Source organism: Rana temporaria, chromosome 8 (genome assembly GCF_905171775.1).
Source record: "Rana temporaria chromosome 8, aRanTem1.1, whole genome shotgun sequence".
Lineage (NCBI taxonomy): Eukaryota > Metazoa > Chordata > Amphibia > Anura > Ranidae > Rana > Rana temporaria.
Window position 1 is genome coordinate 183,075,388 of NC_053496.1, and position 72,089 is coordinate 183,147,476.

The 72,089-nt window shown below is 45.4% G+C and overlaps 2 protein-coding genes, 1 long non-coding RNA gene and 1 pseudogene across 3 annotated transcripts in view; 1 reads left to right on the plus strand and 3 right to left on the minus strand.

Moving 5' to 3' along the window:
• LOC120909550 overlaps window positions 1-3,208 on the minus strand; it is a 10,902-nt gene extending 7,694 nt beyond the window's left edge. Inside the window, exons 1-2 of the long non-coding RNA XR_005741296.1 lie at window positions 3,171-3,208; window positions 2,940-3,086 (exon numbers count right to left, since the gene is read on the minus strand). This is a non-coding gene — a long non-coding RNA (uncharacterized LOC120909550). The remainder of the gene's footprint in view (window positions 1-2,939; window positions 3,087-3,170) is intronic.
• Window positions 3,209-4,071: 863 nt separating this feature from the next.
• Window positions 4,072-4,201, plus strand: LOC120912540 (annotated as a pseudogene).
• An 8,600-nt stretch (window positions 4,202-12,801) lies between these two features.
• Window positions 12,802-47,978, minus strand: LOC120910590 (zinc finger protein 850-like). Its single transcript, XM_040322349.1, is given in 6 exon segments — window positions 12,802-13,444; window positions 21,795-22,811; window positions 31,695-32,838; window positions 35,924-35,992; window positions 45,791-47,499; window positions 47,948-47,978. Coding segments are annotated over 6 exon segments (4,575 nt in total). The 3' UTR covers window positions 12,802-12,839.
• Window positions 47,979-57,768: 9,790 nt separating this feature from the next.
• Window positions 57,769-60,884, minus strand: LOC120910591 (oocyte zinc finger protein XlCOF6.1-like). The gene is made up of 2 exons (XM_040322350.1): window positions 60,838-60,884; window positions 57,769-59,047 (listed from the first exon to the last, which is right to left on the minus strand). The coding sequence occupies exons 1-2, from the start codon at window positions 60,882-60,884 to the stop codon at window positions 57,769-57,771; spliced, it is 1,326 nt and encodes a 441-aa protein (XP_040178284.1).
• Between the last annotated feature and the right edge of the window lie 11,205 nt (window positions 60,885-72,089).

Consider the following 72,089-nt stretch of genomic DNA (forward strand, 5'->3'; position numbering starts at 1 on the left):
GGGCCAACTCAATATCGAACCCTACAGACGCCCGAAAAATTAAAAGAGACTCTGCATAGAGTAAAATCCTCACACTTTAAAATACACTTGTAAAAAAAATGGATGACGTCAAACGTATGACGAAGTGCGTAGGGTGGAGCGACGTGCTGACGTCACTGCTACGCCCGTGTCCCGGTTGATGTTTTTTTTTGTATGTGTGCCAGTTGCACATGCAAATTTAGGCGGTTTTACTACAATACACCCCCTGTCAGTGTATTTTTAAGAGCAATAAAGTGTGGGGATTTTAATCTTATGCGGAGTCTCTTAATTTTTCGGGGCACTTCAATGACCACCGTTGAGGGGACTGATGTTCCCTGTTGGTGAGATGGACCAGATAAAGGCCCTGGCTGGGTATAGACATAGGCGTTTATGACCTTTTGTAATGAGAGGTCCATTCGATCTGGTAAGCAAGCCCTTCAGCCATTGGTGGAGGTGTTAAGTCACAAGATCACTTTAAGGTGTTGGATGGTGTGGAAGACTTATTGAAATCACCAAATTATTTCACTGGAATTCTTTCATTGGAATAGACGTTTGTGGACATTACATTGGATCACATTTTTGTATTTAATTGAAATTAGTTGTACAATCCAAATTTATATACAATTTTCTGTTACATATTTTGTCAAAAATTTGCTTTGATATGCACTCACTGTGAGCAATTTGCTCTTCAATTACCTTAGTGCAGCTTATTTTGTATGTATATCAGGGTGTGATTCTTCCCCACGTGTCCAGCAACATTCATCTACAAGACATTTCCCACACTCAAGGCACTAATACACCTCGAGGGTTGTGTGCGACCCCTGATGTACAGGAAGATAGGACTTCAGCGAGGAACAATTCCCTCACTCAGGTTTTTCCCCCGTGTGCAATCTCTGATGTCTACCAAGACTGGACTGAAATGAAAAACATTTCCCGCACTCAGGACAGGAATACGGCTTCTCCCCCGTGTGCAATCTCTGATGTTTGTAAAGATTGGACTTATCTGAAAAACATTTTTCGCAATCAGGACAGGAATATGGCTTCTCTCCCGTGTGAAATCTCTGATGCATGTAAAGATGTGAAGTCTGCGAAAAACATTTCCCGCACTCAGGACAGGAATACGGCTTCTCCCCCGTGTGAGATCTCTGATGAATGTAAAGATGTGAACGCTGCGAAAAACTTTTTCCGCACACAGGACAGGAAAATGGCTTCTCACCTGTGTGAGACCTCTGATGTCTGTAAAGACTGTGCTTCCCTGAAAAACATTTCCCGCACTCCGGACAGGAAAATGGCTTCTCAACTGTATGTGCGGCACCGTCCCGCACAGTCTGAGGTTCCTCAGGATAAGAGGAATACGATGGTCCGGCACCCCGGTGTGGTGCCGGATGGACATTTGATGTAGTCGGGTTTTCTCCTGGACTATACTGTGTGATGTCCTCATCTTCTACTTTACAGTCTGGAGACAAAGTGAGACAATCCTCTGAGGTTTTCCTCATCTCCCGTCCATCTACTAAAATAGAAATAAAAAGATTATTACTAGACATGAGCAGATTGGTTCCCCTAAACCCGGACTCCGCCCACATCAGGCAGCTTTGTCTCTGAGGATCTTACAATTCCCCCCTCAGATCATTTCTTTATTGGACCTTAGTCAGAGAGTAAGGAAACAACGAGAACTGCCTTTTATAGGAGTGACAGTGATGAGGGGATTATAGGACGAGTGTCCCCACCCCCTCTATCACTCATTGCCATCTTCCCAACACAAGAAGTCCTGCACTTCCTTATTCAGTCCATGATTTATTAATGAATAACAGTGAGGCTGAGCCCCACCAGAGGTCAGAGAGTGAGGATGGGGGAGAACAACCAATATGAAGGCTGGACTGATCCTGAAGACCACCATCATTGGGTTACTGACTCCTCCCTCATTATCACTTTCTGTTTAAGGCTCCAAAGTTGAAGGATGTTATCATAGTATTTTCAACATGTGAAAGTCTGTGCTCCAATCACATCAGATATAAAATGTCCAGCTGGTAGGAAATGGGAGTATGTAATGTACAACATATTGTATAAGATACATAACAGATAGGACTATATAGTATCAGAATTATGTAATGTACAACAGAGTATATAGTGCAGGGGTCAGGAATATGTAATATAAATTATACAGTGTAAGGGTCAGGACTCATAATATTGGTGTTCAGTAATCAGTGGTGGATTAAATGTTTACTGGAGACAAGTTGCAGAGATCCCACACCACTGCCTCCCATCTCCTGAGACTGCACTCAGTGACTTGGGTCTGAGACTATACAGACATATCCCTCCACCCGGCACTGCCAGCAAATAACAGAGCAAGTATCCCCGGGAGAATTGTTCTGTCGGAGATCTTGCTAGACCTGGGTATGGGGCAGAAGACCCAAGACACATGCCTCAGGTGCCTACGTTGAGCAATAACTATAGTGAGAGTCAACATTTTGCTGAACCCCAGAATCTCCATAAATCCAGACTAGAGACATAAATTGTGTCTGCAGCACAGAGAAGGAAGATTATCCAAGAGAAATACAGGAATACAGGACGGGGAACACAGCTCAGGAAAGTGACCAGGGGATTACAGGCTGATATCACCCAGTCCCCGCCCCACTCTGGACCAATCAGTGAGCAGTATCGGTGGAGGAATGGATTTAGTGTTAATGACCCACCTGTGCTGATCTCTGTAGGAGTGTCCTCCTCTATAAATGTCCTCGTTATTCCAGCCTCCTCCATAGACTGCTGATCATCCCTCACATACGTCTCTTCTTCTTCTTTAACCTCAACTTTAGAATCTCCAAGGTTTCCACTCTGAATATAGAATAAAAATGACATCAATGGTAACAATGCAGATAATGTACAGATCCTAATGATACTATCAGTGATTGTTCCTCATCTACCTGATGATGGTGGGGGATGGTGTGACCCTCCTGTGTGGAATCCATCAAATCCTTGTGCCTTGAAAACTCCTCCATCACACCATACTCCTCATCCTCCTCTTTATACTCTTCTTTAACAATAATATTATAATCCCCGAGGTTTCTAACCTGAATATATAATAAAATATTAATTGTAACACACAAACTTGTATATATATATATTGTAACAATCAGTAATTGCTACTCATCTACCTGATGATGGTGGGGGATGGTGTGACCTTCCTGTGTGGGATCCCGGGAATACAGAGGACGGGGACATCTCTCTGGTGGGTTCCCATTACTGGATCCATCTGTAGGAAACACACACACTGACTGAATACATTGTTTCTATGTGTTTATCAGATGATGGGGGATCTAGGTGGATCCTCCGTACTGCTCTCTCCTTTACAATAAAGTCTCCTCTTACCCGGTGATGTGAGGGGCCGCTGATTCTCCATCATGACGTCCTTGTAGAGATCCTTGTGTCCTTCTAAATACTCCCACTCCTCCATGGATAATGTCCCAGTATTCCGGGCACCGCTCACCTCTCCTGTCAGCAGTTCCATCATCTTCTTGGTGACTTCTAGAATCTTCTCCATGTTGTGTCTCTCAGGTTTCAGGAAATTAAAAAGAGAGATTGTGATGGTCACCTTGTCACCAGACTTTACAGGAGGAAAACTCTGAAAGAACAAGGATAATATTATGAGATCCTCCCAGAATCCTCCTCACCTCTCAGGTCAGGTCTGTGTTTTATTAATAGAGATAAGAGTGATGTCATGTGACCTCCCAGAATCCTCCTCACCTCTCCGGTCAGCAGGTAGATGATCTCTAGGTTGAAGTTTAGTATCTTCTCAGTCATGTGACTCCGTTCCTCCTCCATCCTCATTGGTGCCGTCATTTGATCTATACAGGTCTCCATGTTGACAGATAACTTTGGGAAATGAAATGAAGAATTATTTGGATGGTATTGATCACACACAATATCTGAGTGGGGGGATGGGAGAGAGATAAGGATGTGAGGGGGGTGGGGGGTAATAAAAGGGTTGTTGTACTAAGAGATCAAACTATAATTTGCTACATTTTCCATTGGACATTTTGACCTGCTGAAATTCTCTCAGCTTCTCTGCCTTTTGGCTAAGATCAAGTGTAGTATCTGTTCTTATCAGTTGCCAGTAGGTGGTGCTATGCTGACTGTCCCCAGTACCCCAGTAACCGTCGAGGGGGAAAGGGATAGCGGACGCTAAGCCTGCTGGCGTGGAGGTGAAAACCTGATCGGGACAGAGAGTCATTAAGTCGAAGCTGGAGGGCTGGGCCGAATGTAATTAGGTGGGAGAGATGGGGGTTGTGGGTAGTAGCCTGCATAGGTGGGCTCTCCCCGACCTCTTCGCCTACCTTCCTGGCTGGAAAGGGTGCTGCTGGTCTGGAACGGGGGTCAGGGACCGTTGAAAAGCCTGTGGAGATAGTGCCCCTGGAGTGGCCGTCCAGGGGTGCCATACATTGCACGAGTGTTTGAAAGGGGCACTCATCGTGTGGCACCTTAGGTCACTGATCTCCACGCACACACTTTTTAACACCTGCCTCTAGGGCCGAGCCTTTTGGCTAGGACATGGGGAATTTTTGTTTCCTGGCCAGAGGGCCGTCCAACGTATTGCACGTTGGTCACTTTCTACTCACCTCTCCCACCTTCCTTCTCCCCCACTTTCTTTTTTATTTTTCCCCCCGTTTGTCACAGTTACGTCTTCTTTTAGTTTGGTGCACTGCTTTTAGTGCCATGAGTAGGGTGCTGGTCCTCTGGCCTGCTCTGAAAGTCTTGGGAGTGGGTGGAGTTTAGTTCGCCTGCTCTCATGGGGTCTCCATTCGGGGGAGCCTCACCGAGGAGGGTTCTGTTTCAGCAGTCCCTCCAAGGATTTTGGGTCCTTGTGGCTTCGGCTGCATGGACCACAGATTACTCTTTTCCCTGCCAGGAGCCTAACGCCCCGGGGGATCAGAGCTGGGTCCTTTTCGGAGGACCAATTGACGATGCACCCGTCACAGTTTTTTGTTGCACCTCTTTATGTGTGTGCACATTTTTCTTGCACCGGGTGAAGTTTTTGGGTTGTGTTTTGCACGCCACAGGCTTTTCAATAGAATTTTTTTTCCATTGGACATTTTGACCTGACGAAATTCTCTCAGAAATTCCCTTCTCTCTGTTGGGTTTGTTTGGTTTGGATTAGTTTTAGATCTGCAGATAAGGAATGATAAATACGATCCTTCTTTTGACTTGTTTGCTAATCAGGATAATTGCCAGCTTCAAAGCTCCAATCTCCGGCAGCCCATTGAAATGTCTTTTGTCACGGATACATGATAGTTTACAATTTCTGGGTTTTAGTTGAGACGTGCAAAGAGAGATCCCAACACTTGTACCGTGTTTCCCCGAAAATAAGACCGGGTCTTATATTAATTCTGGCTACAAAAACACACTAGGGCTTATTTTCAGGGGATGTCTTATTTATTTATGGTATGTACAAAAAAGTTTCTCCCCCTGTCATCTCTGGAGTCAGCATTGAGAAATTCTGTAATCCCAAAAATAAACCTTTGTTTAAAGACCTTATAAAATTTTGTAATCAGTTCTGTAAAAAGATAATATCATGTGCAGTGTGTCTCCTTGTGTAACATTATTGTGGAAAATACCTTACTTACAGCGCGGCTTGCCGCTCACGTGAGCCGCTGGAGCTCTTCTTCCCTACTCCAAATACTGCAATGACGTCAGCCCCACTCTGAGTACTGCAGTGGGAGGGGCTTGATAAAGTTTTATTGAAAAAAAAACCCACAGCTGACATCAGCCGGGAGGAGAGGAGAAGAGCTCCGGCGGGTCACGTGAGCGCCCAGCAGTGCTGTAAATAAGGTATTTTCCACAATAAAGTTACAAAAGGGAGACACACTGCACATTATATAATCTTTTTACAGAATGGATTACATGTTTTTACAAGGACTTTAACTAGGGCTTATTTTTGGGGTAGGGCTTATATTGCAACCATCCCAGAAACTCACGCTAGGTCTTATTTTCGGGGTAGGGCTTATTTTCGGAGAAACAGGGTATGTATAACATTTAATGAAGTAATGACAGATACAGACAACAAATGTAATAATGTTAGAAAATGTAACAAGAATATTTATCTATAGATGTTTAGCCAAGGAGTCCCGCCCGTTTCTATTGCGGCTTGGCACAGATGATCAAAATCAGGGACGTGCATTTAGGCAGCCCTGAGACGAGACTGATTATTCCATGTTTTAGCTGTAGTATATACAGGACCATCTGGTAGGATTTGACCAATCGGAACTGTTTGGGGAGTGGTATCACCTTTTAAGGAGCTATCCCATCCTGTTCCGTTCACAATGACATTCCTATAGCATTGGGTCATCTAAGGCAACCAGACTTAGATATTGTGAGCCAATAATACGAAGGAAATATGAAATGTCCCCTATCAAAATAAATGGGCTGCCAAAAACGGAACACACACAAATACATGGGAACATGCATGTATTTTTACTCCCTCTGACACCAATGGTGGGACATATTGTTCATGGCAGGCTGGGGAATGTTTTCTTCCTCCTGACCAGCAATGTAAGGCCTAATTTACACTTCCTTCAAAACGAGGCTTCGGACACGCTTGGCTAAAGGTCTCTGAAGGCCAGTCGAAGCCCCTGTCACTAAATAAAATGGTTAGCTTACAGTCCTGTTTACACCTTTTGCTTGGTGCTTCGATGGAGCTTTGATGAGGCTTCGGTGGAGCTTCGAGCGAGCTTTGCAATAGACTTCTATGGCGGCTTTGAAGACACTTTGAAGCACCACTAAAGCTACATGGGGTATAATATTTGAAACAAAGCCAAAGCAAGGTGTAAACAGGACTGTAAGCTGACCATTTTATTTAGTGTCAGTGTTCAGAGAGCTTTAACAAAGCCTGTCCGAAGCCTTGTTTTGAAGCAAGTGTGTGTTGAAGCCAAAGCAAGTGTAAATGAGCTCTAAGGTGCTCTATGCCCCTAAGGATGAGCTCCGGCGTGTTTGCAAAGCCCACGTGTAGAGCCCGCTAGGAAGTCGGCACTGCACAACGCTAATCACAGGCAGTGAGACATTTCCCGATCTCTGCAGTCACTCATTGGGACAATGTCTCACTTCCTGTGATTAGCACAGTGCCGACTTCCTGGTGGGCTCTGCACGTGGGCTTTGCGAACACGACGGAGCCCATCCTTACTCCTGACCCCTGCACTCCATCATTGTGTTGGCTGCATATTGTAATCATTGCCCATTGGCTGCCTGTGTGGTGTAATAATTGCCCTCTGTAGGCCATGTATGGTCATTGTTTTGTCTATTTATTGTCAGTGCTGTTTGGAGGAAAATATTACTAAGAATTGAACTCCTAAATGAAGGAAATGTTCCGGCCCCGTAAGTGGGGAAATGTTCTGACCCTGAAGGGGTTAATCTAGGTTTCCACACTATATATGTGTGTATCATCATCTGCTGGAGATAAAAGACGTCACAGTGACTATGGAGGAAGAGGACGGACATGACGGGGTTACTGGGTGTAAATAGAAAATAAGATCTTATTACCTCCTCTGCTGCCTCTTCAAGCAACGTCTCCTCTCTACTTCCTCCCGACTCACCTCTCACCCGGAACTTCCTGTCTGTACCTGACATCACTTCCTGCCTTTCATAGAGACTTCCTGTCCGGCTAGAATTGAGATCACCATCTTGTGGAGCTCAGTGGAAATGCAGTGTCTTGTAGTGGGAACACGGCCTTGTGCTGTGTGTGTAAGTACTGTATATCCTTATAGATGGGGTCACCTCCACTCCCACCAAGGGGGATATAAATGTATTACTGCCTAGTCCAGCCTTTCTTAGCCAGGGTTCCTCCAAAGGCTTATTCTATGGCAGTGGTTCTCAACCTGGGGGTTGGGACCCCCTTGGGGGTCGAATGACAATTTGCCAGGGGTCACCGAATCCTGGGCTGTTCCTGGATCCTGTACCGCTCTCCCAGCCTTTTCATGGCTACCCCTGGAGCCTGCGGTGGCCCACTAAGCCTCTTCGCAGCCACCCATTCAGTTCACAGCATGGCTGGGGGGGGGGGGCGGCAGAGACTAGATGTGAGCTGGCTGGTGAGGAATGTGAAGTGGGAGGGGCTGGAGGAGACCCTATCTCCAGATTTTGGCATAGGTGTCACTGCTGCGGAGACACAGTGAGTACCATAAGGGGTTATAATACTGTACGAGTGGAAGAGACGGAGGGAGCGCTAAGTATCAGTGGGTTAGGGGTGCAAATTACTTGTCTTGCTTTGGGTGCTGACAACCCACGCTACAAAAATAATTTTACTGTTAGGGGTCCCCACAATTTGGGAAATTTTATCAAGGGGTCACGGCACTAGAAGGTTGAGAACCATTGCTCTAGGGCAGGGGTCTCAAACTCAAATTACCTGAGGGCCACAAGACAAGTTTTCATATGCCATGGGGGGCCGCATGCAAACTTTCAAACTTCAAAAACAACTAAAGCGAACACATTATTAACCCCCAGCACTGGTGTCAGCGAGCGCATTATTACCACCAGCACTGGTGTAAGTCAGGATTTGACAAATTTGCTTGGAATCTAGGAGCCAGCTAAAAAAGTTAGGAACCAGAAAACGCACCCCGTCCCGACGAGCTTGCGTGCAGAAGCGAACACATACGTGAGCAGCGCCTGCATATGTAAACGGTGTTCAAACCACACATGTGAGGTATCGCCGCGATTGGTAGAGTGAGAGCAATAATTCTAGCTCCTCTGTAACTTAAAACATGCAACCTGTAGATTTTTTTAAACGTCGCCTATGAAGATTTTAAAAGGTAAAAAAGTTTGTCGGCATTCCACAAGCGGACACAATTTTGAAGCGTGACATGTTGGGTATGAATTTACTCGGCGTAACATTATCTTTCATAATATAAAAAAAAATGGGGATAACTTTACTGTTGTCTTATTTTTTAATTAAAAAAAGTGTAATTTTTTCCCAAAAAAGTGTGCTTGTTAGACCGCTGCGCAAATACGGCGTAACAGAAAGTATTGCAACGATCGCTATTTTATTCTCTAGGGTGTTAGGATAAAAAATATATATAATGTCTGGGGGTTCTAATTAGAGGGAAGAAGATGGCAGTGAAAATAGTGAAAAATGACATTAGAATTGCTGTTTAACTTATAATGCTTAACTTGTAATACCAATGGCCACCACCAGATGGCGCCAGCTCACATCTGGTGGTAATAACTTGTAATACCAACGGCTCACCACCAGATGGCGCCAGCTAAAAAAAAATGGCCCGCGGGCCGGTACTTTGAGACCACTGCTCTAGGGGGTTCCATGAGCAATGAACAATTTTGTTCTCTCAGTAACAATGATTCCATGACGATGTAAGAATGTCCTTTTCCCACTGACTACGAATATAAGGGGATCCTTCTCCTATTGGTAACTAATGTAAGAGGCCAATTAACAGACCACTTGCCATGAGACCCGGGTTTGGACTGAAATCATGTTTGGACAGAATTTGGCTTGTTTGGGGGGTCGGTGAACGGCTGAAATAAATTGGCTGTTCCAATCCCCAACCGGCAGCATTAGTACCGTTGCTAAATGTGGAAGCTTCGCACTCAGTTTCCCCGAGCTTTCATCAGGTATAATGATGACATTTGTGCTCAAACATGACTATGTGGCCATTTTCAGGCAATGGTGTAATGATCTATTCCCCGCCCATTTGCTTAGGTCAGGGATCCTCAAACTACGGCCCTCCAGCTGTTGTAGAACTAGACATCCCGTGAGGCATTGTAACACACTGACATTCACAGACATGGCTAGGCATGATGGGAATTGTAGTTCCTTAACAACTGGAGGGCCGTAGTTTGAAGACCCATGGCTTAAGGTGGTCATGGATTCCCAACCATACAAGTGAATGGGGTGTGTGACATCAACGGTTAGTTAGAATGCAAACGCCCTAAAGGGCCATCCTTATTAGTGTCCATATAAATGTCAAGGTTCTAATACTCTACTCCAATCTTTTCTCAAACAGGGTGTCACAGAACCCTGGGGTGCCGCCTGAGGTCCTCGGGGGCGCCGCGGAATCCTGGTTGAGAGAGACATTCGAGCCGAGCCAAGCCAAGCTCTCACTCCTCCGCCGAACTTCGGTATATCGAGAGCTTGGCCAGGACAGTTTTGTGTACACTCACCGGCCACCTCATTAGGTACACTTGTTCGATTGCTTGGTAACACAAATTGCTAATCAGCCAATCACATAGCAGCAACTCATTATATTTTGGCATCTAGATGTATCCCCCAAAAACATATAAAACTATTTTTTTTGTCCTCAGTTTAGGCTGATACATATTCGTATACCTATTTTTGGTAAAAAAAAAATCACAATAAGCGTTTATCGATTGGTTTGCGCAAAATTTATAGCGTTTACAAAATAGGGGATAGTTTTATTGCATTTTTATTAATTTTTTTCTTTTTACTACTATTGGCGGCGATCAGCGATTTTCTCCGTGACTGCGACATTATGGCGGACACTTCGGACAATTTTGACACATTTTTGGGACCATTGTAATTTTCACAGCAAAAAATGCATTGTTTACTGTGAAAATAACAATTGCAGTTTGGGAGTTAACCACAAGGGGGCGATGAAGGGGTTATGTGTGACCTCATATATTTTTCTAACTGTAGGGGGTGTGGCTGTAGGTGTGACGTCATTGATTGTGTTTCCCTATATCAGGGAACACACGATCAATGACGGCGCCACAGTGAAGAACGGGGAAGCTGTGTTTACATACAGCTCTCCCCGTTCTTCAGCTCCGGGGACCGATCGCGGGACTCTAGCGGCAAAAGGGGCCAGGGGGTCATGCGGCCGCGGTCACAGAGCTTCGGACCGGGTCGCAGGCGCACGCACGCGACCCACGGCTGGGCACCTAAAGAGGACGTACCTGTACATGCTTGTGCCCAGCCGTGCCCCATTCTGCCGACGTATATGTGCAGGAGGCGGTCCTTAAGTGGTTAAAGGAGTTGTAAAGGAAAAAAAAATGTGCCCAAAATTAATGTCTGCAAGGTAGACAGACAGAATAGTGTAATGATTCTGTTAAAAAACGAGTAAATACCTATTAAATTCCTTCATCTATATCACCTCCGGCGTTCTAGTTTCTGTTCTCTCATTCACTTCCTGGTGTGCGGCGCTCGTTCATGCAAGAACTACATTTCCCAGTATGCATTGCGGCACGCCCAGTAATTCACACCTCCTTGAAGTCTCTAAGGCCTTGTACACACAAGAGGATTATCCGCTGGAAACGGTCCTCCGGACCGTTCCCGCGGATAAATCCTCTGGCGGATTTTGATCTGATGGTTGTACTAACCATCAAATCGAAATCCGCGGTGACGTGTCGCGCCGTCGCCGCGATGATGACGCGGCGACGTGCGCGACGCTGGAAGGTAAAGACTTTCCACGCATTGCGTCGAGTCATTACGACGCATGCGAGGGAGGAGATCGGACGGATTGATCCGGTGAGTCTGTACAGACCAGCGGATCAATCCGCTGGACTGGATTCCAGCGGATAGATTTCTTAGCATGCTAAGAAATTTTTATCCGCTGGAAATCCATCGGCCCGAAAAAAATCCGCGGATAAACATCCGCTGGGCCGTACACACCACAGGATCAATCCGCTGGAACTGATCCGCGGATAAATACCAGCGGATAGATCCTCTCGTGTGTACGGGGCCTAACACGTAGAGAGTGTCCTGCCACACAGATGTAGTTCCCAGGAGGGGGCGAGCACGTCACTGACCACCGCAGTAAAGCCTCCCTTCACGGTGGTGAGTAACAATCAGACTTGCAGCAAGTGAACAGAACAGAGAAGAAATAGAGCAACTTCTGAGCAAAAACGAACAATGAGGAAGTGAAAAGAGGAATGTCTGCAGGTAAAGGATGCTTATTATGAAAAAAAAAAATTCCTTTACAAGAGTTCCCTTCACTGGAACTAAGGGGCTTTTAAAGAATTTATTTTTGGGTTGTTCTTTGGTGGAACTTCATGGTTGTGACGGGAAATATACAGCTATACAAAATCAGGAGACATCAATCACCATTTACCACCAAATGAAAGGCCAATTTGTCCTGAAACAAACGCGGTATAATCCACCTGGAGGCACAAAGTAGTTGTGATGATATGTACGGTTTTACTAACACATGTCAAAGTTGTAGAATTGTGCTTAGGCATTAACATTTGTTTTACCCTTAGGTGTGAAGGAGTTCACACAGTGATTTCCTATGACTGTCAGCCCCATCTAGTGGCCATAATGAGGTATCTATTCTGATCAAACTAAAATTCCACATTATGGCCACTAGATGGAGCCAATGATCATAGGAAATCACTTTATGAAATAAAATACGACCAGAATCTGTCATAGTACGGCGAATGCGTGTCACACTTGGGCAACAATTTTTTTTTTTTAAACTAGACCTGTAAATGTTTATTACATAGAGATAGTCTGGTTGAAAAAAAGACACAAGTCCATCTAGTTCAATCAATAGAAAAAAAACGTTTACACCACAAAATTTACCAATGAGGGGGAATGACTCCATTTTTATTTTTCTCCTGCTATCAATGGCCAACACGGTACAACACTTCATCCATGTCTTTGGTGATCTCTGATCTCCTTATCAACTGTTTCTTACATGATGAAGATCAGCCATGGAGTATATCTGAGGTGTATATCAGGGTGTGCTTCTTCCCCACATGTCCAGCAACATTCATATACAAGACATTTCCCGCACTCAAGGCACTAATTCCCCCCCGAGGGTTGTGTGGGACCCCTAATGTACAGGAAGACAGGACTTCAGTGAGGAACATTTCCCTCACACAAAACAGGAACAGGGCTTCTCCCCCGTGTGAAAGTTCTGATGATAGGAAATACTGGACTTAGCTGAAAAACATTTCCCGCACCCACGACAGGAATACGGCTTCTCACCCGTGTGTGATCTATGATGATGGGAAAGACCGGACTTAGATGAAAAACATTTCCCGCACTCAGAACATGAATACGGCTTCTCACCCGTGTGTGATCTATGATGATAGGAAAGACTGGACTTAGCTGAAAAACATTTCCCACACTCAGGACAGGAATACGGCTTCTCACCCGTGTGTAATCTCTGATGTCTGAGAAGATTCGACTTCTCTAAAAAACATTTTGCGCACTCAGGACAGGAATACGGCTTCTCACCCGTGTGCGACATCTGATGTCTATCAAGTTTTGACTTATCTAAAAAACATTTCCCGCACTCAGGACAGGAATACGGCTTCTCACCCGTGTGCAACATCTGATGTCTTTCAAGAGGCCACTTCTCTGAAAAACATTTCCCGCACTCAGAACATGAATACAGCTTCTCACCCGTGTGCAACCTCTGATGTCTGACAAGATGCGACTTTCTTGAAAAACATTTCCCACACTCAGAACAGGAATGTGGCTTCTCATATGTATGAAATTGTATATGCATATTAAGACCAGACTTAGAATTGAAACACTTCCCGCACTCAGTACAGGAAATCCTCTTATCTGTTGGAAGGACGGCACCGTCCCGCACAGTCTGAGGTTCCTCAGGATAAGAGGAATACGATGGTCCGGCACCGTCCCGCACAGTCTGAGGTTCCTCAGGATAAGAGGAATACGATGGTCCGGCACCGTCCCGCACAGTCTGAGGTTCCTCAGGATAAGAGGAATACGATGGTCGGGCACCGTCCCGCACAGTCTGAGGTTCCTCAGGATAAGAGGAATACGATGGTCCGGCACCGTCCCGCACAGTCTGAGGTTCCTCAGGATAAGAGGAATACGATGGTCCGGCACCGTCCCGCACAGTCTGAGGTTCCTCAGGATAAGAGGAATACGATGGTCCATCTACACTGTGTGGTTCTGGATGGACATTTGAGGTAGTCGGGTTTTCTCCTGGACTATACTGTGTGATGTCCTCATCTTCTACTTTACAGTCTGGAGACAAAGTGAGACAATCCTCTGAGGTTTTCCTCATCTCCCATCCATCTACTAAAATAGAAATACAAAGATAATTACTAGACATGAGCTGATTGGTTCCCCTAAACCAGGACTCCGCCCACATCAGGCAGCTTTGTCTCTGAGGATCTTACAATTCCCCCCTAAAGGTAACTAGTAAATGGGTCCTCTGATCTCCTACCAGATAATTTCTCTATTCATGGACCTTAGTCAGAGAGTGAGGAAACATCGAGAACTGTCTTTTATAGGAAAATCAGTTATGAGGGGGGATTATAGGACGAGTGTCCCCACCCCCTCTATCACTCATTGCCATCTTCCCAACACAAGAAGTACTACACTTCCTTATTTAGCCCATGATTTAGTCATGAATAACAGCGGGGCTGAGCCCCACCAGAGGTCAGAGAGTGAGGATGGGGAGGAGAACAACCAAGATGAAGCCTGGACTGATCCTGAAGCTCACCATCATTGGGTTATTGACTCCTCCCTCATTATCGCTTTCTGTTTAAGGTTCCAAAGTTGGAGGATGTTATCACATTATTATCAACATGTAAAAGTCTGTGCTCCAATCACATCATCCGATATAAAATGTCCAGCTGGTAGGAAATGGGTGTAACAAAAGAGAGAATACATATTATGTGTATATATATAGTAGAGAGAAGAGTGAATGAGTCAGGAGTATGTAATGTACAACATATTGTATAAGATACAACAGATAGGACTATATAGAATCAGAATTATGTAATGTACAACATAGAGTATACGGTGAAGGGTCAGGATTCATAATATTGGTGTTAAGAAATCAGTGGACAATTAAATGTTTACTGGAGACGAGTTGCAGAGATCCCACAGCTGAACCCCAGAATCTCCATAAATCCAGTCTAGAGACATAAATTGTGTCTGCAGCACAGAGAGGAAGATTATCCGAGAGGAATACAGGACGGGGAACACAGCTCAGGAAAGTGACCAGGGGATTACAGGCTGATATCACCCAGTCCCCGCCCTACTCTGGACCAATCAGTGAGCAGTATGGGTGGAGGAATGGATTTAGTGTTAATGACCCACCTGTGCTGATCTCTGTAGGAGTGTCCTCCTCTATAAATGTCCCCGTTATTCCATCCTCCTCCATAGACTGCTGATCATCCCTCACATACGTCTCTTCTTCTTCTGATTTCACCTCAAATTCTATATCTATCAGATCTTCACCCTAAACCAAGAAAATGAGAGAGAAAATCATCTGTAAAATAAGAGCTTTAATATTGTGAGATCACATAAAAAATCCACACATTGTCACTGTAAGTGTATGTTCTAGATTCTCCATCCCACCAACCTTGTAACAGTGAGGGATGGTGTGACCTTCCTGTGTGGAATTCCGGGAATACAGAGGACGGGGACATCTCTCCGGTGGGTTTCTGTAGCTGGGTGACTCCACCATGGTGTCCTGGTACAGATCTTTGTGTCCTTTTGGAAACTCCTCCATCACCCCATCCTCATCATCCTCCTCTTTTATCTCTTCTTTAACCTCAACTTTAGGATCTCTCAGGTTTCCACTCTGAATATAGAATAAAAATGACATCAATGGTAACAATGCAGATAATGTACAGATCCTAATGATACTATCAGTGATTGTTCCTCATCTACCTGATGATGGTGGGGGATGGTGTGACCTTCCTGTGTGGAATCCCGGGAATACAGAAAACGGGGACATCTCTCTGGTGGGTTTCTGTAACGTGATTGCTCCATCATGATGTCCTTCAGAAAGCTGCTTCATCACACCATACTCCTCATCCTCCTTTTTACTTTTATTTAACAACAATATTATCATCAACTATGTTTCCACTCGTTCTAACAAACATGTTTGTGTATAAATCATATCGGTGATTGTTACCCATCTACCTGATCATGGTGGGGGATGGTGTGAATGAAAATCTGAGATTTGGATCAATATGGAAAATAAATTTCAGGACATTCTTTCTACAAATGAAATTTTCCCTCTTTCTTCCTATTTGAATCTTCTAAAATAAAGACATACATATTCCAATCCCCCCATACTAATAAAAGTCATATAGTCCGTTAGTATAGACCTATGAGGTGAAAAGGTGATTGGTGGAAAAGGTGACACACCTCCAAAATTAAGACAAAGTTCCGGCCCCGTAACTAGGGGAACATTCTGATCCTGAAGGGGTTAATCTGCCTGTGTGGTGTAATAATTGCCCGTTGTAGGCCATGTAGGGTTATGATGATCATTGTCTTGTCTATTTATTGTCAGTGTTGTTTGTTTAGAGCAGTGTTTTTCAACTCCAGTCCTCAAGGCGCACCAACAGGTCATGTTTTCAGGCTTTCCATTATTTTGCACAGGTGATTTGATCAGTTTCACTGCCTTAGTAATCACCTCAGCCGTTTCATCTAAAGGAAATTCTGAAAACATGACCTGTTGGGGCGCCTTGAGGACTGTAGTTGAGAAACACTGGTTTAGAGGAACATATTACTGGAATTTAACTACAAAATTAAGGAAATGTTTCAGCCCCATAGGTGAGGAAATGTTCTGACCCTGAAGGGGTTAATCTAGGTTCCCACACTATATGTGTGTATCATCATCTGCTGGAGATAAAAGACATCACAGTGACTATGGAGGAAGAAGACGGACATGACGGGGGTTACTGGGTATAAATAGAAAATAAGATCTTATTACCTCCTTTTCTGCCATTTCCAGCAATGTCTCCTCTCTACTTCCTCTGGACTGACCTCTAACCCGGAACTTCCTGTCTGTACCTGACATCACTTCCTGTCTAGGTAGAAGTGAGATCACCACCTTGTGGAGCACAGAGGAAATGCAGTGTCTCGTAGTATGAACACGCCTTGTGCTGTGTGTGTACTTTATGGCCCGGTTTCATATACAGCAGCAGCCGCATATTTATGCCGCCATAGCGTATATCCTTTACGCTACGCTGACGCAACGCAGAGAGGCAAGCACTAGATTCACAAAGCCAGTGCTGCCAAAACTGCGCTGGGTTTCCTAGGCGTAAGCCGGCGTATGTGGAAGTGGGCGTGAGCCATGCAAATGAGGCGTGACCCCATGCAAATGATGCGCCAAGCGCCAGACTGATACGTATAACGAAAGGTGCATGCGCCGTCCCGTGGACGCATCCCAGTGCGCATGCTCACAATCACGTCGGAACTACTCCCTTAGATACGCCAGATCAATGCCTACTAGACATGTGCAATTTTTTTCGTTACGAATACGTTTTCCGTCAATTTTCGTTATTTTAGTTGATTCGTTAACATATGAATGAACGAACGGTTTAGCGCAATTAATAACGAATAACGATATTTTCAAAATAACGAATATGGAAAACAACGAAGATATGAAAGAAGAAAGAAACGAAAACATAGAAACAACGAAAATACCGAACCCAAAAAAAAAAAATTATTACGAAAAACAAAATGAACGAAAATGCAAACTTACTAATATTCGAAGACCGAAAAGAAAACAACCAAAATGCCGAACAAAGCATAAAAAACGAAAATCAAAACTAACGAAAAATAAATTACGAATCTTCGGAAAACGGAAATGAAAACAACGAAAATACGAAATAATGTAAATTAGCTTTCGTTAGTACTGAAATATTTCTGGACATTGACCAATAGCCACTGAGCGCTGTCCCTTTCCTCTGAAGAGGTTTGTTCCTTCCCCCAATGAGCTTCTTTCTCATTACCTCCTGGCTCCTTGTGTCTTTTCCTGTGTTAGACTGCAGTACATCTAATTTCTAGATTTGTATTTGTAATATCTGACATATTTTAGTTTTCTTCTACGTCAGACTTCATTCTAGGCAGGGTGTGTGTGCTAACTAAGACAGTCAAGTCAATCACAGTAAAGTACGAATTACAAAATTACGACGAGTAGTGTGTCGAATAAACGTAAAATGTATTCTAACAGAATTACGAATGCAATAAAATCTACATAAGTACGTTTTTACAATCAAAGGAAATTAGACACGAAAATACGAATGATCATAAAGCAACGAAGATATATTTCTTACGAAAATACGAACGTTGGCATGATGGAAAATATAATGTAAATACGAATAGCAAAACGAAAATTAAACCAACGTAAAAACGAAGGAACGAATAAAATCATTTTAAAAATATGAACGCGGCAGAATACAAAATAAAGAAAATACGAAAAATAAACTAACAGAAAAAAACGGAAACGGAAAAAAAAGTGTTACGAAAATACTAAAGAGTACGAATACGATAACTAACGTCTTATGAAATTACGACTCGTTACGAATCACGATAAACGAACAGAAATAAACGAACATTTTTGCTGTGCATGTCTAATGCCTACGGCGTGAACGTAACCTACACCTAGTCATATTCACGTCCTACGTAAAATACGTTGGCTTGTGTTCCCTTTGCATGGATGCTGCTGAGTTACACCTCCTTTATGGGACATAACTTTGCGCCGAACGTATGACTTTACGCGCACTGCGTCGGACGGACGTACGTTTGTGAATTGGCGTATCTCCCTCATTTGCATATGTGAATAGAAAATCAATGGGTGCACCAAATACGACCAGCGTAAATATGTGCCCACTCTACGCCGGCGTAGGCAAGTTTTTCAGGCGTATCTTAGTTTCTGAGTCAGGCGCACAGATACGACGGCGCATATTTGCACTTATGCGGCGTATCTCCAGATACGTCGGCGCAAGTGCTTTGTGAATACGGGCCTATATCTTTATGTAAACACACAGATCCATGTCCTGTCAGCGGTGAGGAGACCGACGTGTGTTCCCAGTAAAGAGAGACACAAATCGGTCTCCTCCCCTTGTGAGTCCCCTTCTCCTACAGTTAGAATCACACAATAGGGAACATTTAACCCCTTCAGCTCCCCCTAGTGTTAACCCCTTCCCTGCCAGTCAGGGAATGGGTTAACAGTAATCAGTGCAGTTAGTTAACAGTAATCAGTGCAGTTAGTTAACAGTGTAACAGTAATCAGTGCAGTTTCATAGCACTAATCGCTGTATAAATGGGAATGTTCCCAAAAATGGTCACAATAAAAATAAAACGCAGATCGCTGCTACTAGTAAAAAAAAAAAAAAATGCCATAAAACGATCCTCTATTTTGTAAACGCTATAACTTTTGTGCAAACCAATCAATAAACGCTTATTGCGATTTTTTTACCAAAAATATGTAGAAGAATACGTATCGGCCTAAACTGAGGACAAAAAAAAAGTTTTTTTATAGATTTTTTGGGGATATTTATTTTAGCAAAAAATTGTGGCTCTATTTTTGTTTATAGCACACAAAAAAAATGCAGAGGTGATCAAATACCACCAAAAGAAAGCTCTATTTGTGGGGGGGGGGGAGGGAGTCAATTTTGTTTGGGTACAGGGTCGCACGACCGCGCAATTGTCAGTTAAAGCGACACAGCACCGAATCGAAAAAAGTGCTCTGGTAAGGAAGGGGGGAAATTCTTCCGGGGCTGAAGGTGACGTATATAAATACGCCCCTTTGGTCAGCCGTGCCATTCTGTCTACGGCGGTCGGCAAGCGGTTAAATTAGTTGTACAATCCATATTTATATTTCAATGTTTTTATTGAAAAAAAAGTCCAGAAAGAACAAGAGTAGCAAGTAAACACAGGCCAATGTTCAGATTGTCGCAATAAAAAAAAAATATACAGATACATAGGATATGTTAAACAAAAAAAAAAAAGAAAACTTTACACGGTCTGTGAATATAAGGGAACAAACAATAGTCACAGGACGTTCTCAGGTCTACCTGCTGAGAATAGAAAGCCCAGCAGACAATATTAAAAGGTAGGAAACGTATATTCGATGTAACAAAATGCAGTTCTACTCAATAGTCAGGATCATAACTCTGTGTAGGAAAGTTCAGGAACCTGAGTATGGTACGAAAAAAAAAAGGGGGGGGGGGGTCGAGTGGAAATATTCCCCTTTAGAGTGCCGCCGTACATGTTGTACGTCACCGTGCTTTATTCATCATTTTTCTAAAACGATGGTGTGTGGGCAACATCGTTTTAATGATGACGTTGGAAAAACGTCGTTTTTTGGACATGCTGAAAAACTGTTTTTTTTCATGCCGAAAAACGATCGTGTGTACGCGGCATAATGTGTCCCAAAGAAAATTTCTGAGCAAATGAATGTTCCGTTTTTTCAAAATACACTTTAGATGACGGTCAAAAAAGGCTAAAGATGTACAGTCCTCCTATAGGTGAGTTGGTGACATCAAACCAGAGCAAACCAAGGAAAAGTGATGTAATAGGAAAGAAAACCTCCACTTTCTATATGACTGCCTCTTACCGAAGATGAAGATCCCAACTAGAGATCTTGGGCCATATTCTCAAATAATTTACGCCGGCGTATCAGCAGATACGCCGACGTAAGTCCGATCCTATGTTTAAGTGTATTCTCAAACTGAGATACACTTAAACATGCCTAAGATACGACGGCCTGCGCCGTTGTATCTTAGGCTGAAATATTTACGCTGACCGCTAGGTGGCGGTCAGCGTAGAATATGCAAATGACTAGTCACGCCAATTCTCTAACGTACGCTTGCCCGCCGTAGTGTTTTAATGTCGTTTCCGTAAGCGATACGCGGCGTAAAGATAAACATGCCCCCTAGGTGGCGTACTGAATGTTAAGTATGGCAGTCGATCCCGCGTCGAAATTTGAAAATTTAACGTCGTTTGCGTAAGTTGTCCGTGAATGGCGCTGGACGCCATTTACGTTACAGTCAAAACAAATGACGTCCGTGAGACGTCATTTAGCACAATGCACGTCGGATAATTTACCCGACGGAGCATGCGCATTACGATCGGCGCGGGAGCGTGCCTAATTTAAATGATTCACGCCCCCTACCAGGATCATTTGAATTAGGAGGGCTTGCGCGGGTGGACTTTACGCGACGCCGCCGCAAGTTTACAGGTAAGTGGTTTGGGAATCAGGCACTTGCCACTTAAACTTGCGGCGGCGTAACGTAAAGGACGTACGTTCCGCCGCCTCAGATCTTTAAGAATATGCCCCCTTCTGTAGATGTATGGCCTATAACCCAGCCTGGGGGTCTATGTGACTGGATGTCGTTTCTTCGGCAATAAATCGATCCCCAACTACTCACAAGCAGTCATGTGTGATCAAGTGTGAAGATAAAAAAAAATTGCATGTGAAAAATTGTATAGCCGGCCGGCTAACACAGCCCGTTCACCTCCGGGACTCTCTTTGTGCAGTGATGACGTCAGCGCGTCGCTTCTCCCTATGCCGTTTCGTTGTGTGCCCCAGGACGAAGTCAGTTTTGACGAAACGCGAAGGGAGAAGCGGCGTGCTGACGTCATCACTACACAAAGAGAGTCCCGGAGGAGAGTACCAAGGACGTGACTACAGTGTTCAGGGCGACTGTAATCCTTGCCGCTAACAGTATATATGTCATTCATTTTGTTGATTTCCAGGGCACCTCATCAGGTAATCTATGAAACAAGGGCCACCTCTGGGGATTTACGGACGTTCACCCCCCTCACCGAATTTATTACGATCCAAATTTATATACAATTTTCTGTTACATATTTTCCCACTAATTATCTTTGATATGTACTCACTGTGAGCAATTTGCACTCTTCAATTACCTTAGCGCAGCTTATTTTGTATGTATATCAGGGTGTGCTTCTTCCCCATGTCCAGCAGCATTCATATACAAGACATTTCCCGCACTCAAGGCACTAATACATCTCGAGGGTTGTGTGGGTCCCCTGATGTACACGAAGACAGGACATCAGTGATAAACATTTCAGGAATACCGCTTCTCACCTGTGTGAGACCTCCGATGATAGGAAAGACTGGACTTAGCTGAAAAACATTTCCCGCACTCAGAACAGGAATATGGCTTCTCACCCGTGTGCAATCTCTGATGTGTGTCAAGATGCCACTTAAATGAAAAACATTTCCCGCACTCAAGACAGGAATATGGCTTCTCACCTGTGTGAGATCTCTGATGTGTGTAAAGATGGGACTTCTGTGAAAAACATTTCCCGCACTCAGGACAGGAATACCGCTTCTCACCCGTGTGCAATCTCTGATGTGTGTCAAGATTCGACTTACCAGAAAAACATTTCCCACACTCAGGACAGGAATACGGCTTCTCACCCGTGTGAGATCTCTGATGTCTGTCAAGTTGCGACTTAACTGAGAAACATTTCCCACATTCAGGACAGGAATATGGCTTGTCACCTGTGTGAGACCTCTGATGATAGGAAAGACTGGACTTAGCTAAAAAACATTTCCCACACTCAGGACAGGAATATGGCTTCTCCCCTGTGTGTGATCTCTGATGTGTGTCAAGATGTGACTTAACTGAGAAACATTTCCCGCACTCAGGACAGGAATACGGCTTCTCACCTGTGTGAGACCTCTGATGATAGGAAAGACTAGACTTAGCTAAAAAACATTTCCCACACTCAGGACAGGAATACGGCTTCTCCCCCGTGTGTGATCTCTGATGTGTGTCAAGAAGCGACTTAACTGAAAAACATTTCCCGCACTCAGGACAGGAATACGGCTTCTCACCCGTGTGAGACCTCTTATGTGTGTCAAGATTCGACTTAACTGAAAAACATTTCCCGCACTCAGAACAGGAATACGGCTTCTCACCTGTGTGAGACCTCTGATGTAAAGATAGATGTGACTTAGTTGAAAAACATTTCCCACACTCAGAACAGGAATGTGGCTTCTCACCTGTATGAATTTTTTTATGCATATTAAGATTAGACTTAGATTGGAAACGCTTCCCGCACTCAGTACAGGAAAACCTCTTATCTGTTGGAGAGACAGCACCGTCCCTCACAGTCTGAGGTTCCTCAGGATAAGAGGAATACGATGGTCCGGCACCATCCCTCACAGTCTGAGGTTCCTCAGGATAAGAGGAATACGATGGTCCGGCACCGTCCCGCACAGTCTGAGGTTCCTCAGGATAAGAGGAATACGATGGTCCGGCACCGTCCCGCACAGTCTGAGGTTCCTCAGGATAAGAGGAATACGATGGTCCGGCACCGTCCCTCACAGTCTGAGGTTCCTCAGGATAAGAGGAATACGATGGTCCGGCACCGTCCCGCACAGTCTGAGGTTCCTCAGGATAAGAGGAATACGATGGTCTGGCACCGTCCCGCACAGTCTGAGGTTCCTCAGGATAAGAGGAATACGATGGTCCGGCACCGTCCCGCACAGTCTGAGGTTCCTCAGGATAAGAGGAATACGATGGTCTGGCACCGTCCCGCACAGTCTGAGGTTCCTCAGGATAAGAGGAATACGATGGTCCATCTACACTGTGTGGTGCCGGATGGACATTTGAGGTAGTCGGGTTTTCTCCTGGACTATACTGTGTGATGTCCTCATCTTCTACTTTACAGTCTGGAGACAAAGTGAGACAATCCTCTGAGGTTTTCCTCATCTCCCATCCATCTACTAAAATAGAAATACAAAGATTATTACTAGACAATATGCAGATTGGTTCCCCTAAACCAGGACTCCGCCCACATCGGGCAGCTTTGTCTCTGAGGATCTTACAATTCCCCCCTCAAGGTAACTAGTAAATGGCTCCTCTGATCTCCTACCAGATCATTTCTTTATTCATGGACCTTAGTCAGAGAGTGAGGAAACAACGAGAACTGTCTTTTATAGGAGTGACAAGGATGAGGGGATAATAGGACGAGTGTCCCCACCCCCTCTATCACTCATTGCCATGTTCCCAACACAAGAAGTCCTGCACTTCCTTATTTAGTCCATGCTTTAGTCATGAACAACAGCAGGGCTGAGTCCCACCAGAGGTCAGAGAGTGAGGATAGGAGGAGAACAACCAAGATGAAGACTGGACTGATCCTGAAGACCACCATCATTGGGTTACTGACTCCTCCCTCATTATCATTTTCTGTTTAAGGTTCTAAAGTTGGAGAATGTTATCACATTATTATCAACATGTAAAAGTCTGTGCTCCAATCACATCATCCGATATAAAATGTCCAGCTGGTAGGAAATGGGTTTAACAAGAGAATACATATTATGTGTGTATATATAGTAGAGGGAAGAGTGAAGAAGTCAGGACTATGTAATGTACAACATATTGTATAAGATACAACAGATAGGACTATATGGTATCAGAATTATGTAATGTGCAACACATAGAATATATAGTGCAGAAGACAGGAGTATGTAATGTACGATATAAATTATATAGTGAAGGGTCAGGATTGATAATATTGGTGTTCAGTAATCAGTGGTGGATTAAATATTTACTGGAGACAAGTTGCAGAGATCCCACACCACTGCTTCCCATCTCCTGAGACTGCACTCAGTGGGCCGGATTCAGAAAGAGATACGCCGGCGTATCTCCTGATACGGCGTCGTATCTCTGAGTTCCGACGGTCGTATCTATGCGCCTGATTTTTAGAATCAGGTTACGCATAGATATCCCTAAGATCCGACAGGTGTAAGTGTCTTACACCGTCGGATCTTAGGCTGCAATTCCCGGCTGGCCGCTAGGTGGCGCTTCCGTATTTTTAGGCGACGAATATGCAAATGAGCATTTACGCCGATTCAGAAACGAGCGACCGCCCGGCGCTTTTTTTTTACGTCGTTTACGTTCGGGCTTTTTCCGGCGTATAGTTACCCCTGCTATATGAGGGGTAGCTAATGTTAAGTATGGCCGTCGTTCCCACGCCGAGTTTTTTGAAATTTTACATTGTTTGCGAAAGTCGTTCGCGAATACGGCTGGACGTAATTTACGTTCACGTCGAAACCAATGATGTCCTTGAGACGTCATTTAGAGCAATGCACACTGGGATATTTTACGGACGGCGCATGCGCCGTTCATGTAAAATGTAAAAAACGCGGGGTCAAGGGAAATTTAAATAAAACACGCCCCCTACATCCCCATTTGAATTACGCGGCCTTACGCTGCAACACATACGCTACGCCGCTCTAACTAAGGGCGCAAGTTATTTTTGAATAAAGAACTTGCGCCCAAAGTTAGAGCGGCGTAACGTATCGGAGATACGTTACGCGGGCCGGACAGATACGCCATTGAATCTGAATCCGACCCAGTGACTTGGGTCTGAGACTATACAGGCATATCCCTCCACCCGGCACAGCCAGCAAATAACAGAGCAAGTAACCCGGGAGAATTGTTCTGTCAGAGATCCTGCTATACCCTGGCATGGGGCAGAAGACCAAGACACATGCCTCAGGTGCCTACGTTGAGCAATGACTATGGTGAAAAGCAACATTTTGCTGAACCCCAGAATCTCCATAAATCCAGTCTAGAGACATAAATTGTGTCTGCAGCACAGAGAAGGAAGATTATCCGAGAGAAATACAGGACGGGGAACACAGCTCAGGAAAGTGACCAGGGGATTACAGGCTGATATCACCCAGTCCCTGCCCTACTCTGGACCAATCAGTGAGCAGTATGGGTAGAGGAATGGATTTAGTGTTAATGACCCACCTGTGCTGATCTCTGTAGGAGTGTCCTCCTCTATAAATGTCCCCGTTATTCCATCCTCCTCCATAGACTGCTGATCATCCCTCACATACGTCTCTTCTTCTTTAACCTCAACTTTAGGATCTCTCAGGTTTCCACTCTGAATATAGAATAACAATGACATCAATGGTAACAATGCAGATAATGTACAGATCCTAATGATACTATCAGTGATTGTTCCTCATCTACCTGATGATGGTGGGGGATGGTGTGACCTTCCTGTGTGGAATCCATCAAATCCTTGTGTCCTGAAAACTTCTCCATCACACCATACTCCTCATCCTCCTCTTTATACTCTTTTTTAACAACATTATTATGATCCCAGAGGTTTCCATTCTGAATATATAATAAAACAGTTATTGTAACAAACATGCTTGTATATAAACCATACCTACCAATAATTGTTCCTCATCTACCTGATGATGGTGGGGGATGGTGTGACCTTCCTGTGTGGAATTATGGGAATACAGAGGACGGGGACATCTCTCTGGTGGGTTCCCATTACTGGATCCATCTGTAAAAAACACACACACTGACTGAATACATTGTTTCTATGTGTTTATCAGATGATGGGGGATCTAGGTGGAGCCTCCGTACTGCTCTCTCATTTACAATAAAGTCTCCTCTTACCCGGTGATGTGAGGGGCGGCTGATTCTCCATCATGACGTCCTTGTAGAGATCCTTGTGTTCTTCTAAATGCTCCCACTCCTCCATGGATAATGTCCCAGAATTCCCGGCACCGCTCACCTCTCCTATCAGCAGCTCCATCATTTTCTTGGTGACTTCTAGAATCTTCTGTGTCTCTCAGGTTTTAGGGAGTGAAATAGAGAGATTGTGATGGTCACCTTGTCACCAGACTTTACAGGAGGAAAACTCTGAAAGAACAAGGATAATATTATGGGATTCTCCCAGAATCCTCCTCACCTCTCTGGTCAGGTCTGTGTTTTATTAATAGAGATAAGAGTCATGTCATGTGACATCCCAGAATCCTCCTCACCTCTCCGTTCAGCAGGTAGATGATCTCCAGGGTGAGGTTTAGTATCTTCTCAGTCATGTGACTCCACACCACTGCATCCTCGCGAAAGTGTGAGAGTGCCAATTAAATGTTAATGGCACCCCAAACACATGTGGTGCGGGAGAAGTGCATGGAATGCTTTATTCCTGCACCGTGTTTTGGTGTGATCCGGCCTTGAAGGTTCGGAGGTTCTGAGGTTCGGTGCGGAACATTTTCATAAGTCCTGCATGCCCTACTATTTTCTTGTTTCCATACGTTTGGCAGCCCATTGAAATGTCTTTTATCACGATTACATGATAGTTTACAATTTCTGGGTTTTATTTGAGATGTGCAACGAGAGATCACAACACTTGTAGGTATAACATTTAATGAAGTAATGACAGATACAGACAACAAATGTAATAATTTTAGAAAATGTAACAAGAATATTTATCTATAGATGTTTCTCCAAGGAGTCCCGCCCGTTTCTATTGCGGCTTGGCACAGATGATCAAAACCAGGGACGTGCATTTCGGCAGCCCTGAGACGAGACTGATTATTCCATGTTTTATCTGTAGTATATACAGGACCATCTGGTAGGATTTGACCAAACGCAACTGTTTGGGGAGTGGTATCACTTTTTAAGGAGCTATCCCATCCTGTTCCATTCACAATGACATTCCTATAGCATTGGGTCATCTAAGGCAACCAGACTTAGATATTGTGAGCCAATAATACGAAGGAAATATGAAATGTCCCCTATCAAAATGAATGGGCTGCCAAAAACGGAACACGCACAAATACACGGGAACATGCATGTATTTTTACTCCCTCTGACACCAATGATGGGACATATTTTTCATGGCAGGCTGGGGAATGTTTTCTTCCTCCTGACCAGCAATGTAAGGTCTAGTTTACACTTCCTTCAAAACAAGGCTTCGGACACGCTTGGTTAAAGCTCTCTGAAGGTCAGTCGAAGATCCTGTCACTAAATAAAATGGTTAGCTTACAGTCCTGTTTACACCTTGCTTTTGCTTGGTGCTTTCATGAGGCTTCGGTGGAGCTTCGAGCAAGCTTTGCAAAAGACTTCTATGGAGGCTTATGGTTATTATAGAATATTTCCCCACTTACGGGGCCGGAACATTTCCATCATTTTGGAGATAAATTCTAGTAATATGTTCCTCTAAACAAACAGTGCTGACAATAAATAGACAAGACAATGACCATCCTGACCATACATGGCCTACAAAGGGCAATTATTACACCACACAGGCAGACAATGGGAAATCACTACAATATACAGTCAACACAATGATGGAGTGCAGGGGTCAGGAGTAAGGATGAGCTCCGGCGTAATCGCAAAGCCCACGTGCAGAACCCGCCAGGAATTCGACACTGTGCTAATTACAGGCAGTGAGTAAGGATGAGCTCCGGCGTGTTTGAAAGCTCAGCGTGCAGAGCCCGCCAGGAAGTCGGCACTGCGCTGCACTAATTACAGGCAGTGAGACATTTTCAGGATGCGCGGCTGCAGAGATCGCAAAATGTCTTACTGCCTGTGATTAGCGCAGCTCAATGCTGACTTCCTGGCGGGCTCTGCACATGGAGCTTTCGAACACGCTGGAGCTCATCCTTACTCCTGACCCCATCATTGTGTTTGCTGCATATTGTAATGATTGCCCATTGGCTGCCTGTGTGGTGTAATAATTGCCCTTTGTAGGCCATGTATGGTCATTGCCTTGTCTATTTATTGTCAGTGCTGTTTGGAGGACCATATTACTGGAATTTATCTCCAAAATGAAGGAAATGTTCCGGCCTGGAAAGTGGGAAAATGTTCTGACCCTAAAGGGGTTAATCTAGGTTTCCACACTATATATGTGTGTATCATCATCTGCTGGAGATAAAAAAACGTCACAGTGACTATGGAGGAAGAGGACGGACATGACAGAGGGTGTATATAGAAAATAATAACTTATTACCTCATCTGCTGCCACTTCAAGCAATGTCTCCTCTCTACTTCCTCCCCACTCACCTCTCACCCGGAACTTCCTGTCTGTACCTGACATCACTTCCTGTCTAGGTAGAATTGAGATCACCATCTTGTGGAGCTCAGAGGAAATTCAGTGTCTCGTAGTGTGAACACGGCCTTGTGCTGTGTATATGTACTGTATATGTATATCCTTATAAATGGGTCATCACTACCACCAAGGGGGATAGAAATTTATTATTGCCTAGTCCAGCCTTTCTTAGCCAGGGTTGAATGGTAAAGAAATTGGATTTAAGTGACTTTGAATGTAGCATGGTTGTTGGTGCCACATGGGCTGGTCTGAGTATTTCAGAAACTGCTGAGCTACTGGGATTTTCACGTACAACCATCTCTCGGGTTTGGACATAAAAAAGTGCTGCGCTTAATTGCAAATATAATATGTATAAAGTGCAAAAATGAGAAAAGATAGTAGTAGAGTCAAGTCCCAAAAAACTATTAATCTGGTAACATGTCCAATAGGAGACTCCAAAAGGTGTACCCCTATATTATAAGTCCTCATAGGTGACCATTCATAATATTGACCCATAAATAGTGACGATATCCACCACCACAGATAGTATGGGTACGCTTAGCAGGGGCGTGCGTGCCACGCAGTGTTCCTGGTTCCGGAACCATGTTGGTCCGGAACATTTGAGCAGCGACGGGTTCCCACTTTTGAGGATCCCAAGCGGTATAGCTGTTCAGTAGGGAGTTTGTCTGAGGAGCGCCAATGAGAGGCTGGCAATCCAAAAGGATTTCGACAAACCACCGGGGATCAAGGTAGCCGGACACTAAGGCCTCGTACACACCACCGGATCTATCCGCTGGGATTTATCCGCAGATCAGTTCCAGCGGATAGATCCGGTGGTGTGTACGTCCAAGCGGATATTTTTCCGGCCGATGGATTTCCAGCGGATATAAATTTCTTAGCATGCTAAGAAATCTATCCGCTGGAATCCTGTCCAGCGGATTGATCCGGTGGTCTGTACAGACTCACCGGATCAATCCGTCCGCTCCTCTCCCTCGCATGCGTCGTAATGATTTGACGCATGCGCGGAAGTCTTTATCTTCCAGCGTCATCATCGCGGCGACGGCGCAACACGTCACCGCGGATGGATTCCGCGCGGATTTCGATCTGATAGTTAGTACAACCATCAGATCAAAATCCGCCAGAGGATTTATCCGCGGGAACGGTCCGGAGGTTAATCCTCTCGTGTGTACCACCTGTCAGTCGGTACCTGGGCGACGTTAAGAAGGAGATCCAGCCGTAATTCTACCAAGGAGGGTTACCTCTGTATCTACTATCAGAGAGGGTCTGTGGCAGAGACTGTATCCTAAAAAGGCTTGAGTGATACCTGTCGGGGTACGCTAAGCCCACTCAAGCAGGATTGGTACGGAAAGTGTTAGGCCTCGTACACACGACAGAGTTTCTCGGCAGAATTCACAGAGAAACTCGGTCAAAACCCGGATTCTGCCGAGAAACTCTGTCGTCTGTACACTTTTGGCTCGATGGAGCCGCCGAGGAGCTCGTCGAGAAAATAGAGAACATGTTCTCTATTTTCTCGTTGTTCTATGGGAGAAGGCGGCCCGCCGAGCTCCTCGGCGGCTTCATCCCAGAACTCGACGAGGAACTCGACGTGTTTGGCACGTCGAGTTCCTCGGCCGTGTGTACGGGGCCTTACGTATGGGAGCAGGACTGTTCCAAATACTACGCCTGTATCTGCTGTTCCCCTTCTCCTTTCAACCTCTATCCCTTTCATCACCAGTTCATTGTTTTTACCCGGCTGGGTAATCAAGAGCACAGAAAAAGACACTTGTTGTGGACATTCCTTTACTACTGCTATATGCACCATACACCCCTAGGAATTTGTAAAGAGCCATGAGGTAAATGTGCCACCCAAAACAATCCAGCAGCTCCTCCGGGGGTAGTGCTACACACAGAATCAAGTATGCAGCCCAAAGGGTGGCGCCATTGGAAGGAACTTCCCCTTTATAGTCCCGTCGTACGTGTTGTACGTCACCGCGCTTTGGTCGGACGTTTTTTTGCATGAACGTGCGTATGCAAGTCGGGCTGGAGAGAAATCACGTCGGGAAACACGTTGTTTTTTTTCCTGCCGAGAAAAATGGTCGTGTGTACGAGGCATAACACAATGGTTTATGCTAGGTAAGGGTGGTTTCTATGTGATAGCAGTCCGAAAAACCTTTAGTCTTGATGGCTGTTATTTATCCACTAAAGCCAGGTACATGTCTTTTTGTTTTGTGATGAGAGCTACAATTGTTCCAGCGAGTCTCTGTCGTAATACAGGCTTGTAAACGTTTTTAATGGTTGATGCGTTAACAACTTGAAAAGCATGAGATCATCTATTTTGCTTTAAAGCTCTCCAATAGGGTAACAGTTCAATGATTGCAAAATCACGGTTCATCTGTTTTGAGGCCTAAGTGAATCTCACATCTCTGCCAGTAAATATAAAATGTATTATTTCTTCATAAATTCACGACACAATGATCATAGGAAATCACTTTATGAAATAAAATACAACCAGAATTTGTCATAGTACGGCGAATGCATGTCACACTTGGTCAACTATTTTTTTTTATCTAGACTGTAAATATTTATTACATAGAGATAGTCTGGTTGAAAAAAGACACAAGTCCATCTAGTTCAATCAATAGAAAAAAAAAATTTACACCACAAAATTTACCAATGAGAGGTTATGACTCCATTTTTATTTTAAAAGCCCTAGAGGACCGCTTTTTAAGTGGTGGGGTTAACGCGTTTCGTCCTGGAAGACGACTTGAGAAAACAGACCTCTTGCAAGAGTTTACACTACAAAATGTACTCGCCAATGAGAGGTAATGACTCCATTTTTATTTTTAACCTGCTATCAATGGCCAACACGGTACAACACTTCATCCATGTCTTTGGTGATCTCTGATCTCCTTATCAACTGTTTATTACATGATGAAGATCAGCCATGGAGTATATCGGAGGTGTATATCAGGGTGTGCTTCTTCCCCACATGTCCAGCAACATTCATATACAAGACATTTCCCGCACTCAAGGCACTAATACACCTCAAGGGTTGTGTGGGACCCCTGATGTACAGGAAGACAGGACTTCAGTGAGGAACATTTCCCTCACTCAGGACAGGGAAGTGGCTTCTCCCCTGTGTGAGATTTCTGATGTTTGAGAAGAAGTGACTTAACTAAAAAACATTTTCCACACTCAGGACAGGAATATGGCTTCTCACCCGTGTGTGATTTCTGATGATAGGAAAGACTGAACTTATCTGAAAAACATTTCACGCACTCAGGACAGGAATACGGCTTCTCACCCGTGTGAGACCTCTGATGTCTGTCAAGCTGCGACTTAACGGAAAAACATTTCCCACACTCAGGACAGGAATACGGCTTCTCACCCGTGTGAGACCTCTGATGTCTGAGATTATTCGAATTCTCTGAAAAACATTTCCCACACTCAGGACAGGAATATGGCTTGTTACCCGTGTGAGACCTCTGATGTCTGACAATTTCTGATTTCTGTACAAAACATTTCCCACACTCAGGACAGGAATACGGCTTCTCACCCGTGTGAGTACTCTGATGTGTGTCAAGATGCGACTTACGTGAAAAACATTTCCCGCACTCAAAACAGGAATACGGCTTCTCACCCGTGTGAGACCTCTGATGTGTGTCAAGATGCGACTTAACGGAAAAACATTTCCCACACTCAGGACAGGAATACGGCTTCTCACCGGTGTGAGACCTCTGATGTCTGAGAATATTCGACTTATCTGAAAAACATTTCCCACACTCAGGACAGGAATACGGCTTGTCACCAGTGTGAGACCTCTGATGTCTGACAAGTTCTGATTTCTGTACAAAACATTTTCCACACTCAGGACAGGAATACGGCTTTTCACCTGTGTGTGATCTCTGATGATAGGAAAGACTGGGCTTATCTGAAAAACATTTCCCACACTCAGGACAGGAATACGGCTTCTCACCCGTGTGAGACCTCTGATGTATGACAAGTTCTAATTTCTGTACAAAACATTTTCCACACTCAGGGCAGGAATATGGTTTCTCACCCGTGTGCGACCTCTGATGTCTGAGAAGAAGCCACTTCGCTGAAAAACGTTTCCCGCATTCAGAACAGGAATGTGGCTTCTCACCTGTATGACATTTTTTATGAATATTAAGACTAGACTTAGAACTGAAACACTTCCCGCACTCAGTACAGGAACACCTCTTATCTGTTGGAAGGACGGCACCGTCCCGCACAGTCTGAGGTTCCTCGGGATAAGAGGAATACGATGGTCCGGCACCGTCCCGCACAGTCTGAGGTTCCTCAGGATAAGAGGAATATGATGGTCCGGCACCGTCCCTCTTATCCTGAGGAACCTCAGACTGTGAGGAATACGATGGTCCGGCACCGTCCCGCACAGTCTGAGGTTCCTCGGGATAAGAGGAATACGATGATCTGTCACCATCCCGCGCAGTCTGAGGATCCTTAGGATAAGAGGAATACGATGGTCCGGCACCGTCCCGCACAGTCTGAGGTTCCTCAGGATAAGAGGAATACGATCTGTGTGGTGCCGGATGGACATTTGAGATAGTCGGGTTTTCTCCTGGACTATACTGTGTGATGTCCTCATCTTCTACTTTACAGTCTGGAGACAAAGTGAGACAATCCTCTGAGGTTTTCCTCATCTCCCGTCCATCTACTAAAATAGAAATACAAAGATTATTACTAGACATGAGCTGATTGGTTCCCCTAAACCAGGACTCCGCCCACATCAGGCAGCTTTGTCTCTGAGGATCTTACGATTCCCCCCTCAAGGTTACTAGTAAATGGGTCCTCTGATCTCCTACCACTTAATTTCTTTATTCATGGGCCTTAGTCAGAGAGTGAGGAAACAATGAGAACTGTCTTTTATAGGAGTGACCGTGATGAGAGGATTATAGGACGAGTGTCCCCACCCCCTCTATCACTCATTGCCATCTTCCCAACACAAGAAGTCCTGCACTTCCTTATTTAATCCATGATTTAATCAATGAACAACCGCTGGGCTGAGCCCCACCAGAGGTCAGAGAGTGAGGATGGGGGAAGAACAACCAAGATGAAGGCTGGACTGATCCTGAAAACCGCCATCATTGGGTTATTGACTCCTCCCTCATTATCACTTTTTGTTTAAGGTTCCAAAGTTGGAGGATATCACATTATTAACATGTAAAAGTCTGTGCTCCAATAACATCATCAAGATATAAAATGTCCAGTTTAAAGGAAATGGGTGTAACAAAAGAGAATACATATTATGTTTTTATAATTATATATATCAGAGGGGAGTAAGGAGAAGTCAGGACTATGTAATGTACAACTTATTGTATAAGATACAACAGATAGGACTATATAGTATCAGAATTATGTAATGTACAATATAGAGTATATAGTGCAGGGGTCAGGAGTATGTAATGTACAATATAGAGTATATAGTGCAGGGGTCAGGACGCGACCTGGTGCCCAGGGTTTAGCATTGAACTTCCGGGTTTGCGGACGTGGCGGCGTCAACGTCACAGCCACGTCACCGCGCTGTCTTTCTGCGGGGATTTTGGTTTGATGGTGTGTACAACCATCAGACCAAAATCTCGGAGCGGACATGTCCGATGAAAACGGTCGGCGGACCGTTTTCATCGGACAGGTTCGCTCGTCTATACAAGGCCTAAGGGGCACTGCCACAAAAGTAAGTGCTTCCACCGGTCTGCAGGCTGTTCCGGCCAAATGTACCTGATACCCATTCACATAGGGGGGGCAGGGTGGGATCTGGGGGCCCCCTTGTTAAAGGGGGCTTCCAGATTCCGATAAGCCCCTCCACCCACAGACCCCGGCAACCAATGACCAGGGTTGTCGGGAAAAGGCCCTTGTCCCTATCAACATGTATATTACCAGGATTCGGCAATACATTACAGCCGCAAGCAATTTAAAATGACATTTTTTCCTTTAGAAATGTAATTTTGCTGCGGTACTGTTATGAACATGGGAAAGATGCACTACTTTACAGGCATACTAAGGACAACCCCCAAGGCAAAATATTAAAGGGAAAATTTCATTTTTATGGTTTCACTTTAAGCATTCTTAAAATCAATGCTCCTGAAAATACTGCAGTTTTAAAAACTTTTTTTTGCATTGATACCCTGGGGCAGGACCCGGGTCCCCAAACACTTTTTATGACAATAACTTGCATATAAGCCTTTAAATGATTTTTCATGTTCGTGTCCCATAGACTTTAACGGTGTTCGCACACATTTTTTGCCTGTTCGCAGTGTGTCTGCAGCACAGAGAAGGAAGATTATCTGAGAGAAATACAGTAAAACCTTGGTTTGAGAGTAACTTGGTTTGAGAGCGTTTTGCAAGACAAGTAAAATGTTTTAATAAATGTTGCTTTGATATACAAGCAATGTCTTGATACAAGAGTAGCGTCATGTCACAACTGAGTATAAAAAGGAAGACAGGAGCCTCTAAGTGTAGCAATATGGTTACATTTAATGAAGGTACAACATTTAGCAACTTATTGCTACACTTAGAGGCTCCTCTTTTCTCTTTTATACCCTGTAAAAAAATGCTTCGATATACAAGTGCTTTGGATTACAAGCATGGTTTTACTGTACAGGAATACAGGACGGGGAACACAGCTCAGGAAAGTGACCAGGGGATTACAGGCTGACATCGCCCAGTCCCCGCCCTACTCTGGACCAATCAGTGAGCAGTATGGGTGGAGGAATGGATTTAGTGTTAATGACCCACCTGTGCTGATCTCTGTAGGAGTGTCCTCCTCTATAAATGTCCCCGTTATTCCATCCTCCTCCATAGACTGCTGATCATCCCTGACATACGTCTCTTCTTCTTCTGATTTCACCTCAAATTCTATATCGATTGGATCTCCACTCTAAACCAAGAAAATGAGAGAGAATATCATCTGTAAGTTGATATTGTGAGATCACATAAAAAATCCACACATTGGAGTAGATTTACTAAAACTGGAGCACTCTGAATATAGTGCAGCTGTGAATTGTAGCCAATTAGCTTCTAACTTCAGCTTGTTCAATTAAGCTTTGGCAATAAAACCTGGAAGCTGATTGGTTTCTATGCAAAAGTGCACCAGATTTTGCACTCTCCAGCTTTAGTAGATCCATACATTGTCACTGTAAGTGTATGTTCTAGATTCTCCGTCCCACCAACCTTGTAACATTGAGGGATGGTGTGACCTTCCTGTGTGGAATCCCGGGAATACAGAGGACGGGGACATCTCTCTGGTGGGTTTCTAGTGTTAGGTGGCTCCATCATATCCTTGTGTCCTTCTGAAAACTCCCCCATAACCCCATACTCCTCATCCTCCTCTTTATACTCTTCTTTTACAAAAATATCATCATCTTCGAGATTTCCAATCTGCAATATATTATAAAACATTTATTGTAACACACATGCTTGTGTATAATGTATAACTACCAGTGATTGTTCCTCATCTACCTGATGATGGTGGGGGATGGTGTGACCTTCCTGTGTGGAATCCCGAGAATACAGAGGACGGGGACATCTCTCTGGTGGGTTTCTGTAGCTGGATGACTCCACCATGGTGTCCTGGTACAGATCTTTGTGTTCTTCCTCCATCTCCCCATCCTCCTCTTTTATCTCTTCTTTAACCTCAACTTTAGACTCTCTCAGGTTTCCACTCTGAATATAGAATAAAAATGACATCAATGGTAACAATGCAGATAATGTACAGATCCTAATGATACTATCAGTGATTGTTCCTCATCTACCTGATGATGGTGGGGGATGGTGTGACCTTCCTGAGTGGAATCCCGGGAATACAGAGGACGGGGACATCTCTCTGGTGGGTTCCCATTACTGGATCCATCTGTAGGAAACACACACACTGACTGAATACATTGTTTCTATGTGTTTATCAGATGATGGGGGATCTAGGAGCCTCCGTACTGCTCTCTCCTTTACAATAAAGTCTCCTCTTACCCGGTGATGTGAGGGGCGGCTGATTCTCCATCATGACGTCCTTGTAGAGATCCTTGTGTCCTTCTAAATACTCCCACTCCTCCATGGAGAAATAGACAGTGACATCCTGACACCTTATAGGAACCTGACACACACAATGATACAGTCACCATCCAGACACACCCCTTGTCTGTTACTGGATAATGTCCCAGAATTCCCGGCACCGCTCACCTCTCCTGTCAGCAGCTCCATCATCTTCTTGGAGACTTCTAGAATTTTCTGCATGTTGTGTCTCTCAGGTTTTAGGGAGTGAAATAGAGATATTGTGATGGTCAGCTTGTCACCAGACTTTACAGGAGGAAAACTCTGAAAGAACAAGGGTAATATTATGAGATCCTCCCAGAATCCTCCTCACCTCTCCGGTCAGGTCTGTGTATTATTAATAGAGATAAGAGTGATGTCATGTGACCTCCCAGAATCCTCCTCACCTCTCCGGTCAGGTCTGTGTTTTATTAATAGAGATAAGAGTGATGTCATGTGACCTCCCAGAATCCTCCTCACCTCTCCGGTCAGCAGGTAGATGATCTCCAGGGTGAGGTTTAGTATCTTCTCAGTCATGTGACTCCGTTCCTCCTCCATCCTCATTGGTGCCGTCATTTGATCTATACAGGTCTCCATGATGACAGATAACTTTGGTAAATGAAATGATGAATTATTTGGATGGTATTAATCATACACAATATGTGAGTGGGGGGATTGGAGAGTAAGGATGAGCTCCAGCGTGTTCGCATAGAACACGTGCAGAGCCCACCAGGAAGTCGGCACCCGCGCAGCACTAATCACAGCCAGGCAGACATTTCCCGATGCTCGGCTGCAGAGATCGGGAAATGTCTGCCTGGCTGTGATTAGCACAGCGCGGGTGCCGACTTCCTGGCGGGCTCTGCACGTGTTCTTTGCGAACACGCCGGAGCTCATCCTTATTGGAGAGGGATAAGGATGTGAGGGGGGGGAGAGGGATAATAGGAGGGTTGTTGTACTAAGAGATCAAACTATAATTTGCTACATTTTGACCTGACGAAATTCTCTCAGAAATTCCCTTCTCTCTGTTGGGTTTGTTTGGTTTCTGAACTGGTTTTGATTAGTTTTAGATCTACAGATGAGGAATGATAAATACAATCCTTCTTTTGACTTGTTTGCTAATCAGGATAATTGCCAGCTTCAAAGCTCCAATCTCCGGCAGCCTGCTGACTGATAGAAGTGATGTCACTGTCACTCTCTGCAGTAAGAGAAGAGATTGGATTGGATAGCAGGAGGATGATGCTGGTGTAGTGGAGAGCTATGGGGGGAGGATTCTGTTTTCTTTCTTCCAATGGCAGCCTACCTGTGGGTAGGAGGTGGACAGTAGGGGGTGAGGGGTTTACTTTATTGGTTTCAAGGTATCCATTAGTATCCTGGATACTGTACAGAGTGTCAGTGGGCTCCTGTTGTTCTGAATTCCAGCACCGGGGACTGTCATGGGAAGGCATTGGATTGCCCCTCCACATCCCTGGCCCCTGACCACCTGTTAGGTGATGCCACACCAACAGACCTCCTCTAAGAACGAGTTCTCAAGTGTGAAGAACTGTTTTGTTTTTTTCATTCCACTTGGTATCCAGGAACATTTTATTTGACCAGAGAGATGGTAAGACGGTGAAGGTTTCCTTCATCTCCCAGCAGTTCTGTAAGGAGGTCTGAAAAATAAGTTCAGGTGGGAGGAGCATCATAGACCAAGAGCCCCCCTCCCTACCTTAGAGTCCTCCTGAGCCCTACAGCCTCCTCTTCCCTCAGAGACCTGCTGCCTACCAACCCTATCAAGGGCCCCAAAATTGTTTAGCTACACTACCCCCTCGGAGCCCTTCAACCTGGTCTTCTGGGGTCCCTCGGCGAATGTCTCCCCGCAAGGGCTCCACACCTTCATGCAAGCAAGCTCGCATGGTGTTGAGTTATTGCGGGCGCGCTCCCGTGATACAGCAGTGGCCATAGCCACCGACTGTATCACTCGGCCCTGCCCCCGACACGCCATTAGATGTGTTTGACAACAGCGCCAGCCACTGTAGCCAATCAACGGCCAGGCTCACGGCGAAGAGGATGTCGGGGGCGAGCGCGGGACTATGGAGGGGTCAGGTAAGTAAAACGGGGGGTTGGGTAGGGCGATATTGTCAAATGTTTTTTCACCTTAATGCATAGGATGCATCAAGGTGAAATAACATTTACCTTTACAATCCCCTTTAACTACAAAATGAAGGAAATGTTTTGGCCCCATAGCTGAGAAAATGTTTCGACACTGAAGGGGTTAATCTAGGTTTCCACACTATATATGTGTGTATCATCATCTGCTGGAGATAAAAGACGTCACAGTGACTATGGAGGAAGAGGACGGTTTGACGGGGTTACTGGGTGTAAATAGAAAATAAGATCTTATTACCTCCTTTTCTGCCATTTCCAGCAATGTCTTCTCTCTACTTCCTCCCGACTCACCTCTAACCCGGAACTTCCTGTCTGTACCTGACATCACTTCCTGTCTAGGTAGAAGTGAGATCACCACCTTGTGGAGCTCAGAGGTAACACAGTGTCTTGTAGTATGAACACGGTCTTGTGCTGTGTTTGTACTGTATATCCTTATAGATGGGATCACCTCCTTTCCCAACATAGTGGAGAGAAATATATATATATAATATTCTTAGATTGTAAGCTCTAATGAGCCGAGCCCTCTGATTCCTCCTGTATTGAATTGTATTGTAACTGTACTGTCTGCCCTCATGTTGTAAAGTGCTGTGTAAACTGTCTGCACTATACAAATCCTGTAAAATAATAATAATATCTTATTAACTCCTCTGCTGCCAGGTCCAACAATGTCTCCTCTCCACTTCCTCCCGACTCACCTCTCACCCGGAACTTCCTTTCTGTGGATGTGCATGTGGATGGTCTTCCGACGTACGGGATGTGGAGACTGGAGCAGCCAACTGCAGGGAGATGGAATGGAAACCCTGTCCCGCGTGTTTAGTGACGTCAGTCCAGCTGGGACACAGACGTGGGAGCGGTAGAGAGCCGTGAAGCTGCACTGATGAAATGGACGAACCATAGGTCTCTCTTCCACATGAGGGCATGTCCCCAGCTAATTACTAAAGTGGAGATGAATAGAATGTTCACACACTATAGGAAATCCAAGCTGGCAGGACCTGCTGAAACAGCTGTCACGCTACCGAAGTTGCTAAATTAATAAAGGTGGTGGCAGATGGGAACTGGTGTGTCACAAGCAGTCCTAGGCTGCCTTGACGATGCGTTTCGTGCGCATGCGCTTTGTCACAGTCAAGGAATGAGGCACCCAGGGGATTTAACAACTTCACATCCCGGCTATTGTAATATGACGGCCACTTGGTGGCTCTGCCATCCTGGGTGGCCGTCATATGATTTTCTTGGGCCTCCAGGGTGCCGATGCGCATGCCTGGCGGCCGCAATGTCTTCCATATACACGCGATCGGCAGTTACAGAGCCAGGGACGTGGATCTCTGTGTGTAAACACAGAGATCCACATCCTGTCAGGGAGAACAGACCGATGGTGTGTCCCTTGTACATCGGTTACCTCCTCCAGTCAGTCCCCTCCCCCCACAGCTAGAATCACTCCCTAGGGAACACATTTAACCCCTTGATCACCCCCTAGTGTTAACCCCTTCCCTGCCAGTCACATTTATACAGTAATCAGTGCATATTTATAGCACTGTTCCCTGTATAAATGTGAATGGTCCCAAAATGGTGTCAAAAGTGTCCCATGTGTCCGCTGCAATATCGCAGTCCTGACAAAAATCGCAGATAACCACCATTACTAGTAAAAAAAAAATGTCATTAATCTATCCCCTATTTTGTAGGCGCTATAACTTTTGCGTAAACCAATCACTCTACTCTTATTGCGATTTTTTTTTTACATGCCATACAAGCAACTCACTAAACATAATAAACAAAAAAATCAGTAAACATATTAAAATCTATATAAAAAAAATCTACAGGGTGCCTAACCAAAGCAATGGACACCAACGGCACATATCTAAATGGAAACTAGTATATATGAGGAAAGAGCCGGATAAAGGGGAAAAAAGGGGGGGTTAGGTGAAGGAGGGAGGGAAAATGGAAAGAGGAGGAAGGAAAAGAGGAGGGGGAAAAAAGGGCGGGTAGAGAGGAGGAGAAAAGGGGGGAGGCAAAAAGGAAGGGGAAGCGGTGGTGGAAAAGGGGTGACGGGGGGGGGCTTAGGGGAAGGAGAAAAGAGAAATGAAAAATGAACAGGTAGTAAATCAAGAAGTTAAACAAAACTACACGTTTCCAATTCCTCGTTTAACCCTTTTGGGGCAAGTGAATCGAACATATATATTGTGGTGGCAAAATTAGGCCGTACGCAGAGCACAGCGCCATTTTGCCCTGTGCTATAAAGCACAGCATCCAGTCTTAATGAAATAATGCATAATTAAGCTAAATAGATTCACTCACCATCATTCTCTGCCATTCATACAAAGAGACACCATCACCAGCCTGTTCTCATATCATTCTGCCAGCATGACTGCCCAAAGGCTCAGCCAAGCACCTTTTATTTACCCAAAACAGGAGGTGCTCACTGCACCCATTAAACACCTCCCTCATGGGAGTGGTTAACACAGGATCTTCCACTGACACAGCTAACACCATATAAGGACGTTCCTTCTAACAGGAAGTCCCATAGAATACATGAATAGAAGAAAATACAATGGATACAATGCATAGAAGTACATACAATGCTGCTAAAGGCTTATGGGCGTGGCAGGGAGTGCCCCCCCTGCCTCTAACCGATCATAAGCTCTCATATTAATCGCCTGATAGAATCCTAATCTGCGCCATTCCATAGAATAATGCATATCCAGATTATACCCTTATTAAGGTGGAAAGGAAGCTATCTACAGGCGTACGCCACGAATCGCAAGCCCTGCTGATCAGACAAGACCCAGATAAGAGCGCACATCTGTCCATAACCACTCGTGTGCTTGCGGAGTGAGCGCACCCCCTCCTCAACGATCGTCTGTGCTAAAGGCACAGAGGGCCCCTCGCCGGCGGACATATGCCCACGCCGCAAACATCACACTCCAACCTCAAGACATTTTCTACTACCAGACGAGATTCAACCAGCCTCAGACTGCCCCAGTCAGTTCTATTTAGAGCGGGTTGGGGCAGTACTAAGACTGGGTGCCATTATGACAATACATATTAAATACATCTTCAAATTTCCACAACAATATCAATGCATAAAAGGGAAAATCTCTCATTGGGGGTTAGAGTACCTTTAGGAGTGGTTTCTATCACGAAAACTTCTAGACACTTAGGGGTAGATCCACAGAGCGAGTACGCCGGCGTATATCTACTGATACGCCGGCATACTTTTAAATTTCCCGTGTTGTATCTTTAGTTTGAATCCTCAAACCAAGATACGACGGCATCTGGGTTCGATCCGACAGGCGTACGGCTTCGTACGCCTTCGGATCGTAGATGCAATACTTTGGCGTTCCCTGGGTGGAGTTCTCGTCGTTTTCCGCGTCGGATATGCAAATTAGCTATTTCCGTCGATCCACGAACGTACGCGCGGCCGTCGCATTCTCTTACGTCGTCTCTAGTCGGCTTTTTCCGGCGTATAGTTAAAGCTGGTATTTTGCGGCGTATAGTTAGAATTGCCATGTTAAGTATGGCCGTCGTTTTTTTTTGCGTAAGTCGTCCGTGAATCGGAATGTACGTCCCGTCTAAGTTAAAAAAAATGACGTCCTAGCGACGTCATTTAGAGCAATGCACGGCGGGAAATTTCAGGACGGCGCATGAGCAGTTCATTTGGCGCGGGGACGCGCTTCATTTAAATGAAACACGCCCCTAATCGCCGATTTGAATTCCGCCACCAGAGATACACTACGCCGCCGTAACTTAAGGCGCAAATTCTTTGAGGATTCGAAATTCCGCCAGGTAAGGTACGGCGGCGTAGCGTATCTCTGATACGCTGCGCCCATCTATTTTTCTGTGGATCTACCCCTTAATGTCCTTATTGTGTAAACGGTGAAAATGCAGAGGCACACTATGCTCAACGCAGACCTTCTTGATGAATCTACGGTGGTCACCTATTCGAGCGTGTAAGGCGTGTATAGTGCGCCCCGCGTAAAAAAGACCGAAACGACACAGTAGAACTTATACAACAAAATCAGTAGAGCATGTAATAAACTGTATTAACCCTCGTACACACGATCGGACTTCAAACAAACTTTTCCTTGGATTTTTGTCCGAAGGAAGTGGGCGGGGCACACCCATAGCATACACACGCTCGGACTTTTCTGCAAACTTTCCTAAAACTTGTTTTTTCAGCTCTTTACCGCCACCCTTTGGTCAACTTCTGCTATTGTTGGTTGATTTTAACATTGGTTCTGGGCATGCATATTTGCACTTTGTACAAAAGTCCGATGGCTTGCTGTACACACGGTCGGACTTTTGTTGACAAAAAGTTTGTCCGTTTGCAGAGCGAACATTTGTCCGATGAAAACCAAAAAAGTTTGTCCAATGGAGCGTACACACTGTCGGATTCTTTGGAAAACTTGCTCATTTTGAAGTTTGTTGGCAAAAAGTCCGACCATGTGTACGAGGCTTTAATGTATACTCTTTTCCTGACCTAGTGGTAATTTTATTAGTCCCATGAACAAGAAATTAGCAGGTCAGGCATCCTCTTTTTTTTTATCATCAAAAAAAATCATCAAAATAGGACCTAATGTCTAAAGGAGATCTGGTAGACTTATTAAGTACTTTGCTGGGTGCCAATAAACTTTTAATCGTTCTTGCTCTATGGAAAGTAACTTCTGGAGCTTGTGGCAATACTGGGGCCAATCTCTGATCCAATAGCAAAATACTATAATGTTTTTTGATTATTTTGGAAACTGACTTAAAATTGTTGTTATGGTTGTCTTTGGCCTCCCCTTTCATCACGTTCACTTTAGGGGGGGATTCATGTGGAAAAAAAGGCCTCTCTAACCAGCTCACATGGGTACTCTTTCTCCTCAATTTTTTTGGTCATCCGAGTGCTTTGCACAACATAGTCCTCCATCCTCGAACAGTTCCTTATCAATCTGTTGAACTGACCACTGGGGATGTTGCGCTTCCATGTAGGGTGGGGTTCTCAAAATGAAAAATGGGCATTAAAAATTTAGAACATGCTCTAATTTTTCTCGTCGTGAAAAACGGTCGTGTGTAGGCTTTAACGACAGGAAAAAAACGTGCATGCTCAGAAGCAAGTTATGAGACGGGAGCACTCGTTCTGGTAAAACTAGCATTTGTAATGGAGATAGCACATCCGTCACGCTGTAACAGACTGAAAAGCGCGAAGACTGAAAATCGTGAATCGTCTGACACCAAACTTTTACTAAAACTAAATCAGCAAAAGCATCCAAAAAGGTGGCGCCATCCCAATGAAACTTCCCCTTTATAGTGCAGTACGTGTTGTAGGTCACCACGCTTTGCTCGAGCATTTTTTTTTCACGAACGTGTGTAGGCAAGGCAGGCTTGACAAGAATCAGGTCGAGAAAAACTTAGGGCCAGATCCACGTAGAACGGCTTAATTTTAAGCAGGCGTAGCGTAGTTACGCTACGCCGCCGCTACTTTGACAGGCAAGTGCAGTATTCTCAAAGCAAAGTTGCGGCGGCGTATCGTAAATAGGCCGGCGTAAGCCCACCTAATTCAAATATGGAACATGTGGGCGTGTTTTATGTTAATGTTTGTGACCTAACGTAAATGGCGCTTTTTATGAACGGCGCATACGCCGTCCGTGAAAGTATCCCAGTGCGCATGCTCCAAATTAACCCGCAAAAAGCCAATGCTTTCGACGTGAACGTAAATGACGCACAGCCCTATTTGCGAACGACTTAAGCAAACGACGGAAAATTCGACACTGGCCCGACGTCCATTCTTAACATTGGCTGCGCCTCATATAGCAGGGGTAACTTTACACCGGCAAAAGCCTAACGTAAACGGCGTATCTGTACTGCGACGGCCGTACGTTCGTGAATTGGCGTATCTAGCTGATTTACATATTCTAGGCGTAAATCAGCGTACACGCCCCTAGCGGCCAGCGTAAATATGCAGTTAAGATACGACGGCGTAGGCGACTTACGCTAGTCGTATCTTAGCAAAATTCTGGCGTATCTGATTCTTTGAATCAGGCGCCATGACACGACGCCTCAGACTCAGAGATACGCCGTTGTATCTGGAGATACGCCGTCGTATCTCCTACGTGGATCGGGCCCTTTGTTTTTTATCATGACATTAAAAACGGTCGTGTGTACGCGGCATCAGAGTTAGAGGGAAAAAAAGTGGATTTTGGCTTAAATGGAGTATGTATAATTGGTGGCTCTAACTGAGCTACTGGCATATACCCCTCAGTATTACCCTCTGACCATAGATCTTCAAGTATCTGTAACGCCTCTTCATTCAGTACCGTGGAAGGTGTATGTTCTAATATAGGGGCCGATATGGTATCACTATCAGTATTATTTTTAGAGCTGTCCTGAGGGTTGGTAGTGTAATGACGTTTTAGTGTTAAAGATCGAATGACCCGATGTAGGTCCTTGAATAGGCCAAACTTATTGGGTCCTATGGAGGGAGAGAAGCCTAAACCTTTTTGGAGCAGTAAATATTTGGAGGGCGTGAGGATATGTGTAGACAGATTATAATTTTTTATAGCACTTGCTACTCTCTTAGCTCTGTCCTTTCTTGTTGTTCCTTCCTCGTCTAATTTTGTTTTTTCTTTGCATGCTTTTTAAACTAGACCTGTAAATGTTTATTACATAGAGATAGTCTGGTTGAAAAAAGACACAAGTCCATCTAGTTCAATCATTAGAAGAAAAAAAGTTTACACCACAAAATGTACCAATGAGAGGTAATGACTCCATTTTTATTTTTCTCCTGCTATCAATGGCCAACACGGTACAACACTTCATCCATGTCTTTGGTGATCTCTGATCTCCTTATCAACTGTTTCTTACATGATGAAGATCAGCCATGGAGTATATCTGAGGTGTATATCAGGGTGTGCTTCTTCCCCACATGTCCAGCAACATTCATATACAAGACATTTCCCGCACTCACTAATACACCTCAAGGGTTATGTGGGACCCCTGATGTACAGGAAGACAGGACTTCAGTGAGCAACATTTCCCTCACTCAGGACAGGGAAGTGGCTTCTCCCCCGTGTGAGATTTCTGATGTCTGTAAAGATAGGACTTTCTAGAAAAACCTTTCCCGCACTCAGGACAGGAACACGGCTTCTCACTTGTGTGCAATCTCTGATGACTGTAAAGATTAGACTTATTTGAAAAACATTTTCCACACTCAGGACAGGAATACGGCTTCTCACCCGTGTGAGATCTCTGATGTCTGTCAAGATGTGTATTCCTTGAAAAACATTTCCCACACTCAGCGCAGGAATACGGCTTCTCCCCTGTATGCAATTTCTGATGTGAGGTAAGATGTGACTTCACTGAAAAACATTTCCCGCACTCGGGACAGGAATATGGCTTCTCCCCTGTATGCATTCTCTGATGTACGATAAGGTGTGACTTAGCTGAAAAACCTTTCCCGCACTCAGGACAGGGATACGTCTTCTCACCCGTGTGAGACTTCTGATGTGCGTAAAGATATGACTTTGTTTTAAAACATTTCCCGCACTCAGGACAAGAATGCGGCTTCTCACCCGTGTGAGATCTCTGATGTGTGTCAAGATGTGAATTACTTGAGAAACATTTCCCACACTCAGGACAGGAATACGGCTTTTCACCCGTGTGCAACATCTGATGCCTGACAAGATGTGAATTACTTGAAAAACACTTCCCGCACTCAGGACAGGAATGTGGCTTCTCACCCGTGTGCAACCTCTGATGTCTGCCAAGATGCGACTTATCTGAAAAACATTTCCCGCACTCAGGACAGGAATACGGCTTCTCACCCGTGTGCGACCTCTGATGACAGGAAAGATGGGTCTTACTTGAAAAACATTTACCGCACTCAGGACAGGAATACGGCTTCTCACCCGTGTGCGACTTCTGATGTCTGGAAAGATGCGACTTCCTTGAAAAACATTTTCCACACTCAGAACAGGTAAATGGCTTTTCCCTCATGTGAGATCTCTGATGTCTGTAAAGAATTGACTTCCTTGAAAAACATTTTCCACACTCAGAACAGGAATATGGCTTTTCCCCCGTGTGAGTTTTCTGATGATAAAAAAGATGTGACTTACTTGAAAAACATTTCCTGCACTCAGAACAGGGAAACGGCTTCTCACCCGTGTGAGACCTCTGATGATTATTAAGACTGGACTTGTCTGAAAAACATTTCCCGCACTCCGCACAGGAATGTGGCTTCTCCCCTGTGTGAGTCTTCTGATGCCTGCGAAGAGTGGACTTGTCTAAAAAACACTTCCCACACTCAGGACAGGAATATGGCTTCTCCCCCGTGTGAGATCTCAGATGTGTGACAAGATCTGATTTGTTTACAAAACATTTCCCGCACTCAGAACAGGAATGTGGCTTCTCACCTGTATGAGATTTTTTATGAACAGTAAGACCAGACTTAAAACGGTAACACTTCCCGCACTCAGTACAGGAAAACCTCTTATCTGTTGTAAGAACGGCACCGTCCCGCACAGTCTGAGGTTCCTCAGGATAAGAGGAATACAGCTTCTCACCCCTGTGCGACCTCTGATGTCTATCAAGATGCCACTTCTCTGAAAAACATTTCCCGCACTCAGGACAGGAATACGGCTTCTCACCCGTGTGCAACCTCTTATGTCTATTAAGATGCCACTTATCTGAAAAACATTTCTTACACTCAGTACAGGAAAACCTCTTCTCTGTTGGAAGGATGGCACCGTCCCGCACAGTCTGAGGTTCCTCAGGATAAGAGGAATACGATGGTCCGGCACCGTCCCGCACAGTCTGAGGTTCCTCAGGATAAGAGGAATACGATGGTCCATCTACACTGTGTGGTGCCGGATGGACATTTGAGGTAGTCGGGTTTTCTCCTGGACTATACTGTGTGATGTCCTCATCTTCTACTTTACAGTCTGGAGACAAAGTGAGACAATCCTCTGAGGTTTTCATCATCTCCCGTCCATCTACTAAAATAGAAATACAAAGAGTATTACTAGACATGAGCTGATTGGTTCCTTTAAACCAGGACTCCACCCACATCAGGCAGCTTTGTCTCTGAGGATCTTACAATTCCCCCCTCAAGGTAACTAGTAAATGGGAACAGCAAGGAAAGAAAACACAGCAAGTGACCCCAGAAGAATTGCAAAGATGGAGATCCTGCTATACCCTGGCATAGGGCAGAAGACCCAAGACACATGCCACTGGTGCCTAGGTTGAGCAATGCCTATAGTGAAAATCAACATTTTGCTGAACCCCAGAATCTCCATAAATCCAGTCTAGAGACATAAATTGTGTCTGCAGCACAGAGAAGGAAGATTATCCGAGAGAAATACAGGACGGGGAACACAGCTCAGGAAAGTGACCAGGGGATTACAGGCTGATATCACCCAGTCCCCACTCTACTTTGGACCAATCAGTGAGCAGTATGGGTGGAGGAATGGATTTAGTGTTAATGACCCACCTGTGCTGATCTCTGTAGGAGTGTCCTCCTCTATAAATGTCCCCGTTATTCCATCCTCCTCCATAGACTGCTGATCATCCCTCACATACGTCTCTTCTTCTTCTGATTTCACCTCAAATTCTATATCGATTGGATCTCCACTCTAAACCAAGAAAATGAGAGAGAATATCATCTGTAAGATAAGAACTTTAATATTGTGAGATCACATAAAAAATCCACACATTATCACTGTAAGTGTATGTTCTAGATTCTCCGTCCCACCAACCTTGTAACAGTGGGGGATGGTGTGACCTTCCTGTGTGGAATCCCGGGAATACAGAGGACGGGGACATCTCTCTGGTGGGTTCCTGGTATTAGGTGGCTCCATAATATCCTTGTGTCCTTCTGAAAACTCCTCCATCACTCCATACTCCTCATCCTCCTCTTTAAACTCTTCTTTATCATCAATATTATCCTCATCATCCTCCTCTTTTATCTCTTCTTTAACATCAATATTATTGTCCCCGAGGGTTCCACTCTAAATATATAATAAAACATTAATTGTAACAAACATGCTTCAGTATAAATCATAACTGCCAATAATTGTCAATCATCTACCTGATGATGGTGAGGGATGGTGTGACCTTCCTGTGTGGAATCCCGGGAATACAGAGGACGGGGACATCTCTCTGGTAGGTTCCTGGTATTAGGTGGCTCCATAATATCCTTGTGTCCTTCTGAAATCTCCCCCATAACCCCATACTCCTCATCCTCCTCTTTATACTCTTCTTTGACAAAAATATTATCATCCCCGAGGTTTCCACTCTGCAATATATTATAAAACATTTATTGTAACACACATGCTTGTGTATAATGTATAACTACCAGTGATTGTTCCTCACCTACCTGATGATGGTGGGGGATGGTGTGACCTTCCTGTGTGGAATCCCGGGAATACAGAGGACGGGGACATCTCTCTGGTGGGTTCCTGGTATTAGGCGGCTCCATCATATCCTTGTGTCCTGAAAGCTCCTTCATTACACCATATTTCTTGTCCTCTTGCTTGTACTCTTCTTTAATAACACTATTATAATCCTCAAGTTTTCCACTCTGAATATATAATAAAACATTTATTGTAACAAACATGATTGTGTATAAATCATAACTATTCATAAATGCTTCTCATCTACCTGATCATGGTGGGGGATGGTGTGAATGAATATCTGAGACTTGCATCAATATGGAAAAATAGGATTTTTGTACTCACTGTAAAATCCTTTTCTCTGAGTTCATGGACGGACACAGCAGCAATCTTGACAATGTGGGTATTAGCCTTCAATTAGGAGTGGACTAGGCAGAAAACTTGTTAAAAAAAGTCTTAATCACGTCAAACACTGTACAACCCCTCTCCCTGCATCTCGCAGCTCAGGTCGTCAAAAAGCAGGACAAACATAAAAAGGAGGGGTGGGTGCTGTGTCCATCCATGAACTCAGAGAAAAGGATTTTACGGTGAGTACAAAAATCCTATTTTCTCTTCCGTTCATGGACAGACACAGCAGCAATCTTGATAAAGTGGGATGACCCAAAGCAGTGTCAAAATGAGGGGTGGGAACAGGATTAAATAAAATTCACCCCAAAACAAAACAGAGCTCCTTAACGAAGAAGTTGCAACCTTAAACAGCCGCTTGAAAAACCTTCCGGCTGAAGGAAGCATCCGAAGATGCACTCACATCAACCTTGTAAAATTTAGTGAAAGTGTGAACGGACGACCAGGTCGCCGCCTTAGACACCTGGGAAACAGACGCTTGATATTGGAAAGCCCAAGAGGCACCTATTGCCCTGGTCGAATGCGCCGTGACAGGAAAGGGAGGCGCTCGCCCCTTTATGGCATAAGCCTGAATCACGATCTGTCGGATCCACCTAGAGATGGTGGCCGACAAGACCGCCAGGCCCTTCTTAGGACCAGCCACTGAAACAAACAGTTAATCCAACCCCTGGAAAGAAGCAGTAGCAGACAAGTATACTCTCAGAGCTCGGACAATGTCCAAGGAATGCAATGCCACCTCCTTAGGAAGCGACAGACGAGGACACAAAGATGGAAGTACAATGTCCTCATTGAGATAAAAAGCCATAACGACCTTAGGAAGAAAAGAAAGCTGCGGACGCAGCACCACCTTATCCTTGTGGAAGACCAGATAGGGAGCCTTGCACGACAAGGCTACCAGCTCAGAAACCCGTCTAACTGATGTAACAGACACTAAAAAGACCACTTTCTGAGAAAGTGTCAACAAGGGAATTTCCCTAATGTTTTCAAACGGTGTGTACTGAAGCACCGAGAGGACCAGATTCAAGTCCCACGGAGGTAGTGGAGGACAGACCGGAGGGGCCACATGCCGAACCCCCTGCACCAACATACTCACCAGAGAATGACCCGCCAGGGGTCGTTGAAAAAAAGACAGCCAGGGCAGAAATCTGCCCCTTAATCGTACTTAAGGCAAGCTTTTTGTCCACCCCACGCTGCAAAAACAGCAGGACTATGGAGACCAAATAAGTACGCGGATGCCACCCTATTTCCTCACACATGGATATGTAGGACTTCCAAGTGCGATGGTAAATCTTCCTCGAGGATAACTTTTGAGCCTTCCTCATGGTAGAAATCACTGAATCTGACAAGCCCCGGTTTCTATAGCCATGCCGTTAAAGCCAGCGACTGTAAAGCAGGATGAAGTATGGGACCTTGTAACAGCAGGTCCCCTTGCAGCGGTAGACGCCAAGGGACGTCTACTACAAGACGCACTAGGTCGGCGTACCAAGGACACCGAGGCCAGTCCGGAGCAATTAGAATCATTGGAATCCCTTCTGCCTCTACTCTGCGAAGCAGATGAGGAAGGAGCTTCAAGGGAGGGAAGGCATATATTAGCCGATACTGACTCCACGGTGCCACCAATGCGTCTGTCGCGTCTGCCCATGGGTCTCTTGACCTGGCCACAAACCTCAATACTTTCCGATTGAGTCGAGAAGCCAGGAGATCTACGTCCGGCTCGCCCCATCTTTGGCAAAAGAGGCTGAAACACATCCGGGTGTAGAGACCATTCTCCTTGGTTCAGCATCTGGCGACTCAGGTAGTCCGCCTGCCAGTTTTCCATGCCTGGAATGTATACGGCCGACAGAGCCGGTATGCTAGTTTCTGCCCACCTCAGGATGCGAGCGACCTCTGACGCTGCAGCCAAGCTTCTTGTTTCTCCTTGATGGTTGACATATGCCACCGCCGTGGCGTTGTCTGACTGGATCCTGACTGGGTGCCCCTGTAGCCTCTAAGACCATGTGGAGAGACACAGCCAGATCGCCCGAAGTTCCAGGACATTGATCAGCAGCCGGGATTCCTCCGGAGTCCATCGACCCTGGGCTGTCTGAACACCCTAGACCCCCCCCCAACCAGTAAGGCTGGCATCGGTCATGATCACTGTCCAGTGACAAGGAAGGAACGACTTCCAGGACAGAAGTGCCGGTGATGTCAGCCACATAACCAGGGAGGTCCTGACTAGGTGGGCTCACCATGATCTGACAATCCAGGGACGATGGGCAGAATTTCCTTCTGCAACTCTCGAGTGTGAAATTTAGCATACGGAACCGCCTCGAAGGAAGCCACCATGAGACTCAGGACTCCCATGCAGAATCGGAGTGACGACCATCTTTGGGATGTCAACTGGCCCGAAGGATCTGCAACCTTTCAACAGGGAGAAAAAAAGAGTCCAGAACTAACCCCAGATATTATAGGTGTTAAGTCGGCACCAATCCAATACTGACTTCTGAGTGTTCAGCACCCAACCAAAGTCTCGGAGGGTCTGACAGGTTATAGACACGCTCTCCTCTAATTCTGAGTTTGAAGTGGCCCTCAGAAGAAGATCCAAGTAGCCCACGATAGCGATTCCACACTGTCTTAGCAGGGCCAGAATCAGGGCAAGGACGCCAGAAAGTCCCCCGGATGGAAAGCATCCGGGGGACTTTCTGAAATCTTTGTACTTTCACAAAGCAATTGAGGGCCTTGGATTGGACGAACCCCATCCTTCTTTGGTACTACCAACAGATTTGAGTAAAACCCCTGAAAACGTTCCTGTACTGGGACAGGAATGATTACCCTGCCTACCAGCAGATCCTGAACCGCCCCAAACAGGGCTACCCGACGCATTGGATGAAGCTGGAGGTTGGAGGGAAAAAAATCTGCTCGATGGGCAAGAGAGAAGCTCTATCTTGTACCCTGCGGAAATTACTTTGCAAGCCCACAGGTCGGAAATCAGAGACGTCCACAGAGTCGAGAATTCGCGAAGCCATCCCCCCACCCGAGAGACGGGCGAGGGTAGACCTTCATGTGGATGCAGATTTGTCCGCAGGCTTATTGGGCTTGCGAAACCAGGGATGCTTCTGTCCCTCAGCAGGCATTTTATCGGCCTGGGATCGTTTACCTGCCGCACGAAAATAATGCTTGTGCGTGGTGAAGGAGGGCCCTTGCCTACGGCGTGGCTCCTTACCCTTCTTGGATTGTGGGAGCAGCGTGCTCTTACCTCCTGTGGCATCCTTAATAATGTCATCCAGAGATGCTCCAAAAAGCAGAAAAAAATTGAAAAACTCCAGGACCGTGGACCCGAAGTGAGCCATGTCCTTCTCCTATGCTAAGCAGAACAAAACTGAGCTGCGAGATGCAAGGAGAGGGGTTGTACCCAGAGAGACCGCCCCCTGGGCGGTACTGTACAGTGTTTGATGTGATTAACACTTTCTAACAAGTTTTCTGCCTAGTCCACTCCTAATTAAAGGCTAATACCCACATTGTCAAGATTGCTGCTGTGTCCGTCCATGAACGGAAGAGAAAATTTGTTTTCAAGACATTCTTTCTACAAATGAAATTTTCCCTCTTTCTTCCTATTTGAATCTTCTAAAATAAAGACATACATATTCCAATCCCCCCCATCCCCCACTACTAATAAAAGTCATATAATCTGTTAGTATAGACCAGGGGTCTCCGAAACTTTTCAAAGGGCCAGTTTATTATCCTTCAGACTTGCGGAGGGCCGGATTGTGGACAGCGGGGGTAAAAAAATTCCTAGGCCCAGCATTGGTGATAGTAAATATGGCCTCAGAGTTTGCCGTCAGTAGGATAAGGAGTAGTGCCCCTATTAGTAGGAGTAATTGTATCCCATCATTGGTATCAGTGAAATAAATTGTGCCTCCTTGTTGGCGTCAGTGGGAAGAATAGTGCCTCATATCAGTGGGAGGAATAAAGCCCCAAAGGCCGGATATAGGCTAGCAAAGAGCCACATCTGGCCCTCGGGCCGCAGTTTGGAGACCCCTGGTATAGACTGATGAGGTGAGAAGGTGATTGGTGGGAAAGGTGACACACCAACAAAATGAAGACAATGTTCCGGCCCCGTAACTGGGGGAACGTTCTGACCCTGAAGGGATTAATCTGCCTTTGTAATGTTATAATTGCCCTTTGTAGGCCACGTATGGTCAAGATGGTCATTGTCTTATCTATTTATTGTCACTGCTGTTTGTTTAAAGGGACATATTACTGGAATTTATCTCCAAAATAAATGAAGTGTTTTGGCCACATAGGTGGGGAAATGTTCGGACCCTGAAGGGGTTAATCTAGGTTCCCACACTATATATGTGTGTATCATCATCTGCTGGAGATAAAAGACGTCACAGTGACTATGGAGGAAGAGGACGGACATGACGGGGGTTACTGGGTGTATATAGAAAATAAGATCTTATTACCTCCTTTTCTACCATTTCCAGCAATGTCTCCTCTCTAGTCTCTACTTCCTCCGGACTCACCTCTAACCCGGAACTTCCTGTCTGTACCTGACATCACTTCCTGTCTTATGGAGATCAGAGGAAATGCAGTGTCTCGAAGTATGAACACGGCCTTGTGCTATGTGTGTGCTGTATATTCTTATAGATGGAGTCACCTCCTTTCCCAACAAGGTGGAGAGAATTATATATATAATATTCTTAGATTGTAAGCTCTAATGGGCCGTGTCCTCCGATTCCTCCTGTATTGTAACTGCACTATCTGCCCTCATGTTGTAAAGCGCTGTGTAAACTGTCTACGCTAAATCCTGTATAATAATATCTTACTACCTCCTCTGCTGCCAGGTCCAACAATGGCTCCACCCGACTTCCTCCCGACTCACCTCTCACCCGGAACTTCCTTTCTATATGTGACATCACTTCCTGTCTTCCATAAAGACTTCCTGTCTGGGTGGAAGTGAGAAGATCACCGCCTTGTAGAGCTCAGAGGAAATGCAGCCCGAGAAACGTCTCGTAGTGCGAGCACGGCCTCGTGCTGTGTGTGTATTTTCTCTATATCCTTATACACTTGTAGTGGTGTGATAATTTCTTTGCCCATTTGCCAAGTTATGCATAACTCCTGTTATGCAGTGTTTGTTTGCCCTTTTTCAATATGGCTGCTGTGCTCTCTCTCACCAAGGATGAGGTCATCAAGAAGAGCAGAGGATGGCAAGGGGGTTTTGTGGGTAAGTGGGCGGAGAGAGAGACATGTGGCAGAAAGAGAACAGTCAATCCTTACTGAGAGAGAACAGACTGTGTAAGTGCTGCAGTTTCCCCTCACTGAGAAATATATAGAGACTGTTAATACCTTATGTTGGATGGTTCACTGAATGTTATTTATTGGGATTTCACTTGCTATTCACAAGCCCCAATTTATTGACATTACTTCCTGTTTTTCATAGAGACTTCCGGTCTTCCATAGAGACTTGCCTGGGTTGAAGTGAGATCACCACCTTGTGGAGCTCAGAGGATTTGCAGCCCGAAGAAATGTCTCATAGTGCGAGCACGGCCTTGTGCCGGATGTGTCTATATACTGTATATCCTTATACACTACATTGCCAAAAGTATTGGGACACCTGCCTTTACACGCATATTAACTTTAATGGCAGTGTTATTCCTTAGCAGGGGAGGGCTGGCAGCCTTAGGCCCCGTACACACGGCCGAGAAACTCGACGAGCAAAACACATCGTTTTGCTCGTCGAGTTTCTTGTGAAGCCGCCGAGGATCTCGGCGAGCCAAATTTCCTCATTGAGTAACAAGGAAATAGAGAACATGTTCTCTATTTGGCACAATGAGATTCTCGTCGGTTTCCTCGGCCGAAAGTGTACACACGGCCGGGTTTCTTGGCAGAATACAGCTCCGACCGAGTTTCTGGCTGAATTCTGCCGAGAAACTTGGTCGTGTGTACGGGGCCTTAGGTCTGAGGAACAAGGCATATCAGTGTCACCAGTTCAGACTATCAGTGTTCACCAGCGCAGCCTCAGTGTCCACCAGTGGAGCGCTCCTGGCTCCGTGCCGCTCCCCTGGACAGAGACAGAAGACAGAGCAGCCCGAAAGTCCATACTCCATTCGGCTGCTCGGCTTGCTCTTTTTTCTGTCTGTGGCTGAGTGACAGGCCCAGCCAGGAGATTGCCCAGCGCTCACGGGTGTCCGGGAGCCCACACCAAAAAGCGGGAGACTTGAGATGTCTGCAGTCACGTGACGTGTGTGACCCGCCTCTGAAGACTCAGTCTCCAGGAGTTATAGTTTCTGGCCGCTGCTCAGTTCTCTCCCCCCACCACCACAAGGAACTACAACTCCCACAATGAAGTGCGGGAGAAACACAGCCAATCGGTCGACTTCCTGCACAATAAAAATGTCAGCAGACAGCGTCCATTTTGAATATAAGTTATGCAACCTGGTGGGAATTTTCCGCCCTGCCCCCCGGCCCACCTCAGGTCTGTAGGATTCAATATTAATTTGGCCCACCCTTTGCGGCTATAACAGCTTCAACTCCACTGGGAAGGTCGTCCACAAGGTTTAGGAGTGTGTCTATGGGAAGGTTTGACCATTGTTAAAGAAGCGCATTTGTGAGGTCAGGCACTGAATTTGGACGAGAAGGCCTGGCTCGCAGTCTCCGCTCCAATTCATTCCAAAGGTGTTCTATCGGGTTGAGGTCATAACTCTGTGCAGGCCGGTCAAGTTCCTCCACCCCAAACTCGCTCCTCCATGTCTTTATGGACCTTGCTTTGCACACTGGTGCGCAGTCATGTTGGAACAGGAAGGGGCCATCCCCTAAACTGTTCCCACAAAGTTGAGAGCATGAAATTGTCCCAAATGTCTTGGTATGCTGACACCTTAAGAGTTCCCTTCACTGGAACTAAGGGGGCAAGCCCAACCCCTGAAAAACAACCCCACACCATAATCCCCCTTCCACCAAATAATTTGGAGGGGTGGCCCAATAGTTTTGGCAATATGGTGTGGATGAGCGAGTTTAGGGTGTAGGAACTTGACCGGCCTTCATAGAGTCCTGACCTCAACCCGAAAGAACACCTTTGGGATGAATTACAGCAAAGACGGCAAGCCAGGTCTTCTCATCCAACATCAGTGCCTGACCTCACAAGTGTGCTTCTGTAAGAATGGTGAAACATTCCCATAGACACACTCCTAAACCTTGTGGACAGCCTTCCAAGAAGAGTTGAAGCTGTTTTAGCTGCAAAGGGCGGGGCCAACTCAATATTGAACACTACGGACTGGGATGCCATTAAAATAATGTGCGTGTAAAGGCAGGTGTCCCAATACTTTTGGTGATATAGTGTATGTGGTATCGCTGCAATCGTCAGGAGCAGGAGAATTTATTTTGGGTTGTTCTTTGGTGGAACTTCATGGTTGTGACGAGAAATATACAGCTACACAAAATCAGGAGACATCAATCACCATTTGGCACCAAATGAAAGCCCAATTTGTCCTGAAACAAACGCGGTATAATCCACCTGGAGGCACAAAGTAGTTGTGATGATATGTACGGTTTTACTAACACATGTCAAAGTTGTAGAATTGTGCTTAGGCATTAACCTTTGTTTTACCCTTAGGTGTGAAGGAGTTCACACAGTGATTTCCTATGACCGTCAGCTCCATCTAGTGGCCATAATGAGGTATCTATCCTGATCAACCTAAAATTATTAAAACATTATGGCCACTAGATGGAGCCAATGATCATAAGAAATCACTTTATGACATAAAATACGACCAGAATTTCTCATAGTACGGCGAATGCGTGTCACACTTGGTCAACAATTTTTTTTTAAACTAGACCTGTAAATGTTTATTACATAGAGATAGTCTGGTTGAAAAAAGACACAAGTCCATCTAGTTCAATCAATAGAAGAAAAAAAAGTTTACACCACAAAATTTACCAATGAGAGGTAATGACTCAATTTTTATTTTTCTCCTGCTATCAATGGCCAACACGGTACAACACTTCATCCATGTCTTTGGTGATCTCTGATCTCCTTATCAATTGTTTCTTCCATGATGAAGATCAGCCATGGAGTATATCTGAGGTGTATATCAGGGTGTGCTTCTTCCCCACATGTTCAGTAAAATTCATATACAAGGGATTTCCCGCACTCACTAATACACCTCAAGGGTTGTGTGGGACCCCTGATGTACAGGAAGACAAGACTTCAGTGAGGAACATTTCCCTCACTCAGGACAGGAATTACGGCTTCTTCCCCGTGTGAGATCTCTGATGTTTGTTAAGATTGGCCTTCTGTGAAAAACATTTCCCACACTCAGGACAGGAATACGGCTTCTCACCCGTGTGCATCATCTGATGTGTGTAAAGACTTGAATTCTGCAAAAAACATTTCCCACACTCAGGACAGGAATACGGCTTCTCACCCGTGTGCGACATCTGATGTCTGTAAAGATTTGACTTAACTAAAAAACATTTCCCGCACTCAGGACAGGAATATGGCTTCTCATCCGTGTGAGATGATTTCTGATGATAGGAAAGACCGGACTTATCTGAAAAACATTTCCCACACTCAGAACAGACATATGGCTTCTCACCCGTGTGTGACCTCTGATGGTTAAGAAAAAGCGACTTAACTGAAAAACATTTCCCGCACTCAGAACAAGAATATGGCTTCTCACTCGTGTGCGACATCTGATGTTTGTCAAGATTAGACTTCACTGAAAAACATTTCCCGCACTCAGGACAGGAATACGGCTTCTCACCCGTGTGCAACATCTGATGTGTGTCAAGATTGCACTTAAATGAAAAACATTTCCCGCACTCAGGACAGGAATACGGCTTCGCACCCGTGTGCCACTTCTGATGTCTGAGAAGATTCGACTTATCTGAAAAACATTTCCCGCACTCAGAACAGCAATGTGGCTTCTCACCAGTGTGAGATCTCTGATGTGTGACAAGTTGTGATTTTTGTACAAAACATTTCCCGCACTCAGGACAGGAATATGGCTTCTCTCCCGTGTGCAACCTCTGATGTGTATCAAGATTTGACTTTGCTGGAAAACATTTCCCGCACTCAGGACAGGAATACGGCTTCTCACCCGTGTGCGACATCTGATGTATGAGAAGAAGCGGCTTTCTTGAAAAACATTTCCCGCACTCAGAACAGGAATATGGCTTCTCACCCGTGTGAGACCTCTGATGTAAAGATAGATGTGACTTAGTTGGAAAACATTTCCCACACTCAGAACAGGAATACGGCTTCTCACCCGTGTGAGACCTCTGATGTAAAGATAGATGTGACTTAGTTGGAAAACATTTCCCACACTCAGAACAGGAATGTGAATTCTCACCTGTATGAATTTTTTTATGCATATTAAGACCAGGCTTAGAATTGAAACGCTTCCCGCACTCAGTACAAGAAAACCTCTTTTCTGTTGGAAGGACAGCACCGTCCCGCACAGTCTGAGGTTCCTCAGGATAAGAGGAATACGATGGTCCGGCACCGTCCCTCACAGTCTGAGGTTCCTCAGGATAAGAGGAATACGATGGTCCGGCACCGTCCCTCACAGTCTGAGGTTCCTCAGGATAAGAGGAATACGATGGTCCGGCACCGTCCCTCACAGTCTGAGGCTCCTCGGGATAAGAGGAATACGATGGTCCGGCACCGTCCCGCACAGTCTGAGGTTCCTCAGGATAAGAGGAATACGATGGTCCGGCACCGTCCCGCACAGTCTGAGGTTCCTTAGGATAAGAGGGATACGATGGTCCGGCACCGTCCCGCACAGTCTGAGGTTCCTCAGGATAAGAGGAATACGATGGTCCGGCACCGTCCCGCACAGTCTGAGGTTCCTCAGGATAAGAGGGATACGATGGTCCGGCACCGTCCCGCACAGTCTGAGGTTCCTCAGGATAAGAGGAATACGATGGTCCATCTACACTGTGTGGTGCCGGATGAACATTTGAGGTAGTCGGGTTTTCTCCTGGACTATACTGTGTGATGTCCTCATCTTCTACTTTACAGTCTGGAGACAAAGTGAGACAATCCTCTGAGGTTTTCCTCATCTCCCGTCCATCTACTAAAATAGAAATACAAAGATTATTACTAGACATGAGCTGATTGGTTCCCCTAAACCAGGACTCCGCCCACATCAGACAGCTTTGTCTCTGAGGATCTTACAATTCCCCCCTCAAGGTAACTTGTAAATGGCTCCTCTGATCTCCTATACTACAAAGGGAGAGGATATGGGAATCCCACTTAGTATGAAACTGCAGTACTCACTGAAAATATCGGGGGGTGTAATCAAAAATATATAATTACAGGAACAAATAAAAAAGGAAATAGACAAATACACACCCAATAGAGTTAACTGCATTTTATTAAATTAGACACTAAAACCATGTATCAAAAATTACTTAAAGACATACAAAAAACAAAGTGCCCTATAGATTAGGGATAAAGTGCAAAAATTCCCATGCGATAGTCCAGTGACGATATAGTATACACAGCTGACTAGCCGAAAAAATGAGAACAAACAGCACACCCACCCATCCTTTTTTATTTTTTCCTGCAATTATCCTCTGATCTCCTACCGGTTAATATCTTTATTCATGGACCTTAGTCAGAGAGTGAGGGAACAACGAGAACTGTCTTTTATAGGAGTGACAGTGATGAGGGGATTATAAGACGAGTGTCCCCACCCCCTCTATCACTCATTGCCATCTTCCCAACACAAGAAGTCCTGCACCTTATTATTTAGTCCATGATTTAGTCATGAATAACAGCGGTCATGCCCCAGTTGAAGAGCTCTGCTGCTCGAAACATGTCGGGTACATAGCTCATACGCTACTCGCCCATTGCGCCATTTTTTACTTGTGATCACTTGTACTCGTCTTTCACCGGGCTTGTACTTTTTTTATCTATTTTATACATTTATTTTTATCCAGTTTTCTGTTCATTTTGGCTTACTTTTTTATGCCTAATAAAGGCTTGTTTTGGGATTAACCGCACTATGTGAGTTACGTTTTTCTTTACATGGTTCTACGTTTGGCCTGCATATTATACACCTTCATCTGAGAACCCCACCTGCATGAGTTGTCTCCTTTCATTGGATCGGACCCGCCCTGGTGGATCAAAGGCTGGCACATCAAACGGCTTCCCTACTGACATCACTGCTGCCTAGGAGTTCGTGCATGCTCGTTTGACATACCGTCGCTGACGTGTATGTCCACATATTCTGGTAAGAGTACCCATCTTTATATTTATTTGTTTGGATACCATTATGGATTGCTGATGAGGTTCCTGCTACTTACCAAGAATATCTGAATTCCACACCTGAGAAGATCACATCATCTTCCATTCCTCTGCAGTCGGTTTTTCTTTCCACAAAGAACTTCTGACCAACTTCAAAAAAATATTTTTTTTGGATTGTATATGCCAGTTTGACCTTGGACTATCACACTTACATTTTGGATTTACACATATATTTTATATGGACTTCATTTGAGGTTCACATTATTATTTATTTTTGTGTCACATCACTCTTCACGGTGTGTTTCTATTATATAGTTATCCAGAGAGATCCCACCCCCTAGTTGTTCTCCAGGTTACCACATGGTCATCACCCTCTGTGTTTTACTTGTCACACCACTTGGGGGTGTGTCCTCCTCCCCCTTTTTTTCTAATTTTATTGATTTTTCACTGAATTTGATTATTTACCATATTTTTTGATTCACTTCACTGAATATTTAGCGCTGCACTTTTTCTTTTTCATTTCTTGTACACAACATTGTCTTTTGTTGGTGCTGGCGGCTACAGGTTAATATTGTTTATGGTTAGCGCAACTTTTTTTCCTAATTTAAATGAATAACAGCGGGGCTGAGCCCCACCAGAGGTCAGAGAGTGATGATGGGGGGAGAAAAACCAAGATGAAGACTGGACTGATCCTGAAGACCACCATCATTGGTTTATTGACTCCTCCCCCTCATTATCACTTTCTGTTTAACCACTTAAGGACCTTGGGTGTTTTTCAGATTTGGTGTTTACAAGACTAAAACATTTTTTTTTTGCTAGAAAATTACTTAAAACCCCCAAACATTATATATATTTTTTCTAACACCCTAGAGAATAAAATGGCGGTCGTTGCAATACTTTTTGTCACACCGTATTTGCGCAGCGGGCTTACAAGCGCACTTTTTTTGAAAAAAAAAATCACTTTTTTGAATAAAAAAATAAGACAACAATAAATTTGGCCCAATTTTTTTTAGTCCCCAGAAACCCAAGGAGTTGTACGTGGCTGGCAGAAGGTAGTTCCTGATAGCATCATCCTCAGTGACTCAGAATCTAATGCCTCTGCAAACTTATGCTGCATGGCCTCCCTGATTCTACAAAGCCTGCGAAAGGACCCTAGGCTTCGTGGCAACAAGGAGAGGGATCATTACTGGCTGGCAACCCTTCTTGATCATCGTTATGAGGGTAAATTTGCAGAACTCATCCTGCCTTCGCAGAGGGAGCAGAGCATGAAACATCTTCAGGAGGACTTGAAGAAAAAGTTTGTGCAATGCCTTGCCAGACCCTGGCAGGTTACCACTTCCTGGTGCTGGACAACATGTTTCTGAGGCTTCGTTCGGTTAGAGGAAGAGCGGTGGAGAAGGTGGCCGGCTGACCGATGCCTTTTTTTTTAGTCCTCAGTGCCAAGGGCTGGTAGGTTCAAGCAACCATTATATGATGCAGGAATATCTAGGGGCTAGAGCAGACTTGGAGACTTTTCCAACAGAGCATCCACTGGGTTACTGGGTCTTGAGGATGGACCACTGGGCAGAATATGCAATGGAGCTACTGGCCTGTCCTGCATCCAGCGTGCTTTCTGAACGCACATTCAGTGCTGCTGGAGGGTTTGCAACGGATCAAAGAGTGCGTCTGTCCACAGACTCCATTGATAGGCTTACATTTATAAAAATGAATCAGTCCTTGATCAGCAGAAGCTATCAAGAACCTGATACTAATTTAACTAATTGAATTTTCTATGGATCTGGGATTCCTTGAAGGCTGCCTATGATGCCTATCCAATTCTATTCCTCCTGAATCTTGATGATGCTAGCTTCCAACAATATTTTTGGTTTAGGGCACCACCAACACCCAAGGCCCAATTTTTCTGCCCCTTTTTTAGCAGGGGCATGTTATTACAATATTTAAAATAATATTTAACAGCAGGGCCCGTTTATGCACCCAACAAGAGTAACTGTGAGGGGGTTACAGTGTTCTGGCACCACCATCACCCAATGCCCAATTTTTCTGCCCATTTGAACCCCTCGCCAAAATAAAAAAAATGGCATGGGGTCCCCCCCAAAGTCCATACCAGGCCCTTTAGGTCTGGTATGGATTTTAATGGGAACCTTGCGCCAAAATGAAACAAAAAATGATGTCGGGGTCTCCCTAAAATCCATACCAGACCCTTATCGGAGCATGCAACCTGGCAGGCCGCAGGAAAAGGGGGGGGGACGATTTTTAAAAAACAAAAAAGCTATGCCTCAATGGGAGGCTTCCCCGTGACTGCCATCTCTAGGCTGTGACGGCTGTTATATAGGCAAGGGCAGGGCCACCCGGTGAGGTAATCGAGTGACCCCGCCCCCTTCTGATGTCAGAGGGGGCAAGTCACCCATTTAGGTCATCAGGTGGCCCCGCCCATGTCTATATAACAGCTGTCAAATCAAAGACGGCCCATTTGGCAAGTGGCCTCTGAAAGAGGCAGATGCGTTTTTAAAAAAGAAAATTGGTCTGTCGACGCCATGATTGACGATAGATTTACATCACGGGACACTTTTTTTTTCTGAATGGCCTGGTATGGATTTTGGAGGGGACACCACGCCAACATTTTTAAAAACGTTTTATTTTTTTAAATGGACTGGAAGGGGGGGGACCAACGCCGTTTTTTTCAATGTTTTTTTATGCACATTGCCGGGTTCCGACAATACATTACAGCCGTGAGTATGAAATGTTTTCCTTTAGCAATGTAATTTTGCTGTGGTACTGTTATAAACATGGGAAAGATGGGCTACTATACAGGCAGACTAAGGGGACCCCCCAGGCACGATATTTAAAGGAATATAAAAATGTTTGTTGTTTCACTTTAAGCATTCTTAAAATCACTGCTCCTGAAAAAAAAACTTTTTTTGCATTGATACATGTCCCCTGGGGCAGGACCCAGGTCCCCAAACACTTTTTATGACAATAACTTGCATATTAACCTTTAAAATTTGCATTTTTTATTTCTCCCATATACTTTTAAAGGGTGTTCCGCGGCTTTCGAATTTGCCGCGAACACCCCAAATTGATCGCAATTCGGCGAACAGCCAATGTTCAAGTCGAACTCATGTTCGACCCTAACATAAAGCCCATCCCTAGTCATGAGTATGTAATGTACAACACAAACAGAAAGAGTTAGGCCAACATATCAGTAGATAAGCCGGCCTAACTCCGAATCTACGCCGCCGTATGTTTAAGCGTATGCTCAAACAGAGATACGCTTAAACATATCTAAGATAGGCCGGCTTGCGCCGTCCTATCTTAGATTGCAATTTTTCGGATGGCCGCTAGGTGGCGCTTCCATTGCGGCCGGCGTAGATTATGTAAATGAGCTTGTACGCCGATTCACGAACGTACGCCTGGCCGCCGCAGTCGAATTACGTCGTTTCCGTAAGGCGTAAGTCGTCCGCGAATCGGGAGTTACGTCGTTGACGTCCACGTCAAAATCAATAGGCCCATACGGCGTACTTAGCCGCAATGTGCACTGGGAAATATAGGCTCCCGGCGCATGCGCAGTAGCAAAAAACATAAAAAAACGTGAGGTCAAGCCTCATTACCATACAACACCCCCCCCCCCCTCCAACCAATTTGAATTAGTCACACTTATGCCCGCCGCGATTACACTACGCCGCCCTAAGTAAGGAGGCAAGTGCTTTGAGTATCTTGCCTCTCTTACTTAAGGCCGCGTAGTGTAAACACGCTAGGCTACGCCGTCTTAACATTGCACGGCCGTACCTGAATCTACCTAAAAGTATATAGTAAAGGGTCAGGATTCATAGCATTGATGTTCAGTAATCAGTGGTGGATTAAATGTTTACTGGAGACAAGTTGCAGAGATCCCACACCGCTGCCTCCCATCTCCTGAGACTGCACTCAGTGACTTGGGTCTGAGACTATACAGACATATACCCTGGCATGGGGCAGAAGACCCAAGACACATGCCACTGGTGCATAGGTTGAGCAATGCCTATAGTGAGAGTCAACATTTTGCTGCCAGCTGAACCCCAGAATCTCCATAAATCCAGTCTAGAGACATAAATTGTGTCTGCAGCACAGAGAAGGAAGATTATCCGAGAGGAATACAGGAATACAGGACGGGGAACACAGCTCAGGAAAGTGACCATGGTATTACAGGCTGATATCACCCAGTCCCCGCCCTACTCTGGACCAATCAGTGAGCAGTATGGGTGGAGGAATGGATTTAGTGTTAATGACCCACCTGTGCTGATCTCTGTAGGAGTGTCCTCCTCTATAAATGTCCCCGTTATTCCATCCTCCTCCATAGACTGCTGATCATCCCTCACATACGTCTCTTCTTCTTCTGATTTCACCTCAACTTCTATATCGATTGGATCTCCACTCTAAACCAAGAAAAAGAGAGAGAATATCATCTGTAAAATAAAAGCATTAATATTGTGACATCACATAAAAAATCCACACATTGTCACTGTAAGGCCGGGTACTCACGAACAAACATGTACGGTGAAAGCGGTCCGTCGGACCGTTTTCACCGTACATGCCTGCCAGAGGGCTTCTGTACGATGGTTGTACACACCATCGTACAGAAGTCCGCGCGTAAACATTACGCGGGGCGTGTCCGCGTCGTCGCGGCCTGCCATTTAAAGGCTTCCACGCATGCGTCGAAGTCATTCGACGCATGCGAGGGACGGCGGGCGCCTGGACATGTACGGTAGGGTCTGTACTGACGACCGTACATGTCCGAGCGGGCAGGATTCCAGCGGACGTTTTTAAAACACGTCCAGGAATATTTGCCCGCTGGGAAAAGGCCCGGCGGGCAAATGTTTGCTGGAATTCGGCCCGCTCGCGCCTACACACGACCAAACATGTATGCTGAAACTGGCCCGCGGACCAGTTTCAGCATACATGTTTGGTCGTGTGTACGGGGCCTAAGTGTATGTTCTAGATTCTCCGTCCCACCAACCTTGTAACAGTGAGGGATGGTGTGACCTTCCTGTGTGGAATCCCGGGAATACAGAGGACGGGGACATCTCTCTGGTGGGTTTCTGGTATTAGGCGGCTCCATCATATTCTTGTGTCCTGAAAGCTCCTTCATTACACCATATTCCTTGTCCTCTTGCATGTCCTCTTCTTTAATAACACTATTATAATCCTCAAGGTTTCCACTCTGAATATATAATAAAACATTTATTGTAACAAACATGATTGTGTATAAATCAAAACTACTAATAATTGGGATATGGCGATTCTTATCTACCTCACTTATACACTTAGGCCCAGATTCGCAAGGCACTTATGCCGACGTATAACGCGATACGCCGACGTAAGTGCAAATGTGCGCCGGCGTATGTGTGCGCCAGACCCACAAACCAATATGCGCCTAAAAACAGGCTACACCCCGCCGACGTGGCTTGCACACGCTGGCGTAGGGTGGGTGCACATTTAGGCTGGGAGCATGGTGCCGCTCCCATTGATTAGCCATTCAAACATGCAAATGAGGGAAATACGGCAATTCACGAACGTGCGCATGCTACGCGAGATGCGCGTAAGTTGTACATCCGGGCGTAAAGTTATTCCCCATAAAGGAGGTGCAACCCGGCAACAGACATGCACAGGTCTGCACCAGGGAACACAAGCCGGTGTATTGTGCGTTGGACGTGTGTCTGCTGGGCGTACGTTATGTTCACGGTGTACACAGTGATCCGGCGTAGCTTAGGCAGTTGTGTTGGCGTGGTTGTGAGCAGGCGCATTGGGGCTTGCGTACACGTCACGTCAGTTCGTGATACGTACCTGTCTGGCGCTCGGCCCATCATTTGCATTGGTTCACGCCCACTTCCACCTACGCCAGCATGCGCCTTCGAAACCCACGCCACGCTGGCGCAGCGTTGGGAGCACTGGCTTGCTGAATGCAATGCTTGCCTCTCTGCGCTGCGTTGGCGTAGCGTACAGTGTTTGCTCTACGGCGGCGTAATGTGCGCCTTGCTCTCTGTGAATCTGGGCCTTAATGATACATCAAATAAGTGAGTACAACCTTGTCTATATAAGAACCAACCAATGCGGTTGCAGCTATAACCAATAAAATCAGTAACGAATGATAACTTGTAAAAAGGATAACAATCTAATTTATTTATACAGAAAAGAAACGCTAGAATAATCAGATATTACCAAATATAACGTAGCTGATAAAACTCAAGCAATGATGTTAGTAATAAAATACAAAGTAAGTAATAAAAAAATAAAAAAAGGACCCCCACGCCATTTTTTTGTCGTACGGGGGTTCCCCTTAAGATCCATAGCAGACCCAAGGGCCTGGTATGCTCTTGGAGGGGGAACCCATGCCGTTTTTTTTTTTTTTAATTTGGCGTGGAGTTCCCCCTCAAGATTCATACCAAACGCAGCTGACACAGTGCTCTGCGGTTATGTGCCGATAGCTGCGGGCCATCGCAGCTGGACGCATTCAATTCTATTTTTTCTATTCGCACAAAACCGCAGGTAACCGTAGTATGTGAAGGGTGTCATAGGAAAGCACTGTGTGCTTCTAGCTCCGGTAAAATCCGCAGCTGAAAGCACCATTCTATCCATCCGTGTGAAAGGGGCCTTATAGTCCGTTAGTATAGACTGATGAGGTGAGAAGGTGATTGGTGGGAAAGGTGACACACCTCCAAAATGAAGACAATGTTCCGGCCCCGTAACTGGGGGGGAACGTTCCGATCCTGAATGGGTTAATCTGCCTGTGTGGTGTAATAATTGCCCTCTGTAGGCCATGTATGGTCAGGATGGTCGTTGTCTTGTCTATTTATTGTCAGTGGGGTAGATTCAGGTACATTTGCCCATTTCTTACGGAGGCGCAGCGTACCGTTTTGCCGCTGCGCCTCCGTAAATTTCCTGCGCTACGCTTGATTCACGGAGCAGTAGCTCCGTAAATTGCGTGGGCGCTCCTGAAAAATGCCCGGCGTAAGAGCGCGCAATTTAAATGATCCCATAGGGGGCGTGGATCATTTAAATTAGGCGCGTTCCCGCGCCGAACGTAGTGCGCATGCTCCGTCGGGAAACTTTCCAGACGTGCATTGCGGTAAATGACGTCGCAAGGACGTCATTTGCTTCAAAGCGCCATTCACGATTCACTTACGCAAACAACGTAATTTTTCAAAAACGCGACGCAGGAACGACGGGTATACGTAGCATTGGCTGCCCCTGCTAATAGCATGGGCAGCCTTACGCAAAAACCGACGTACGCAAACGACGTAAACTGCGTAAGCAGGGCGCGCGTACGGTTGTGAATTGGCGTTAGTATGCAATTTGCATACTCTACGCTGACCACTACGGGAACGCCACCTAGCGGCCTGCGTAAGAATGCAGCCTAAGATATGACGGCATAAGAGCCTTATGCCAGGCATATCTTAGGCTGCAGTCGGCGTATCGAGCTTCCTGAATCAGGAGCATTCGATACGCCGGCGCAAGTAAGCAATTGCGCTGCGTAACTATGGTTACGCAGATGCAATTGCTCTCTGAATCTACCCCAGTGCTGTTTGTTTAGAGCAGTGGTCTCCAAACTGCGGCCCTTTGCGTGCTTTTATCTGGCCCTTGGAGCACTATCCCTCTCAATGATACGAGACACTATTCTGCCATATGACACCGACAATGGAGTACCATTTCTCCCACTGACACCACCAATGGGGCACAACTCCTCCCTATGATACCAGCAATGGGGCACTATTCCTCCCCCTAATTCCAGATGTTTACTCCCACTGATGCCGGGAAAATGTTCACTCCCGCTGGCCAAAGTCCGGCCCTCCAAGAGTCTGAAGGAAAATAAACCGGCCCTTTGTTTAGATTTGTTTGGAGACCCCTGGTTTAGAGGAACATATTACTAGAATTTATCTCCAAAATGAAGAGACTGTTCCAACGCGGTAAGTGTGGGAATGTTCTGACCCTGAAGGGGTTAATCTAGGTTCCCACACTATATATGTGTGTATCATCATCTGCTGGAGATAAAAGACGTCACAGTGACTATGGAGGAAGAGGACGGACATGACGGGGTTACTGGGTGTAAATAGAAAATAATATCCTTAGATTGTAAACTCTAATGAGCCGGACCCTATGATTCCTCCTGTACTGTCTGCCCTCATGTTGTAAAGTGCTAAACAAACTGGTGGCACCATATAAATCCCCTATAATAATAATAATATCTTATTACCTCATCTGCCGCCCGTTCCAACAATGTCTCCACGCTACTTCTTCCCGACTCAACTCTCACCCGGAACTTCCTGTCTGTGTGTGACATCACTTCCTGTCTTCCATAGAGACTTGCCTGGGTAAAAGTGAGATCACCACCTTGTGGAGCTCAAAGGATTTGCAGCCCAGAGAAACGTGGCGTAGTGTGAGCACGGCCTTGTGCTGTGCATGTTTGTACTGTATATCCTTATACACTACATTGCCAAAAGTATTCGCATGCCTGCCTTTACATGAACTTTAATGGCACCCCAGTCTGTGGCAGGGGAGGGCTGGCAGCCTTAGGTCAGGACTTACAGCAGGACTTTCAGGCCATGGCCAGTAGGACCCACAAGCCATGGCCAGCTCCCAGTAGCACTCAGAGGCCATGACCAGCACAGGACCTGACAGCCAGGCAGTGTTGAGGGCCATTTCTTATTTTGAAGTTACTGGGTGGGCAGGGTAAATGGGGTGTATGGGGGGGTCACCTGGGGCATAGTTGCCAACTGTCCCGTTTTTAAAGGGACAGTCCCGTCATTTGGGACCTAGTCCCGGCTAATTTAGCCTGCCGGGACTTGTCCCGGCTTGTGGGGAAAGCAGGTGCGGCTAAAACAGTCAGAGGCAGAGCTGGCCTGTCTGCCGTCCGATTGGCTAATTCGGATGGCGGGCAGCGCTGGCGCATGCACGCGACTGGACTGTCTCCCACCCTCCTCAGCCGAGACGACTAGACACTGTCAGCCGCCCTCCGACATTTTCTCCCCTGCAGATAACGCGGTGGCCGCGGTCCAGTCAGCCCAAGTACAGCGTAGGCGACCTCAGCAGCACAGGCACTGGTGCAGTGGCACTGTGGGTCAGGTGAGGTGTCCTCCATGCTGACCTAGTGGTGAGTGCTGTGGGCCTGTGGCTCATGTCCTCCATGCAGGCTGCGACATATATATATATATACACTGCTAGTGCATGGCTGCTAAGAAGAGGGATCTCCAATGTTTATAAAATGAAATCCTGGTTAAAGTGGAGGTTCCCCTAAAAATAAACTTTTCACATTGCATTTCCCACATTAATGACAATTAGAATCGACTGGTTTTATTTAAAAAAAAAACGTCCGTACGTACCGTTTGCTATATGCGTTCTCACCGCCGCTTCCGGGTATGATGGTCGGGGCTGGGCATTCCTAATTGACGGACAGGCATCCGACCGACGCATACATCGCGTCACGAGATGCCGAAAGAAGCCGAACGTCGGTGCGCATGCGCCGTATAGAGCCGCACTGAGGCGGGGAGAACGCATATAGCAAACGGTACATACGGACGTTTTTTTTTTATAAAATCAGCCGATTCTAATTGTCATTAATGTGGGAAATGCAATGTGAAAAGTTTATTTTTAGGGGAACCTCCACTTTAAGACAGCAATATATTTGATGCACACCTTTTTTATCTTCTCTTTGTTAATAGACTGTATTATGAGTATTTTGTTGAAGGTCTGGTTTATATGTCATGCCGTATGTTTTATAGCATGCTATAACAAGCCCCTCTGTCTTCAATTTTAGTATTTAAGACAAAGAATATTCTAAAGTTTTCTAAAGTAGACAAGGCTATGTAAATGAGAAAATCAATCTGGTATTCCCAGCAGGTCAGGAAGATCAAAATGGATCTGGAAAATCAAATACTGTTCAGGTTAATTGCTGTTCACTTTTCCTTTGAGAATGCAAACAGTGATTGGCAGGGGAGAAATAGAAACGTTTTGCCTGAAGGGCAAATAAAACCAACTGGCCATTTCACAGTAGATTCAGCCAACATGTATGCGGGTAGGTGCAGCATGGTGAGGCGGGCAGAAAAAACTCAGCGTCCAGGTCCAGAAACAGGAAAATTTTATATTACAAGTCCAGCAATACACAGCAACTGGGAACACTCACTGGGCATATAACAGCGAAGAGTCAGTAGACGTAAGTTTCTGGGAAGCTGACAGCGCACATCTCGAGGAGCGGAATGCAGCCTGGCCGGTCCATACCCAAGTGGGGAGGTTTCCAGGAAAGATGGTGTATCCCTGAACATTCCCTTCTACTCCGGAGCCTTTCATTGACACTGTCCCTGACAGATGGGTATCCTATCCTTACACTGCCCACAAAATTGGGTCAAACCCAGGAGCCAGGGTTATAACCTCTTCCAGGGGCGGACTGACCATTGAGGCACTCGGGCACTGCCCGAGGGCCCCATGCCACTAGGGGGCCCCATCAGGGTTGCCAGGCTCAGTAAAACCAGGGACAGTATCGGTAATCTGCATTGCGCAGTATAATCATTATACAGCGTAATGGAGAATACCACCAGCTATAGAGGACTACAAATCCCAGCAATAATACATAATACAGTGCAATGCAGAATAACGCCATCTATGCTATCTTTCTCTGTAAAAGATAAATACGTTAAACGATCACTTTAAGCATCATAATCATTAAAGCTTAATGGAGCACAGATATAATGTATGGTGTGTGTGCCTCTCCAGGAGTTGTAGTTTCTGGCTGCTGCTCGTCACTGCTCAGTTCTCTCAACCCACCGCCACCAGGAACTTAAGCACGGTCCAGACTACAACACAGCCAAACGGTCGACTTCCTGCACAAAAAAAAATGTAAATGAAAGCGGCCGTTTATAATATAAGTTAGGCAACCTGGGGGTAATTTTCCACCCTGCCCCCCGGCTCAGCCCACTGCAGGTAGATAGGGTTCAATATTGAGCTGGCCCATCCTGTGCAGATATAACAGCTTCAACTCTTCTGGGAGACTGTCCACAAGGTTTAGGAGGGTGTCTTTGGGAATGTTTAACCATTCTTCCAGAAGCACCCCAAAGGTGTTCTATCAGGTTGAGGCCAGGTCTCTGTGCGTCAGTGGAATTCCTCCACCCCAAACCTGCTCATCCATGTCTTTATGGATCTTGCTTTGCACACTCATGTTGGAACAGGAAGGGGCCGTCCCCAAACTGTTCCCAGAAAGTTGGGATCATGAAATTGTCCAAAAAGCCTCGGTATGCTGACACCTTAAGAGTTCCCTTCGCTGAAACTAAGGGGACAAGCCCAACCC

What these genes read in the sequence shown, in the direction of transcription:
- LOC120910591 (XM_040322350.1), bottom strand. Translation starts at nt 60,884, where the DNA reads ATGGAAGATGATGTGATCTTCTCAGGTGTGGAATTCAGATATTCTTG. An exon ending in GTGGAATTCAGATATTCTTG is followed by an intron (nt 59,048 to 60,837) that starts GTAAGTAGCAGG and finishes TCCTGAGGAACC; the next exon opens with TCAGACTGTGAGGGACGGTG.